Raw genomic sequence first — 72,089 nt, 5'->3', positions numbered from 1 at the left:
GAAGAACTTTTCTTTTACTATTATTTGCTTGTTAAGTGTTCCCACTTATGTGCACACATGTGCCCATATATGCCATTATTCTAAAAATTTATATGTGTAACTGACAAGTAAATATTAGCATCTATTTTATAGAATGACCCCGATGTTGACTTATACTGCTAAATTATATCTGTTCAACATGTTAGTAAGTTTAAATAAAGCAGTTATGTAGCCAGAACCCGATGCTGGTTGCATTATTGGATTTGAATATCAAGAACACTGATTTTAGCATTGCTCTTACAAGCATCTTTCTAGACCACTCTGAAGCCCAGTTTTGCACAGGTCATCTAGGTAGGGAAAGGGACAAGTCCAGATGTTCACAATTTGTAGAGTATCTTACAACTAAATTATTTCATAGCATCATTCCACCAATCCTATTGTATGGGAGTGAGGTCTGGGATATAGTATTTACCCAAAGTTACATAGAATAGGACAGAGCCCCGAAATAAATCCTGCACCTCCAGTTCTGCAAACAGAAACTCCACATACACAGAAACATCCCCACTAATGGATACAAAGCAGAAATAGGACACTTCTTCTTATTACTCCTAAGGCAAAAAGAATATACCACATGTTGGTATCCACTCAATGACAATAACAAAAAAACCTTGAACTAAACAAAATCCACCCCCCCCCGCCCCTCCAAAAAAAACAAAAACATGTATTCAACTCATATATAGCAAACCTGCCCTACAAAAAAACATCTAAACGGTGATAACCCTGCCTATGAAAAACACGTAATCCAAACACTGCAATGGACCCTAAACTAGTGGTTCTCAAACCTGTCCTGGGGAACCACCAGTCAGTCTGGTTTTCAGGATATCAGAAGTACATAAGTATTGCCATACTGGGACAGACCAAAGGTACATCAAGCCCAGCATCCTGTTTTCAACAGTGGCCAAACCAGGTTACAAATACCTGGCAAGATCCCAAAACAAACAATACATTTTATGCTTCTTATCCTAGAAAAAAGCAGATTTTCCCCAAGTCCACTTTAATAATGGTCTATGGACTTTTCCTTTAGGAAGCCATCCAAACCTTTTTTAAACCCTCTTAAGCTAGCCTCTTTTACTACATTCTCTGGCAATGAATTCCAGAGTTTAATTACACGTTGAGTGAAGAAATAATTTCTCTGATTTGTTTTAAATTTACCACTTTGTAGCTTCATTGCGTGCCTCCTATTCCTAGTATTTTTGGACAGAGTAAACAAGCAATTCACGTCTACCCATTCCACTCCACTCATTATTTTATAGACCTCTATCATATCTCCCCTCAGTCTTCTTTTCTCCAAGCTGAAGAGCCCTAGCCACTTTAGCCTTCCCTCATAGGGAAGTCCTCCCATCCCCTTTATCATTTTTATTACCCTTCTCTGTACCTTTTCTAATTCCACTATATATTTTTTGAGATATCCCTAATGAATATATATGTTTATCCATTCCAACCCTAGCTAAGTGTTATGTCTCTGCCTCAGTGGCATGCTCTCATTCATCTCGCCCCCTGGTGGTCAAACCTGGTGGGCGCAATGGACTGTCTGTTGATGGTTTTCCCGGTTCCAGAAGTCATGCCGGTCCGGTGCAGATTTTCTAGCCTGCCAGTTGGTCTCGAGACTTTTTGGAACTCAGCTGTTTCCGTACCTGGTGAACTCCCTGGCTGTTGGCCTTTATTAACCTCTTGGGAGCTTCCCTAGTTTGCCTTGCAACAGAGGTCTTCAGAGGTGTTTCCTCTGCGAGTGTTTGTTGCTACGCTTCCTTTGCTACCCTCAGTATTTTGCTTTTGGAACTTTGCCTGGACTTGGACTTAGACTTTGCTTGCCACCTGCCTTTGGAACTTTTGCCTGGACCTGACTTTGCTTTTGTTTGCCGCTTGCCTTTTGAACTTTTGCCTGGACCTGACTTCTGCTTCATCTGGCTGCCTGCCTAAGAGACCTTGCCAAAACCAGGTACGTCAGCCCTGCCTGTGCTGGTGTGGGGTGCAACTTCACAATGCTATGTTGACTTCTTCTGTTACCCTCCTGTTCTATTTTTTTGTCTTTTTTTATCTGCTTTTTTTCTTTTGATTTGTTATACCCTATGCTGTCTATTAAAATGTTTTATTGTGTATCGTGTTGACATTGTAATGTAGCATACTATGCCATACTTTGTATTGTTGTTTGAGTATTTTTAGTTCTATCATTGTCTTTTGTTTATATTGGACTTATTCTTGATGTACACCACCTTGAGTGAATTCCTTCAAAAAGGCAGTAAATAAAACCTAATAAATAAATACATAATATGAGATAGATTTGCATTTAATGGAGGTGATAGGCATGCAAATATGTCATGCATATTTATTACACAGATTATCATGGACTACAGACTCTTCAATTGACAACAAATATTTATGAATGCATATTCATTAGGGATATCCTGAAAACCACCGTCCTAGACTACAAATACACCTCCTATTGGAAGGTGCAGATAGAAAGGGGAAAAAAAGCTACACACCCCTAAAGAGAAAATACACCCTAGCAGAATACCTGAGCTCAGTTACACTTGCAAAACACAGACTATCACCAAATACATAATAAGTGACCACAAACTAGAAAGATGAAGATAAAAACTGAACTGGAAACCCCAAGAATAATAATTTCAATGAAACACTGGAGACAAAGAAAAGCATTTCCTAATGCACTTTGCAAAATATAAAGATATCAGAGATGCATATTTCCCAAAATTAACAGAAAAAAATCAAAAATGCCCTTTTACTAAGCTGTGGTAGGCTCTACACGCGTGCAGCATGTGCCAAAATGAGACTACCGCCAGGCCAGCGCACCCCCCTGATAGTAATTTCAGATTTGGCACACGTCCATAATGCCTGGATTCATTATTTATTTCCTCCTATGTGCAGGCACTTGGCGTGCGCCAATCGGTCACCATGTGTGTAGCGCATGAGCTTTTACCGCTAGATCATTGGGTGGCATTAAGGGCTCAGGCCAATTTTGGGTGCGCACTGGGATCATTTTTACTGCAGGCCCTTTTCCCGTCCCATTTTAAAAAAAACATTTTTTGTAGATGCGGTAAAAACTGTCCCAGCATGCACCCAATACATGCCCCTACACTACCATGGTTCACTTTTTACCGTGGCTTAGTAAAAGGACCAAAACGACTTTTCAAAAAAAAAAAAAATAAAATAAGCATGAACTGTACAATCCTACAGGAAAGAGGAGAAACAGCAAATGTAGTAACAATGTCCAGTCACTAGGCAAGAAATGTGACCTCAGCAGGAACAATAACGAGCAGATCCTAAACCTGAAAATTGTCTTTGCTATTGGCCTTTCTGTATGTAATTTTATTTAACTGTTGTCATTTTGTAAATTATCTTCTATCCATTTTCTTTCCTTTTTTTTTTTTTTTTTTTTACCTTATCTGCTAAAGGGCTCATTTTCAAGAGAGAAAAACATTGAAAAAGTGGCATAGATCTGCATTTCGAAGTTTTTATCACAAAAACGTCCAAATTGGTATTTAGAATATTAGCATATATGCATGTAGGTGCACACCAGAACACCAGTACATAAGTACATAAGTAATGCCACACTGGGAAAAGACCAAGGGTCCATCGAGCCCAGCATCCTGTCCATGACAGCGGCCAATCCAGGTCAAGGGCACCTGGCAAGCTTCCCAAACGTACAAACATTCTATACATGTTATTCCTGGAATTGTGGATTTTTCCCAAGTCCATTTAGTAGCGGTTTATGGACTTGTCCTTTAGGAAACTGTCTAACCCCTTTTTAAACTCTTCCAAGCTAACCACCTTCACCACGTTCTCCGGCAACGAATTCCAGAGTTTATGCGTTGGGTGAAGAAACATTTTCTCCGATTTGTTTTAAATTTACTACACTGTAGTTTCATCGCATGCCCCCTCGTCCTAGTATTTTTGGAAAGCGTGAACAAATGCTTCACATCCACCTGTTCCACTCCACTCATTACTCATACCTCTATCATGTCTCCCCTCGGCAGTCTCTTCTCCAAGCTGAAAAGCCCTAATCACCACCTAATCACTATTCTATAAATATGCATTATTCTGTTTATAGTGTGGCCCTAAAATGTGTTTAATGCCTTTACTGTTATTCTCACTTCTAAGAAGGTTGACAGCTGCAGTCCTCACTGCAAAGATATATGAGCAATGCATTGTGTGTAATGTAGTCTCACATGTAAAGCAGTCACCCCTGCTTGTCTGCATAAAATCTGTTACTAGTGGTCTATTCTCCTGCAAAGACCTCCTCTCTTTCTCAGCCAGGCTTGGCTCTTTTGTCTACCTGCTATCATTTCCTGGTCATTCTTACTATCTCTGTCCTGAGAGGTCAGCTGTGTATGACCTTTCTTTCCAATTCACGACTGCCCCCTGAGACCGCCCCTTCTATCTGATGGCAGGCCCTGTTCCTATTGGTTCCTTTAACTCCTCCTCCCTGGGCATGTGTGAGCTCTTTATTGACCTCTCCTTCTCCATAAGGCAGTCTCCATCTTCCTTCAGAGAGAACTTGGCCTGCTAACCCCTCATCCTTGAAACAAACCTCTTTTTACCTCATTCATTCTTTCTCATAAGATATTGCACATTCCAACCACCTAGCTCTGAACTACTTGCATCTGTTTAACTATTCTCCACCTCTGCAATAAAGCTGCTTTTCTTTAGATTTCTATCTCCAACCACTGATACAGCTCTCAGAATTACAGAGTTTCTTGTTTTGGGGGCAATACTTCTGAACATCTGTGAGTAAACTATCTATATTTATTCAATAAAGGAAATTTCAGAAAATAAAGAAGCTTCAAGTGTGTGCTGGTATGCCGAGGTTATACTTCTAGGACATTAAGGCTTCACAGATATTAAGCTTTAAAAGGCCTTGGCACGCATCTATTTTCCATAGCTCATATTTGCAAGGGGGCATACGTATGGGCAGAGGACAGGCAGGACACAGGCAGGGATCCCATATTTGTGCATGAGTTAAGGAATACAGTATGTTATGAATGTCCCTGACACAAATAGGCACCCACTCATCAACAACTCTATGACTGATTTGAGTACAAGCACCTAAATGCACTGATAAAGTTATGCTAATATTGTTTAATAGAACATATGGCTGGATTCAGTAAATGGCACACAAACGTTGACACCAAAAATAATCAGCAACAGTATTCTATAACGGGCATTCCAGGGTGGGCAATCTTTATAGAATAATGTGTAGCGCCGGGGTCCGTACTCAGCTTTGGGCGCGAGGAGTTACACCAACTGAAACTAGGTGTAAATCCCGGGGTACAAGTTGGGCATGGATCTATGCTATTCTATAACACTGCACGCATCTTAAAGGAATGCCCCAACCTGCCCATGTCCCTCCCATTGTTACGCTCCCTTTGCAGATCCATGCGAAAACACTTAGGGGTAATTTTATAAATAGGCATATCAAAGTCTTTTCATGTGGATCTACCATTTCTGCCCTTTTTCGGTGCCTTGCATCTGTTAGAACATGTTTTCATGCCGAAAACTCAGCACAGAAGTAGCACCCAGGGGCGTATCTGGCCTCCGGCGGTAGGGGGGGCCAGAGCCAGAGGGAGGGGGCAAATTTTACCCCCCCTGCTGCCACCAACCCTCCTCCGCCATTACCGGACCCCCCCCACCGCCACCCCCCTCCCGCTGCCAGCCCTCCCCCGCTGCCGTTTCTTACTTTTGCGTCCACTTCCTCCTGCGCCTTTAAAAATATTTCTTCAGCTGGCGGGGGACCCCAACCCCCGCCAGCCAACCCGAGGTGACAACTTGCAGGTTCTTCCTCTGCCGTGGCCAACATGCTGGAGTTGAAAGCGTCTGAATCCAGTTGTCACCTCGGGTTGGCTGGCGGGGGTTGGGGTCCCCCGCCAGCTGAAGAAATATTTTTAAAGGCGCAGGAGGAAGCGGACGCAAAAGTAAGAAACGGCAGCGGGGGAGGGCTGGTGATGAGAGGGGGGCCAGGGTGAAATCTGCTGAGGCCCAGGCCCCTGTGGCCCCACGCAGATACGCCCCTGGTAGCACCTAATGCTAGGTGCCATATATTGTATTTCCCTGTATATGATAAAGGGGATGGAACACCTCTTATATGAGAAAAGGCTAAAGAAGTTAGGGCTCTTCAGCTTGGAAAAGAGATGGATGAGGGGAGAAATGATTGAAGTCTACAAAATCCTGAGTGGTGTAGAACAAGTAGATGTAAATCGATTTTTACTCATTCCAAAAGTACAGACTAGGGAACACTCAAGGAAGTTACATGGAAATACTTTTAAAAGAAATAGGAGGAAATATTTTTGCACTCAATGAATAGTTGAGCTCTGGAACTCTTTGCCGGAGGATGTACTAACAGCAGTTAGCATATCTGGGTTTTAAAAAAGTTTGGAAAGTTCCTGGAGCAAAAGTCCATAGTCTGCTATTGAGACAGACATGGGGAAGCCACTGCTTGCCCTGGGATTAGTAGCATGGAAGGTTGACATGATTTGGGTTTCTGCCAGGTACTTGTGACCTGGCTTGGCCACTAGTGGAAACAAGGAACTGGGCTTGATGGCTACTCTTACATTCTTATGTTCTGTTATACAATAGGCTCCTACCATACTTACTCAGGGTAGAGGTGCCCAGTAGTAGAATTAACCTTCACAGCATCAGGGATTTAATAATTTTATATGATTTATAAAATTACCTCCTGAGGGGGCAGATTTTAGAAATTTCTATAGGCAAAGACTGCTTATCCATGGAATATTTTTTCTTGGGTATGTGCACGGCATAGAGAGTCTAAAATATGGATGAGAATTTCATTTTCTCAAATCCCTATAATACTTTAAGCCACATAGTTTGCACTGACAAAGCCTGGAAGGCAAAGAATTCCCACAGCAATGGCCAGCTGCTGAATTTTCAAAGACACACGAGAATTTCCCTTTGAAAATTACCTTGTAGGCCTGTGAAGTTTATTTACTGTCCTTTAAAATCATTAGCACCTTTTACTAAGGTGCGCTAATGATTAGTGTGTGCTAAATACTAAGAAGCCTATAAGAATAAAATGGAATTCTTTCTGCTAATCCTTAGATTGCATCCATTAGCGCACCTTAGTAAAAGCATATACCAAGGTCCCTGGTAAAGCTTCAGCAAGTGAATGTTGAACCATAGCATTGATTTGATGCTAAATTAGCACAATAAGATGCAAATGAAGGTATAATAATTTCACATTGGCAAGACGGTCCAGATATTAAAGGCAAGGCTCAACTGACAAATACATAAGATCTCAGCTCACAGAGGAGACCAAGAGCTCGTTATACTAATTGTCGGTAAGACCAATGCAGACTTACCACTCGCTGTACAGAAAGTACAGCGGGAGCTCTTACTGCCACTTCAGTGGGTGGTTCACTTGCTGAATGGCCATTTGTTTAAAAAGAAAAAAAAAAGACAGGCTTTTACCCGTTTTGGTTGGTGGTAAGGGCTTCCCCCCGAAATAGCCGCGCGGCCAGTGCTTTACTTGCCGTCTGGCCATTTTCTGTAGGAAGATGATGCTTCCCTTTTACCAGATGCAGTAAAAGGGGGCCTCAGCGTGCGTGTACAACATGTGCCAATGCCAGCACTGGCCCCCTTTTGCCTCAGCTTGGTAAAAGGGGCCCCAAGGTAGCAGCTCCACTGAAGAGCACTTTTTGGGATCAAACCATTGAATCAGTGACCTTATGATCTACATACTTAAAGGAAAAGTTAAAGCAATCCAGATAAGACTTTTGAAGTTAAAATGATCAGAAACCTCTGAGCTAATAAGAAAGACTGCAACACAGTGGAGGAGTGGCCTAGTGGTTAGGGTGGTGGACTTTGGTCCTGGGGAACTGAGTTCAATTCCCAACACAGGCAGCTCCTTGTGACTCTGGGCAAGTCACTTAACCCTCCATTGCCTTCCACATTGAGCCTGCCATGAGTGGGAAAGCGCAGGGTACAAATGTAACAAACAAACAGACCTGAGCTTTTTAACTCATTTATAGATCAAACACTGTCATTCGAATGTTGTTTTATATATATATATATATACAGTGGGGGAAATAAGTATTTGATCCCTTGCTGATTTTGTAAGTTTGCCCACTGACAAAGACATGAGCAGCCCATAATTGAAGGGTAGGTTATTGGTAACAGTGAGAGATAGCACATCACAAATTAAATCCGGAAAATCACATTGTGGAAAGTATATGAATTTATTTGCATTCTGCAGAGGGAAATAAGTATTTGATCCCCCACCAACCAGTAAGAGATCTGGCCCCTACAGACCAGGTAGATGCTCCAAATCAACTCGTTACCTGCATGACAGACAGCTGTCGGCAATGGTCACCTGTATGAAAGACACCTGTCCACAGACTCAGTGAATCAGTCAGACTCTAACCTCTACAAAATGGCCAAGAGCAAGGAGCTGTCTAAGGATGTCAGGGACAAGATCATACACCTGCACAAGGCTGGAATGGGCTACAAAACCATCAGTAAGACCCTGGGCGAGAAGGAGACAACTGTTGGTGCCATAGTAAGAAAATGGAAGAAGTACAAAATGACTGTCAATCGACAAAGATCTGGGGCTCCACGCAAAATCTCACCTCGTGGGGTATCCTTGATCATGAGGAAGGTTAGAAATCAGCCTACAACTACAAGGGGGGAACTTGTCAATGATCTCAAGGCAGCTGGGACCACTGTCACCACGAAAACCATTGGTAACACATTACGACATAACGGATTGCAATCCTGCAGTGCCCGCAAGGTCCCCCTGCTCCGGAAGGCACATGTGACGGCCCGTCTGAAGTTTGCCAGTGAACACCTGGATGATGCCGAGAGTGATTGGGAGAAGGTGCTGTGGTCAGATGAGACAAAAATTGAGCTCTTTGGCATGAACTCAACTCGCCGTGTTTGGAGGAAGAGAAATGCTGCCTATGACCCAAAGAACACCGTCCCCACTGTCAAGCATGGAGGTGGAAATGTTATGTTTTGGGGGTGTTTCTCTGCTAAGGGCACAGGACTACTTCACCGCATCAATGGGAGAATGGATGGGGCCATGTACCGTACAATTCTGAGTGACAACCTCCTTCCCTCCGCCAGGGCCTTAAAAATGGGTCGTGGCTGGGTCTTCCAGCACGACAATGACCCAAAACATACAGCCAAGGCAACAAAGGAGTGGCTCAGGAAGAAGCACATTAGGGCCATGGAGTGGCCTAGCCAGTCACCAGACCTTAATCCCATTGAAAACTTATGGAGGGAGCTGAAGCTGCGAGTTGCCAAGCGACAGCCCAGAACTCTTAATGATTTAGAGATGATCTGCAAAGAGGAGTGGACCAAAATTCCTCCTGACATGTGTGCAAACCTCATCATCAACTACAGAAGACGTCTGACCGCTGTGCTTGCCAACAAGGGTTTTGCCACCAAGTATTAGGTCTTGTTTGCCAGAGGGATTAAATACTTATTTCCCTCTGCAGAATGCAAATAAATTCATATACTTTCCACAATGTGATTTTCCGGATTTAATTTGTGATGTGCTATCTCTCACTGTTACCAATAACCTACCCTTCAATTATGGGCTGCTCATGTCTTTGTCAGTGGGCAAACTTACAAAATCAGCAAGGGATCAAATACTTATTTCCCCCACTGTATATATATATATATATATATATAATTTGTATATATTGTCTGTTCATATTACCTTTTACTCATTCTGACCCAAGAAAGAAAGTAGTGGCTCCTAAAATATATTAAATTAATCCAATATGCCATGATCTTGTTATATATTTTTGTTTTTATTTGTTAGCCTTTATTTCTGTACATGTTTAACATTGTTGCATGCCTCTAGGAAAATGGGGCCATCGCCATACAATGAATATGCAAGGCTAACCACTTCACTAAGAGAAGGAAACTCCCCTTGGACATTTGACCCTGTTTTGGGATAGTAAACTATTGTCCATTGCCTACTCTTGCATTCGTACAATGGTAGCCATCTTTTCAGAGCCATTTCTAAGTTAGTAAAGTACATTGCTATCGCTTTTCAGTTGTGTTTTTTTGCAGGTATGGACTAGAGTAGTGAATCTCAAAAAAAAAAAGCAAAAGCAAAAACAGTATGTCTCAGATACATTGCAGAATCATGCAGTTTTCTTCTTGGTTACACCGAAGCATCTTGACTCATTCCTTGCCTTCATACTACTGAAACTTGGCTTCCTTTGGCTCCTCCTCATGCTCTATCTTTGCTTATGGATGCTATTAGAAATTCCTACTTCTTTACCATTTTTTCTATGCCCCTGCTCCTGCCCCTATTCTCCTCTCTTCCCATGCCCATACTCTCCTTTATCCTTTCTCTCTCGAGCATGATCTACACTCCACTGCTCTTACAAGAGCTTTCCTCTCAAGCTTGTCTGCTTTGCTTCTTCAGTTCAATAATCGTTCTCCTTAGAATATTCTCAGCATTCCTACTCTTTTCTTGCCTAAGTATGCAGACAGTCTCATACTCCATCCATGGTCTTCACTTCTATCTATTGTGAAACAAATCAACAACTACTGTTAGTAGTAATCATTTTTACTGTATAGTGCTACTAGACACACACAGTGCTATACACGTTATGGGCATTATTCTATAAAGGTTATGTGCCTAAATATGCACTCCTAAATTAATGAGCATAATTTATGCTCCAAAATTTACGTTCATAAATTTAGGAGCGTAATTTATCCTCCTAAATGTATGCTAAATCTATGAGCGTAATAGGCCCTAAATTAGGAGCATAGATTACGCTCATAATTTATTAGCATAGCCTTTAAAGAATAAGGCCCTATGTGCAGGTACTTTATCTGTCCCTAGAAGGCTCACAATCTAAGTTTTTTGTTTTTTTTTGAGGGGGGGGGGGTTGTACCTGGGGCAATGGAGGGTTAAATCACTTGCTCAAGGTCACAAGAAGCTGCAGTGAGATTTGCACCTAGGTTTCCAGGATCAAAGCCCATTGCAGTAACCATTAGGCTACTCCTCCACAGTAGCCAGTAACCCCACTCATTCTATAACTCGTTGTATAAATGTAGGTCTCTCAAAAAAGGAGAATCTCTCTCCTATAATATGCAAAGTACTATTCAAACACTATATTCCTATGGATTACAAAAAAGTAAGAATGGGAAAAAATCTCAGCACCCATGCCTCAACCCAACAGACATTAACAGGGTAAAAAGGACTTAAACTGGATTAAATTCTCTTCATCAGCATAAAAAACCCTTTCACACAAAATTTTCTTAAAACTCCAAGGAATGTTCAATTTTAATTGATCCACCCAAAACTGTGGCAAAAAAAAGAAAAAAGCTATAAAGTCAATCACACCGACTGTGGCCAGAGTTTTGCTATAATCAGCTGTCTGAAGGCGTGAACAACCAGTCAGTTAGTCAGAACACAAAACGTCTTCATGCCTCCGTTCCTCCCACCCCCCACCCCCCGGCCAACCTTGTTCATAGTTGGAGGAGGGAGGAACTAGCACTCCCTCCCTCTTCTTCGGGTGCTTCCTCAAAATGGTGACGCCCTGCCCTGCCTGTGTGCAAATGACCATATTCTATAAATTGCACATGCAAATGTATGCACTAAGCATAAATTTGGGCACACAAATTTATAGAATTAGGGGGTAGGTAGGTATGCACTTACATACATAGGACTAGATTCTATATATGGTGCTGAAAGAATGGGCGCAGAAAAAAATGTATTTAGCGCTATTACATAACCCGCACCTAACGTTAGACACAGTTTATAGAATACGCATAGCACCCAAACCTGCAGCTAAATATAGGTTCGACCATTTACGCCAACTAAAACCTGGGGCCCTGATTACTAAGATGCGCTAGTGTTTTTAGCACATGCACAAAATTAGCATGTGCTAACTGTGTAGGCGCTCGTAGAATATTGTGGGCATCTACAGTTAGCATGTGCTAATGGTTAGTGCACGCTAAACACACTAACGCGCCTTTAGCTTGGCTTAGTAAACAGGGCCTCTGGTGTAAATGTCCGTGCCTAAATTAGGCACGGATTGGGCATATTCTATAACAGCGCTTTAGTTTCTAGGAATGGCCACATACCACCTGTGCCCCTCCCGTGACCACACCCCATTTTGATAACAGCACATTAGAAATTACGTGCACCACTTTACACAATATGCTTGGAAGGTTGTGCACATAAATTCAAATTAGAGTCAATTATGCAGATAATTGATTAATACTGGCCAATTATCGGTGCCAATTGACTTGTTAAACAACTAAATTGCGCATGCAATTTGACTGCACTATCAAATTTGCACATGTAACTTTAGTTGCCATATATAGAATCCAGGAGTATAATTACTATTTTTCTAAACATTTATGCATGTAATGTTTGAATACATCCACAAAATATCAAAATATGTTGCTGTAAAAATTAAGAGAGAGAAGCCACCATTAAAGATCAAAAAATTACAAAAACAAGCCTCAATTGCCCTGGGTGAGTCACAGACTTTTACATTACAAAATATTGTATAACAACCCTAAAGGGCTGCACTCATCGGCATGTATTACACTACAAAAATAGAAGTGAGAAACAACTGTACTTCAAAAAAACAAGAGAAAGAACCACTACTGAAAAAAACAGCCTTTAGATAACATTAAACAACTGGTGTACTCTCTACTTAATTTTCCATGAATGTTATTCAATCAAACAGTTCCATAGGATAGAGCCTGGCATGCCAAAAAGAAAATGCTCCACTTAGATTACAGCACGATATCCAGCTTGCCAACTTTGATGACTTCATGACCATCCGAACCAAGCAGTCCAACATGAAAGCTACCACTAGGCTCAAATCCAATAAATAAGGTGTTTGTATAAATGGCATTTTTTAAAACCGAACTTTACTGAATCAGTCTCATAGCACTCTTGTAGCTGTGAATTTTCCTATTTGTCACCATTTGTTTTCTCAAACTTATGCAAACATAACATTTGCTCCCCACCCACATCCTTTCACTTTTTATTTATTTGAATATATAGCTGGATGAGATTCAACACAACTGCTGTAGGTATAGAACAACAAATATATCACACACATCCGTAAATCAACAGCGTAGAATTTATAGAGAGATAGCATATACAACATTGCCCATTAACTCATGTTTCTTCTTTATTTAAAAGCCAGCAAAGCATGCAGGAGCCACTGAAGGAAGCCTTAGACACATAAAAAATAGTGTGGCCTTCTTGACTCCATGGGAGTGAATGAAAGTGCCTAAAAATTGGGAAACAAAAGGGAAATACAACCTAATCTAACTAGTGAAAGGAAGAAAATGAAATCGAGAGTGGAAAAGGAAGCCGGACCCCAGACAAGCATAGATCATTCTGCAACTGACCTGAGAAAAGAGGCAAAACTGTATTGTTAGTCCAATACAAATTTATCACCTTCAACTTGGTTTTTGACCTTTGTTTCTAGCCACTAGATAAATATTGTTGCATAGTTTTTTGTAATCATTCATGTCATTTACTTCAGTTAGGGGGTCTTTTACAAAGGCGTGATAGCATTTTTAGCATGCGCTAATGATTAGCGGGCATTATGGGCATCTCTAGCATTTAGCATATGCTTATTTTTAGCACTTGCTCAAGATGCTAGTGTGCCATTGAAAAAGGATCCCTTAGTTTTTATTTCAATTGTCATTTCCATGATCATGTGTACGTTCTTTACATGTGCATGTGCCACAAATTGTATAAACTGCTATCTGAAAAATTGCCTGATGATTGGACTGCATCTGAGATGTAGTTCATGAAAATTTGTTTCAGACTACTTTAATAATTTACCCTAATGATATAATTTTTCCTATTCAAATTTAAATCACTATTCGGACAGATACGAATAATGTATTTGTGGCACTATTCAGGACCGAATCGAATATGAATATTCAGTATAGCCTTACCATGAAACTCAAGCCTGTGGATAATTCCCAGGGCATCTTCCCTCCACCCCTCACCCTCGTTGGTCAGGCAAGCAGCCACAAATGGGTGTCTCCACAACATTCACAGTTGCATATATCCCCACAGTCCCATAGTGTCAGTTTTGAAACAATAAATAGGGAAAGGGAAATGGGACTTGATATACTGTCTTTCTGTGGTTTTTACAACTACATTCAAAGCAGTTTGCATAGTATATACAGGTACTTAATTTTACCTGGGGCAATGGAAGGTTTAATGACTTGCCCCAAATCACAAGGAGCTGCAGTGGGAATTGAACCTAGTTTGCCAGGCTCAAAGTCTGCTGCACTAACCAATAGGCTACTCCTCCTTAAATAGGTAAATATCATGAAAGCAGTTTGTATCACAGTCCACTGCTGTCCCTTATGCTCCTGCTGACCAGTGCTTGTGCTCTATCTTGTCCAGCAGCCAGATCCTGCAAAAAGCAAGGAATCCTTTGTTGGTAGGTACATAAGGAAGACGAGGTCTCAGGTCAGTTACCTACCAAAAGGGGAAATGTAGGATCAGAGGACTCTGCAAGCGCCTGGGCCTCCAAGTGAAGCAGTGGGGCCACCAGTCCTACAGCAACACCCTCCTCACCAGCCGCAAGAGGCAACAGTGGCCATACCACCCAACCAAACTTCACAGCACTCGCCTCAGCTGGAGAGCTACAACCCCCATCCAAGCGTCCAAGGATGGAACCCACAGCACAGTACCTTAACTCCTCAAAAGAATGATTGCGCTCATAGCAATGTCCTACCAAGGGAGCTGTCAAAATGTATATCTTACAGACTGAGCATGCCCCACAAGGAAAATGACCCAGACCAACTGGATTATGCATATGTTGATTTGTTAATGCTCAGTCTGTAAGATATTAATGTCTATTACTACCTTTGAATATCCTGTATCTAGAAAGAGTATAAAATTGACACACTTTTCTAATTGTAATTCAAGCAATGCTGTATATATTAGTGAGTGTCCGTGTAAAAAGCTGTATGTTGGGAAAAACTAAAGAAAACTTAAAACTTGACTATTGGGAGCATAAGAGTTGTTTCAAAAGAAAGATTTTGACTGCTCCCCTGGTAGAACATTGCTATGAACACAATCACTTTTTTGAGGAGTTAACGGCACTGTGCAATTAAAATGATTAAGACCACAAGAAGGAGAGATGTGAATGATATTCTTTTAAAAGAAGAACAAAGCATTATTTTTGATTTTAACACTGTAGCACCACATGGTCTTAATAGTGACTTATACTTGAGGGTGTTTTTATAGTCTGTTCTATTCTTTTAGAATGCAGTGTGATTAAAAAGATTTTTTTGTTTCCGGTTTTGTACATCTTTCTTATAATATATTGCATATTATTTTGAAGTTGATATACTCTTTTTTAGATCAATAGTGTATGATAATGTGAGGAGAGTCTGTTTGGGGAGTCTTCTGAGAAGGTAGAGAGCTGTAGTAGGTCTGTCATTTGAGGTACTTTTGACAATTTTTGAGTCAGTCATTTATATTTATTGTTTTAATGTTTCCTCTTGTTTTAATCGTGGTGTATGATTCACTTCACAGATATGAACATAGTTGCTAGTTCATTTTTATTGTTTTCATTTTTTTTCACAATATATTTTTTAATTATTTTTTTTAATATGATCAGGTTGACTAATTATGTGTGTGATCTGACTATGCCATTTGTGAGGTCATAGCACCTCCTCTATTTTAATTGCCATTCTTAAGCGTGGGGAGTCTGGCCTCAGCTGTTTTTTGGCATTTGCACTGAAGAATGGTTCATGCTGTAAGTACTCTCAAGGGCTCTTTGCAGCTAGTTTTTACCAACTCTGGGGGTTGCTTTTATGTGGTTTTTTTTTTTTGTAATTGCCATTCTCAAGTGTGAGGAGTTTGGCTTTAGCTGTTTTTTGGCAATAGATCTGAAGAACTGCTCATGCAGTAATAGGCTGATGATTAGAAGCAAATGCGGGCACTAGAGCCTATTAGCACCATACTAGCCCCTGCATTTGCTCCTGCCCTATGATCAGAGACCGTGAGTGCTTGAAACGAGCTTGCGGCTCTGACTGCAAGTGGCATGCAAATACGTGCTAAACAGGGCATTTACTATTCCTCCCCAATGCTCAGCGGGCTGCATGCCACCCCCAATGGTCCAGGATATCTCCTTCCCCCATGGGACCAGCATCTCTCCTTCTCTCTCCACCCCTCCCAATGGCCCAGCATGTATCTTTCACTCCTCATCCCCTCATCCCTCATGATCCAGCATGCCTTCTCCCCACCCCACTCCAATAGTCCATCATGTCTCCTTCCCCACCAAACGTACAGCATGTCTTCTTTTCTCCTCATCCCTCCCAATGGTCAAGCATGTCTCTCCCTCTTCCCATTCCCCTATGGTCCAGCATGTCTCCTTCTTCCTATCCCTCCCAGTGGCCCAGCATCTTTTCTTCTCCTGACCCCTCCCAATGGTCCAGCATGTCTCCTTTTCCCCATCCCTCCCAATGGTCCAGCTTGTCTCCTTTCCTACCAACCCCTCCAGTCCAGCATATCTCCTTTTCTCTCCCTACCCCAATCATTCAGTATTTCTCCTACCCCTCCCCCTCCAATCAGGCTTATTTTCTTTTCTCCTCAACCCTACTGGTCCAGCATGCCTCCACCCCCCAAGGCCCAGCATTCTACATTCTGATCCCTTACCCAGCTGGTGAACCACTCCTCCCCATGTACCTTTTTAAGTGTTGTTTTTCCTGGTTGAGGCTGCCAGCATGAAGCAGCATTGAATAAGCGTTGATCGCGCCTTTTGGGCCTTCTCCACTGCTTCACTCTGACACTTCCTGCCTATGTGGGAACAGGAAGTTGCATCAGAGTGAAGGCTGTGGGGAAGGCACGAGCAGTGATTATGCATCGCTGCTCACTGCCAGCAGTCTCTACAAGGAAAAAAAAACATTCAAAAGGTACATACATGGGGAGTTAGAGGCCAGATCGATGGCTGGGAAGGGGAAAGGAAGGAGAAAGAAGCCAGATCACAGGAAAGTCAGCCAGTGGGGATAATACAGGGAGGGTGGCGATGATGATGATGTCACTGCAGCAGCTGCCAGAAGTGCCGGAATGGCGTTCCACCCCATTCTGGCACAAATTAAGCCCTACACATTACTGACCACTATGCTATACTTCAGATCTGCTTGCTGTTGAATTTAGGGGGCAATGTTTCCCTTTCAGGCATCAATTTCAGGGGTGAGGAAGGGGAAGAGAACCACTGGGGGATTAAGGAGGGGTCATACCTTAATCCCTCCAGCAGGCAGCTACTCAATCGGCACCTTCTAATACCCCAGATGTGATTGAAACAGGTCTAACTTGGGATGCCCTTCTTTTTTGATTGGATATTTCTTCCCATTCGATTATCACCATTGGATGTCCTACATTTGGCCCCTCCCTAGTCTTGTCCTAAACATGCCCACAACATGACACCCTTGCCTTTCAAAAATTGTGATCTGGATGTTTTTAGCAGATGAAAGCCTGTAAAATGTATTGAATATTTTCCTGTATTATTTCTTGAACTGTATTTCTCCAATTTGGCCAGCAGGTGGTGTTTCTTTGCTGTAAAGCTGTTACAGAGAATGAATGCACTTTTCTTTAGTTTAACACAAACAGGAAGCAAGATGCAAGGTACAGTATATTTTTGAAATGTGTTCTGGGCTCTGATTGGCCTGGAGTTTTAAGCTAACTAGCAGTTACTGGTTTTGAGTTCAGTCTTAGCCAGGGAGAAAAGAGAGACAGATCTCTTTGCTGAGGCTCAAGGGCCCTTTTACTAAGCTACGTAGGCACCTACGTGCACCCAACATGCGTCAGTTTTGAGTTACCACCCAGCTACAGCATGGCCCTTGTGGTAATTTCTTTTTTGACACGCGTCCGCTAACATGCTAGAAAATAATTTTTATTTTCCTGCACACAGCAGAAACTGGTCAGTAATCATCATTATACTTGTGTAAACCATTACCGCATGGTTCCCATGTGAGACCTTACCACTAAGACAATGGCTGGCAGTAAGGTCTTGGACCCAAAATGGACGCACACCAATTTTTATTTTGCCACACGTCCATTTTTGGCAAAAAATTAAAAAGGCCTTTTTTATAGGCACGCTGAAAAATGGATCTGCGCTTGCCCAAAACACGCGCCTATACTAGCGCAGCCCATTTTTCGGTACACCTTAGTAAAAGGGCCCCTCAGTGAATTATATGTCCTGATCTTCACAGGTACTTTTTAGGAAGTAAACAAATGTTTAATTAGTGTTATAATTGATCCATATTTTAGTTACCTGTTATTGTTTGCTAATTGCACACTTTTTGTTCATTATTCAATATATTTTTCAGACAATAAACATTTGTTTATTGCCTCTGCCTGTCTGGACTGATAAAGAATCCTGGTGGTTTGTATGTTGAATAAGTGAGTGCTTTCTGGGAACTGTGGGACCACTGGGAGTGTGGCCCACAGTAACCTAGAAATCACTGGGGATAATTTGAGAGCTGGAGACTCACCCAGAGGCTATTGTGACCCAGTCGGTGGTAGGAGGATCCTAGTGTAGAGCACAAGCAGCAGGTGCAGGTTGATCTGAGCTATGCTGGTGATAGGCCCTCCAAGTGGTTGTGGGGTAACCCCAGTCGGTTGCCTAGGCATTTCATGACACCCTGCCATGTCAATGCCCCCTTTGCAGTTCGGGGGTAGATGTTTAGCTGGTGGCAGTGAGCTTTTTCTTTAGCTTCCGGAGGTATTACTCCTGGATATTCAGTGCTAGGCCATACCCAGGCTGGAAGTATTATTCCTGAATATTCAATGCCAGGTCATCTGTAGGCACCAGCATTGAATATCTGGGTCTATGTGGCCAGCTATCTTTTATGCAGTTAAATGCAATACTCAGCACTTAACTGCCTAAGTGATACCACATAAAGATATCACTGACTTTTATACGGTCTAATGTGGCTGCTTAATGTAGGTGATTCATTGCTGAATATTGGCACTTCGTATAAGTGCTGATTCTGCCCCTGGACCACCCACAGAATAGTTAGCTTCCACTTAAGTGTTCTGTGGTGATATTCAGCAGCATTAACCAGTTAAACTCCTCAGAGTATCAGTGGATAGCTCTGCACAAGCAATTTAACTGACTAGGAGTCATTTCTAGCTGGTTAAATCACTTTGAATATCAACCCCTAAAGTTATAGAACAGCACCTAAGTGCAGTTATACATGTAACTGTAAGCTGGTGTCAATTTACACCACTTAAGGGTCATTATTGGCACTTAAAGCCAATCATTGCTGGATTCTAAATAGCACACCTAGCATTCTGCACCAAAATATATGCATATTCTATAACAATGCATGCAAATTAATTGGCTTAGCAAGCCAATCAGCATTATTAACAGCACTTAACAAAACATAATGAGCACTAATTGACAATAATTAGAATTTATGCACATAGCTCGCTAAGCGTATGCTGGAATGAACTGTGCCTAAATTCTAAAGCATGCAGTTCAAAAGGGGCATGGCTATGGGTGGGGAAATGGGCATTTTGTGGGTGTTCCCACATTTAGGCATGTTGTTATAGAATATGGCCCAGTCCTTGTAAATCTACGCGCAGGGATTTATGCCACATTTCGTTGGTGTAAATAGATGCACTTAATTTTAGGCACTGGGATATCAACTAAGCATATTTTATATACTGAGCCTAAATCTTATAGAATACGCTTAGACAAAAATTATTTCCGCGCAGGTTTTCCAGGCGCCATATATAGAAGCTCCCCTTTAGTGCCTAAATAAACAATGAAGTTAGACACCGTTCTCTAACTTGCAAGCACAATTTTGCATGCGAGTCTCAAAGTTTATAGAATTAGGAAGATAACACTTTGGGGTATTTTTAGTCAGTAAGCACTACTGCGTGCTTCCCGCATTCCAAAATGCACTACCTTTGGGCGCTCAGGCATCTGCATACACTTCTCCGGTTCTAAAAAAAAAGACCTTGTATTTTTTAAGGCTGGGGTGTGTTGGGGGGGGGGGGCACAGTAGGCATGCCCGGTACCAATCGGTTAGCACAGCTACATTGCCACACATCAACCGATTAGCACATGGCTAGCACGTGAGCCCTGTCTGCCTACTAAATAGGTGTTGGTAGGGTCTCATTCACTAAAGTGGAAAATTGCACCTGGCCATTAATAGGCAAAATGAAAATGCGGCTATTTTACAGCTGTGTTAAAAGTGGCCTCAGCAGACGGGGAAACCCAAGCGCTAATCATAGCACATGGACCCTTTTAGCACAGCTTAGTAAAAGGGCCCCTTTATTTGGCAAATAGCGCACTTTAGTAACAAGGCCCTTAAGCAAGGCCATCTTCACCGCTTAACCGGAATGAGCACAGGCCCGTACATTTTTGGTTCACTTTCATTTCATTTGGCTTTTTAACACTGATTTTTGGGTGCTTTATTTTATTTATTTATTTATTTATTTATTTTTTGTTAGATTGCTTCACACATTCATTTCAATAATTTTTGGTTTTTTAAATGTGCGTTATATTATACACTTGTTAATTTTTAGGTTAACGTACATGAAATCAATTTTGCGCCCACTAAAGTGTTTAAGGTGTGTTAATCAACCAAATACACGCCAATGCACATCTCCACCAAATAAGAGGTCGTAAGCAAACTTCTGAATGCATCCCTTTTATATTTTTATAGTGATTTCCTCCCTGACCCCAGCAAGCTCCTCTTTCCCATCCCTTCCCTTTTAAACTAATGCTGTTGATCCACTGCTCCTGTTTTTCGTCCTCTAAGCAAGCTGATAGGAAGGCTGCCACCTCCTTCTTCCAGCAAATGTAGGCTGATGCAAGCAAGCCTCTACCTTCTTTTGGTTCACATGGGCCCATACAAGTTTGATGTGAGGTGTCTTCCTCCTTCTGGCCTGTGCAGCATGATGTGAATATAACGTTAGGGACTTGGGCTTTGAGCAGGGCTGGTGTAAGGGTATTACACATCCCTAGGTGAACCTTTAGTTTTCTGTTCCCCAACCCTCCAATCCCAAATCTTCTCTTTTAAAAAGTTATATAAAAAATATACCCCCCTCCCCGTTTACAAAGCTGTGGCAATGCCGACACAGCCCATTTACTATGATTTAGCATGCTAACGCAAGCTAAATCCATTAGCACATCTTAGTAAAAGGACCCCAGAGCAAGCTGACCTTCATGAGGAGTATCAAAATTGAAATAATTTACATTTTTAGCCACAACTTTAAACATTTTGAAGTGCAGTTTAATAAAATGGGTCATTTGACTTTATAATTCATTTCTGTGTGCCTCATCTTTGAGTTAGAGAAGAACAGAAAATGACAAAAGACTGAACCCTTGGCCTCACTAATTAATTGAACAAAGACATCGATTCTCCAAAAGTTTAGTTCAGTAGCACTGCTTATTCTGCCAAATAAATCACAAAATCATCTCTCTAATACTGCTGCTGGCAATATTGTGTCTTCTACATTAAAGATGCCTAAGGATTACCTTTGCGAATTACTCTAGCAAGATAATTTTAGAAATTACCTCTTTATTCTGATTCTGTATTTGCTACTGGTGTTGGGAGGATGCTAACCAGTAACAGATGTTTTTTGCCTGCCATGTGAAACATGAGAAAGAAAGTGTTTATCATTATAATATAAACAATCCTCCAGAGGTTATTGCTTCAGTCTGCATCCTAAAAGGAGAATTACTAGCAATAAACAAAACATGATATTTGGCCTTGGGAGCAATTCCTTTTTTTGGAGGGGCACATTTTTAATAACACGTTGTCCCTCATTGAAAATTAGCAAGTGCAAGGTATGTGCATTAAAGGCATCCATGTATTTGACACCTGCTATTTTCGCAGGGCAGTCAGCCAATCAGCTGTGAAATAACACGCACACACATCTGAACATCAAATGTGTTTCCATTGTTTTCCTCCCCTGGCTTAAACAGAACCCCTGGAATGCTTCGTTTTCCAGAAGGTAAAAGTATGCACCCTGTGGAAACCATCTATACGTTTAGCCACTCAGAGAAGGACAATTGCTGCTGTAAATCGGAACACGCCGCTGGAGCTTATACAAGACTGAAACAGAGCAAAATTCCTTCATATTAGGCTCATAAAGCTAACATTTCAGCAGCAGTGTGCTGCAAATAACTGAGTTTAGATTCCTTGAGATAAGCCAGCAACGGGTCAGGCAGCCATTTTGAACAGCTCGCTAGCGCCTCCCCCTAAACCTCTGCTTTAAAAAATTCCCCCAGTAACCAACCAAATTTATCCAGCAAAAAAGTTGTGGTTCCAAGGGTTGTTTCTGGGATGGGTTTATGACTTAGCCTGTTAACTGATTTTCTGTGATAAGCAGCTAAGTATGGGTGGACAACCGAAGCTAAATAAATAGTGTTCCTAAATGAAACCAACTAGACTGTAGCACGTTTTTCATTGAAAATAGCCAATTAGATTAGGCTGAACTTATTCTTGAAATTAGAAAGTTAAATTAACCAATGATCATATGGATAAGTAAATACTTGGTCATATCTCAACTTCTGGCCTCCTAATAATTGCAGCTCATGTTATGCGTATTCCAGAATAGATGTGATCAATGATCTGTAAAATAAATATGGAGGCACATCTGATATAAAAGAGGTGTGTGAGTAACCTATGCATTCAGTAATTTATATTCATTTTTTTTATTATTAAACATGCTTTCACAATTCTAAGACAATACTTTTTTTTTTAAAAACTGATAGGTAATAGCACCAGCTACAGGACTCCATGGAACCTGCCTGTCTCTAGCCATTGAAAACATAATATTGAAACACCGTCCTCCACTGGCAGCAATGCAGTCGAAGGACTTACTCTCAGCTTAGAGGGAACAGTGTACATTCAACTGAAACAGCCCTTGCTAAAGTCTCCGATGACCTGTTCCTGGTCAGATCCAAAGGTCTCTATTCTATCCTCATCTTTCTTGATCTGTCTGCTGCTTTTGACACAGTCGATCTCTACCTACTCCTTGATACACTGTCCTCACTTGGATTTCAGGGCTTTGTTCTTTCTTGGTTTTCTTCTTATCTCTCCCATCGCACTTTTAGTGTATATACTCTGGTGGATCCTCCTCCACTTCTATCTCACTATCAGTTGGTATATCTCAGAGGTCTTGAAACCTCTTCTTTTTTCCCATCTATACTTCTTCCCTTGGTGCTCTGATCTCCTCCCATGGTTTTAAGTATCACCTTAATGCTGATGACTCCCAGATCTACCTCTCCACACCAGAAATTTCAGCAGGAGTTTAGGCCCAAGCCTGCCCGTCTGACATTGCTGCCTGAATGTCTCACTGTCATCTGAAACTAAACATGGCCAAGAATGAGCTTCTTATCGTTCCCTCTAAATTCATTTCTCCTCTTCCCCCATTATCTATCTCTGTGGATAACATGCTCATCCTCCCTGTCTCATTAGCTCATAACCTTGGGGTTATCTTTGATTCTTTTCTCTCTTTCTCTGCACATATCCAACAGACTGCTAATACCTGTTGTTTCTTTCTCTATAACATCACCAAAATTTGTCCCTTCCTTTCTGAGCACACTAACAAAACCCTTATCCACACTCTTATCACCTCTCGTTTAGACTACTGCAACTTGTTTCTCACAGGTCTCCCATTAAACCATCTCAATCCCCTTCAATCTGTTCAAAACTCTGCTCTACGATTTATATTCCACCAGTGTCGCTATGCTCATGTTAGCCCTCTCAATTCACTTCATTAGCTCCCTATCTGTTTTCACATACAATTCAAACTCCTCTTATTGACTTACAAGTGCATTCACTCTGCAGCTCCTCAGTACCTCTCCACTCTTATCTCTCCCTACACTCCTCCCCAGGAACTCCATTCATCTTACCTGTACCTTTCTCCTCCCCTGCAAGCTCCAGACTCTGTTCCTTTTATCTTGCTGCACCATACACCTGGAATAGACTTCCTGAATCAGTAGTCAAGCTCCAGCTCTGGCCATCTTCAAATCTAGGCTAAAAGCCTACCTTTTTGAGGCTGCTTTTAACTCCTAACTCCTATTTACTTGTTCAGTACCCATTTCTGTTTTATAATTCCCACCTTAAGTAATTCCCTTATCCATTATGTTTCCTATTTGCCTGTCTTAATTAGATTGTAAACTCTGTTGAGCAAGGATTGTCTCTTACATGTTCAGTGTACAGCGCTGTATACGACTAGTAGCACTATAGAAATGCTTAGTAGTAGTAGAAGAAATCATTATCCTGCATCTTTCTGACTTAAAGTACATTCTTTCCTTAAGTCTATCTCCCTTATTCTCTATCTAATTTCTGTTATATGTTCCACATCTGCTTTCTGTGCTGTCTATTAAGATGTTTAAATGTGTATTGCATTGACATTGTAAGTACCATAATATATTACACTAATTTTGTGGCTCATTGTCAAATCGCATAGACTTACAAAGTTCCATAGCTTACTATGGAACTTTGTAAGTCTAAATGCTTTGAAAATATGCCTCTAAGTGCGTTGTTATGTGAATATTTTTATCACTGTGTCTATTGCAGTGGTTTTCAACCCAATCCTCAGAGACCACTTGGCCAGTCAACATTTCAGGATACCCACAATGAATATTCATGAGATATATTTGCATTCAATGGAGAAAGTGCATGCTAATACATCTCATGCATATTTATTGTGGATGTCCTGAAAACCCATATGGTCATCTGGTCCCTGAGTACTGGGTTGAAAACACTGGTCTACTGGATATGTCTGACTAATTCTTGCTATACACCACCTTGAGTGAACTTCTTCAAAAAGACGTTAAATAAATCCTAATAAATAAAAACATAAACATTGTAAATGAGTGGAAAGGTTTCCCTCAATCCCTACTAAGAATACCTCTTAAGTTTGATAGGCAAAGCATTTACCTGCTTGAGAAAAGTAATACATTTCAAGGTATTCTTACTTCTATAATTGTATAGAATGTCTACTATGTTGTACAATATCACCGAATCTTTAAGAAATCATTATTCATCAGCTGCACATTGAAGACTTGACTTTTCAGTTTCTCCACCCTATTCAGAGATACATTCTAACATTGAACTTGAGATGGTGGTGAATACATAAAAAACTTTTCCAGGCACAAGATTGTATTCTAGAAGTCATGTAGTGTGATCATCTGGAGCTTCACTAGGATACTCTACAAAATAGGTTATTTTACCAGTTTCATTGTCACTGGATCAAGCCAACCATCCCCAGTTGCACCAAAAGTCTCCTTTTTACCTTTCATTATGAGCACCTAACACCAACCAACTCAAATTTGGACACTATAAGGCTCACTTTTGAAAGCGAAGGACGCCCATCTTTCCACACAAATCAGAAGATGGGCATCCTTCTCACAGGGTCACCCAAATCAGTATAATCAAAAGCCGATTTCGGGCGTAGCCAACTGCTTTCCGTCACGGGGACGACCAAAGTTCATGGGGGCATGTCAGAGGTGTAGCGAAGGCGGGACTTGGGCGTGCCTAACACATGGATGTCCTCAACCCATAATGGAAAAAAAAGGGCGTCCCTGACGAGCACTTGGACGACTTTACCTGGTCCTGTTTTTCTTACGACCAAGGCACAAAAAGGTGCCCAAACTGACCAGATGACCACTGGAGAGAATCGGGGATGACCGCCCCTTGCTACCCTAGTGGTCACTAACCCCCTCCCACCCTCAAAAAAAATCTTTAAAAATATTGATTGCCAGCCTCAAATGTCATACTCAGATCCATCACAGCAGTATGCAGGTCCCTGGAGCAGTTTTTAGTGGGTGCAGTGCACTTCAGGCAGACAGACCCAGGCCCATCCCCCCTTACCTGTTACACTTGTGGTGGTAAATGTGAGCCCTCCAAAACCCACCAGAAACCCAATGTACCCACATCTAGGTGCCCCCTTCATCCATAAGGGCTATGGTAGTGGTGTACAGTTGTGGGTAGTGGGTTTTTTTTTGGGGGGGGGTTGGGGGGCTCAGCACAGAAGGTAAGGGAGCTATGTACCTGGAAGGAATTTATCAAGTCCACTGCAGTGCCTCTAGGGTGCCCGGTTGGTGTCCTGGCATGTCAGAGGGACCAGTGCATTATGAATGCTGGCTCCTCCCATGACCAAAGGGCTTGTATTTGGTCGTTTCTGAGATGGGTGTCCTTGGTTTCCATTATCGCCGAAAATCAGAAACAACCAAGTCTAGGGATGACCATCTCTAAGGACAACTAAATGTCAAGATTTGGGTGTCCTGAATGTATTATCGAAACGAAAGATGGACGTCCATCTTGTTTTGATAATACGGGTTTCCCCGCCCCTCTATCGGGATGTTTTGCGAGGACGTCCTCAGCAAAACTTGGGTGTCCCTTTCGATTATGCCCCTCTATGGTGCTTATTTTAGAAGCACTATTCGTGTTTTAGGCATTCATAAACTGGCACTTAAAAGTGTTGCATGGATGTTTAAATCCTGATTTTACAAAGTCAGGATATGAACATCTAAAACTACAAAAGGTGCATCTGGCAAGGCAGCATGGTTTAGTCATGTTTTGGGTGGGACTTGGGCAAGCTTAAAACATGGATGTTTATTATTCAGTTCAGAAGGAGAAGGAATGCCCATGTCCTAATAGATGGATCAGGGGAGTTATACCTGCTGTTTCAGACATGCTGAGAGGCCTCTGAGGAGTAAGCAGTAGGTGTTTTCAATTACCTTGGGTTAACACAAAAACATAACACAGGGTAAGTGAAAAGCCTGTGAGATATATGCAGGGAGCATGCCCAGCATCTGCCTTGCTTGTACAACACAGGAATTTACTATACCCACTCCATTTAGAGTCCCCAAAAGCCATAGTGGTGCACCTTCCCACAAAGAGATCTAATCCCCATCTGACTTGCCCATTCATTCTCAATTCCCCTGTGCCTCCACATTCAGTCCTGATCCTCTTCTGATAGCCTCCATTCTGTCCCAATCCCCTACTTCCCCCAATTAGTCTTGATCCCCCACACCAAACTACACCTAAGACACCACATTGGCACCTACCCAAAGCCCTATCCTCTCCCATACCCCATATCCCTAACTCCCACACCCACCAGGAGCTACCAGGGTGATGCTGAGCCATGACATTGCTGGACAGCAGCAACCTATCTCGCCTGCTGCCCATAATGGTGCCAGGATATATAATGGTGCCTCTGCTATCTAGAAGACAGAGGCACCAGGATCTAAGATGAAGCCTCTGCCAGGATCCAAAATAGCACCTCTGCCTTCTAGCACTGCTAGAAGGCAGAGGATCCATCTTGTATCCTAGCATCATCATGGGTAGCAACATAGGTGGACTGCTGCTACCTGGCAACAGTGCCATGGCTCAATTACACCTTGGGTAGGTCCCAGTGGGCATGGGATGGGGGTTGGGGGGATTGAAGAGCATAGGTCTTTGAGTAAGCACCAATGTAGTTTCCAGGGTGAGATTTGGTTTGGAGGGATCAGGACAGAATGGAGAGGTGTCAAAAAAGGATTGGGACTGAATGAGGGGCCTAAGGGGGATCAGGACTTAATGAGGAAGCAGAAGAAGAATGAAACTGAACGGAAAGGCAAAGGAGGATCAGGACTGAATGGGGAGTTTGGGTGACAGCAATATGAAGATCTATGTTGCTATTGCACAACATAGACATCCATTTGCTTTCAAATCAAGCTGTACAGAACCTCCATTCTCCACCTGTCTGAGTCAGAATGCCTCCTAATACATCTGGGAAAGGAACTTATGTTGCTGCTCATGGTCTACAGAGTTCCTCCCAACAACACATCACCCTTGCAAGAACTGTTGAATCTTGTGACAGAGGTAACCCTGAGCCTCCCTAGGTTATTAATCATGGGAGACTTTAATCTACACATCAAAACTCCAGACACCACCACTGCTGCCTTCCTTGATACGATGACAGTTCTAGGATTCACTCAGGTGATCAAATCTCCAACCCATAAAAAGGGCCATATTCTAGGCTTGGTGTTCTGCAAAGAGTTCAACATTTTTTTTTAAACAAGGCTGGTGGCATTGAGATAACAACCATATCATGGACAGATCATTTTCTAATCAAAGTTTCAATTGAAGACTACTGAAAACAGATGGGTCCAACCAAAGTTTAGAAGGAAATTCAAGCAGCACACCCAAATTTCTGCACACAATTTTGGGCGACTTATATAGAATTAGGGGGTATGTGGCTGAGATGATGAGAGATATCTAGGAAGAATAACGTTTGCATGGATACATAAAGTATGTATTCATGTGACTTCATGAAAGTGAGAGAGAGAGAGAGTAATGATGAAAATTCAAGGAATTGCAGAGTTAGAATATAATTAAAGAAATGTTATGAAAGTTATGTAGGGAGATACGGACATTAGAAACTTTTTTCCTCAAAAGCAAGCACTGAAATGTGCATATCCTTGAAATGTGGCTTATCCATAGAAACTTTTAGCCGTGTTTAAAAATGTAGGAAGATTATTAAAGAAAATTTAAAGGTATTACATGAAAGATTAAATACAAATGATTTCTTGATGAAAACTAATTTATGTTTTTTAAGGCATAAAAAATGTTAAATTGACAAAATTGTTCCCATTAATGCTATGGTAGTGGCATTCTAACCTAATCTTCTGCCATCCTCAAGCAGTCATCAGGGATGTGCATTTGTTAGTGCCAATTTGGGAGCCCTTTTACTAAGCTGCAGTACAAAGTAGCCTGCGCTAGTACACGTGAAATTGGCATACAGCGGTAGGTAAAAAGACCTTTTTTTAATGGGGCAGTAAATGGCCGTTCACCAATATTAAATGTAACATGTAGCTATTTACTGTCTGAGCCCTTATCGCCAACTACTTACTTAGTGGTAAGGATTCATGCACTACTCGTGCAGTAATCAGGCAGCATGCGGCAATATGGCCACACTGTCAATTACTGCCAGGAACACCCCCAAGGTAGAAAATAGGAAATTATTTTCTACTGTGGAAAACAGCATGCACCAACTTAGAAATTACCACCAGGCACCACACTACCCTGGCAGTAGTGTCAATATGGCATGTGCTACCCTCCCGGTAGCCCTACCATGGCTTTGCAAAAGGGCTCCTTGGCTTGTTAGTGCACCTAAACAATTTAAACACCCTTTTACGAAAGCATGCTAAATGGTGGCCAGCTGTAGCATATGGTTTTCCTGTGCACTCAAGCCACCTCTTAGCGTTGGTGCAAAAAAGACAATTTATCATTTATGGCACTAATGGGCAGGCGTTAAGTTCAAAACTAGCACCTGGCCATTTAGTGTTCAGCGATGGCTAAGAAAGCAAATAGAATGTTAGGTGTTATTAGGAAAGGACTGGAAAATAAAAATGAGGACATTATAATGCCTTTGTATGACTCCTTGGTGCGACCGCACTTCGAATTGTTTTTAATTCTGGTCATCGCATCTTTAAAAAGATATAATGGAATTAGAAAAGGTATAGAGAAGGGTGACGGAAATGATAAAGGGGATGGGATGATTTCCCTATGAGGAAAGGCTAAAGCGGCTAGGGCTCTTCAGCTTGGAGAAAAGACAGCTGAGGGGAGATATGATAGAGGTTTAGAAAATAATGAGTGGAGTGGAACAGGTAGATGTGAATCACTTGTTTACTCTTCCCAAAAATACTCAGACTAGGGGCACACGATGAAGCTACAAATTGGAGAACATTTTTCTTCATTCAACGTGTAATTGAACTCTGGAATTTGTTGCCAGAGAATGTAGTAAAAACATTTAGCTTAGTGGGGTTTAAAAAGGTTTCAATGGCTTCCTAAAGGAAAAGACCATAGACCATTATTAAAATGGACTTGGGGAAAACCCACTGCTTCTTTCTAGGATAAGCAGCACAAAATGTACTGTACTTTTTTGGGATCTTGCCAGGTACTTGTGACTGGCTTGGCCACTGTTGGAAACAGGATGCTGGGCTTGATGGACCTTCAGTCTATCCCAGTATGGCAAGACTTATGTACTTATGAGCCCTTACCACCTCCTAAATAGGAGGCGGTAAGAGCTCACACACTAACCTGAGCTAATTGGGCAGTGTGAGCCAATGTGGCTGCATTGCTGATTAGCACCAGAAACGCTCCCCATGGCAGAAAATAGAAAATTATTTTCTACTGTGATAAATGGCACGTGCCAAAATCAGAACTACTGCCGGACCCCTGAGAGCACCCGGTGGTAATACTGTTTTGGCACACGCTACTCATGCAGTAGCCCTACCACACCTTTGTAAAAGGGTCCCTTATTGCATGCTAAATCAAATTAACACACATTGACCAATGAAATAATGTGCATTATGTTAAAGTGTGTTAAATGTTTATTAAAAGAGATATGTAAAACAAGCCAAAATATGTTCAAAAGAAATTGGGGGGGGGGGCTGAAAATTATTTTGTCCTTTTTGTCTGTCCTAATTAGGTTGTAAGCTCTGTCGAGCAGGGACTGTCTCTTCATGTTCAAGTGTACAGTGCTGTGTACGTCTAGTAGCACTTTAGAAATGATTAGTAGTAGTAGTGGTAGTAGTATTTGAAAATGAATCAAACAATTTTTCCCATGCATATCTTTTTCCCCCCCCCCCCCAAATTTGAACATTTTGGATTCCAAAAGATAAATAAAATATATGAATATATTCATGTGAATTAATGTTTGTGGGAAGAGTGCCAGCTTCAAATGGAGCATCTGTGGTGCCTCCTCTGGCACATGCTGAATATCTTTTTTTCCAGCCATGATAAATGTCGGGGGGGGGGGGGGTGTCAGCTATCTTCATAGTTTTGAAGACAATTTGGTATTTGGGTGCTTGACTCCATTTGCCCTCCAAAGACCAAACAGTATGGGCGAAGTGAGCCTGATGTGAATATATGCCCTATGTCCAAAACAATTAAAATGCAAAAAAATTCTCTTTGTTGAGGCAAATAGAATGCAACGACAGTCCCCAGAACTGGTATTTATACAAATAACCATGTACGAAATTGTAAAGGAAGCTGACTAATTCAGATTCTCCTCAATGTTTTTCAGATGTTTTTGAATGAGAAGAAAAACAGAAGGATGTCACAAACAGTAAAAGTAAAAAATAAAAACATCTGCAGCTGATTTAATTGGATAAACAAATTGAAGGTTACTTATAATAGAAATAATTAAATGGGAATGTCTACTTCCAGTGCTCAGATGACAAAGGCAACATGTTCTTTTTATATGCAAAGAATATGCTTATAAGTGATAATAAGCATAAAATCAAAGTCGGACACCACTAATTAAAATTATATATTACTTTCATGATTTTAATTTCTTCAGTTTTTTTAACCACAAGTATGCTATATTTACACTTTTGGGAAAGACCTTGACAATTTTGAGATAAGAAGGCATGTAAACTATGCTAATTTTTACAACAAAACCTACTGCACTGTTCCTGTATTATCTTATATTCAAAATTAATAATACAGGAAGTGTTGCAGAACAGTGACTTAGTGCGGAAAACCTGGATGAGATTCATGGTCAGGCCCCAAATCAACTGGGTTTAATAGTCAGCCTACTCCCTTGTGGATGTTTGTCCACATCACAAGAGTGTCAGGTAATTTGGCACAGCCGGACACAATTGACAGTCTCTGTCAGGGAATCTCAAAACAGCCAAAGATCAGGATTAAGGATCATTGACAGAAATGTGGGAGCAAGCTTAAACATTGGCTGTGCCCGTTATATTTGACATTGCAGTTAGACCTTCACATTTATGTGTAGTCAGGCGCTAGGAGAGATAGAATCAAATTTTTTCTGCACTTGGGCCTGGGGAATTTCAAACCCCTCATAGGTTTTCTCTATACTACCTATAGATTCTAGTTAAATACCACATGCCAAGAGGATTTCATGAGAATATGTTATAACTGGGACCTCTGTCTTCACAAAAGTCAGTACAAATCTAATACTCAAACATAATTTTTGCCTAATAAGAGATGCTTTCTACTGGCTCATCTACCTATAGAACTATACCACAACAAATAAACAGCAAACCTAGGGGCCCTTTTACTAAGGCACCTACGCATATCCAACACGTGCCAAATTGGACCTACTGCCCGGCTAGCGCATGCCCTGTGCGGTAATTCCATTTTTTGATGCATGCCCAAAATACACGGTAGAAAATATTTTCTATTTTCTACCGTGTGGCGCTTACCTGGTTAGCGCGTGAGACCTTACCTCTAAGTCAATGGGTGACGGTAAGGTCTCAGGCTGAAAATGGATGCATGCTGGGTTTAATTTTGTCGCACGTCCATTTTCGGCCACAAAAAGTGCCCTTTTTCCAGGAGCACTGAAAAATTGACCTGTGCGTGTCCAAAACACATGCCTACACCAGCGCAGGCCACTTTTAGGCGCGCCTTAGTGAAAGGGCCCCCAAGAGAGAAGTGTGAGGTTATAGGTCTCAATCTAAATATATACCTGTAGGAGTAGCCCTACTTTTTATTATTATCCTAGCTTTGCACAGCCTGTTAGATGTTCTTGGATGGATTTGGTACTCTAAATATCAAATCTTTTCCAAGAACTTAGGGTACTTATATAAATTAGCGCATGAAGTAGGCAGTTCTAAGCAACATAGCTTTCTGTAGTTGACAGGTGGTGATTTTGGCAATGTCCAGTGTGTTCAGATGTTGATCCAAGTCTTTCAAGTTTTCTCTAAGTGTGCCAACAACCACAGGAACCACGACTGCAAGTTTTCACCAGAGTCACTCAACTTCAGTCTTCAAATCTTGATATTTCATGAACTTCTCCAGCTGTTGTCTTCTACATGATTCTGTCCTGGTATTGCCAAATCTGTCATCCATCCCTGCTTTTAATTTATTTTTTTAACAAAAAAAAAACACTTTCAAGAATATCATGAATAAGAAATCTAGATGACAGATCCAAAACAGATATATAAATAAGATAATATTATAAGGAATGCAATATTATAGAAGATGTACAGGGACCAATAAATCCGATTTTGGACACTTTTCTAAAAATATCCAAAAATCAAGTGACAAAGGACCCTGTTTACTAAGCCACGCTGTAGGCGCGCTAACATGTATACCTGCTAGAGAGCAGGTGTAGGTGTTCGCATGTAAAATTCACAAGTATGTATGTTGATTAATGCATTTTATAATAAACATGGGATAGGAGGAAATGTCCTATTGTGGATTAAAAACTGGTTGAAGTATAGGAAACAGAGAGTGGGGTTAAATGGGCAGTATTCACAATGGAGAAGGGTAGTTAGTGGGGTTCCTCAGGGGTCCGTGCTAGGACCGCTGCTTTTTAGTATATTTATAAATGATTTAGAGATGGGAGTAACTAGCGAGGTAATTAAATTTGCTGATGAAACAAAGTTATTCAAAGTCGTTAAATCGCGACAGGATTGTGAAAAATTACAAGAGGACCTTACGAGACTGGGCGGCTAAATGGCAGATGATGTTTAATGTGAGCAAGTGCAAGGTGATGCATGTGGGGAAAAAAGAACCCGAATTATAGCTACGTCATGCAAGGTTCCACGTTAGGAGTTACGGACCAAGAAAGGGATCTGGGTGTCGTCGTCGATAACACACTGAAACCTTCTGCTCAGTGTGCTGCTGCAGCTAAGAAAGCGAATAGAATGTTGGGTATTATTAGGAAAGGTATGGAAAACAGGTGTGAGGATGTTATAATGCCATTGTATCGCTCCATGGTGCGATCGCACCTTGAGTATTGTGTTCAATTCTGGTCGCCGCATCTCAAGAAAGATATAGTAGAATTGGAAAAGGTGCAGCGAAGGGCGACTAAAATGATAGCGGAGATGGGACGACTTCCCTATGAAGAAAGACTAAGGAGGCTAGGGCTATTCAGCTTGGAGAAGAGACGGCTGAGGGGAGACATGATAGAGGTATATAAAATAATGAGTGGAGTGGAACAGGTGGATGTGAAGCGTCTGTTCACGCTTTCCAAAATACTAGGACTAGGGGGCATGCGATGAAACTACAGTGTAGTAAATTTAAAACAAATCGGAGAAAATTTTTCTTCACCCAACGTGTAATTAAACTCTGGAATTCGTTGCCGGAGAAAGTGGTGAAGGCGGTTAGCTTAGCAGAGTTTAAAAAGGGGTTGGACGGTTTCCTAAAGGACAAGTCCATAAACCGCTACTAAACGGACTTGGAAAAATCCAAAATTCCAGGAATAACATGTATAGAATGTTTGTACGTTTGGGAAGCTTGCCAGGTGCCCTTGGCCTGGATTGGCCGCTGTCGTGGACAGGATGCTGGGCTCGATGGACCCTTGGTCTTTTCCCAGTATGGCATTACTTATGTAGAAAAGCTAGTGAACTCTCCTCACACTCCATGAAGGCTGTTCCACTTTCTATACCTACCAGCAAAGTACACATCTTTCTGACATGGTATGTAGGTTTAAGCTAGTCAGTATTAAAAATAATAATTAAAAAAAAGTTTTGTACCTCTTGAATTCCTTGGAGATGTGAACTAATTCGAGTATCCTGACATAAATTTTCACTGTGTTTGATTACTACTTTTATTTGTATTTATTTTTGTTTTTGTTTGTTTAAGCATGTACTTGATTATTTAAATTGAAAAAATATTGCGAAAGATTTTGTTCTCTTAATTATCTTCAAAATCTAATATCTGTAATGCAAACTATGAAAAAACACACACAGTCTTTTATAAAGAGGCAAAAAGGACTTCAGATTCCCGGTGTAATTCTCTCAATTTTAGATCACACCGCTCCGCTCTGCCGCTGGTTTTTTTTATATAGTTTAACCAATGCGGTTACAGGCGGGCATCCTCATTAGTCAAAAAATCCTCTTGTGTTGCTTTATAGCAATTAATTAAACTTTAAATGTACAACTTTTTGCACTTATCTTTTTATGCGGGCTTTCTTATAAAAGGTGTATGTGTGACGGGGTAGGGTAAAAGCAGGGGGGCCAGGGCTAAATCTGCAGGGGCCCATGCCCCTGTGGCCCACCTAGCTACGCCCCTGGTCTATAGGTGTAGGAACCTCTTGGTTCCTAAGTGCTTAGTACAGTGGACTTTGATCCTGGGGAACTGAGTTCAATTCCCACTGCAGCTCCTTCTGACACTGGGCAAGTCACTTAACCCTCCATTGCCCCTGGTACAAAATAAGTACCTGAATATATGTAAACCGCTTTGAATGTAGTTGCAAAAACCTCAGAGAGGCGGTATATCAAGTCCCATTTCCCTTCCTTTCTGATGGCCAGCTGCTGCAGGGCCACAGTGTGTCCTATTGTCTCTAACAAAGATACAGTTCCAACTTGGTCTACTTGACTGTTGCAGTTGCAGTTCACACATACATGATGGAGGCATATGAAGTCAGGCATCACTGCTTCTCCCTGGCCCACCTTAACCTAGCAGTGTCCTGAGCTTTTATACTTCCTGGACTAAGCCCTTCCATGTCACTTCCTCCTAGGTGGGACTGTGAGTTTTAAGGTGGTTCTGCCACTGTGAGGGAGTGTCATTAAGGGAAGTGGTAGCATCTTATAGACTCCTTCACATGGCTGTTAATTTTTGCTATTATTTATTCTCTGTCATATCTAATGTGGAGCACTATTTTAGAAAAGACATTCAAATCAGAAATTAGATATCAAAGTCAGGACATCTGAAGTTCAGCTAGAATTTTAGAACAGGATCTTCCAACTTAGAGCCTGTTCTAAAATACATGGTGAAATGAATGTCTATCCGCCAACCATATGCGGCTGGAAAGTCAATTTTAGAAACAAAATGTCCAAACATGAGGATGAGGAAAAGCAGGGACATAAACATCCATTTGAAAGCACACAAACACCTATGTTGTAAAATATCAACAAAGATGTTCATATTGGTCTAAGCTGTAACCTGACTCTCCCACCAAGTGTTCCTGAACCCCCTCCCACCTATCCACACTAATAGCATTTGAGCCCCCTCCTGCACCCCATGAGTTCTGATCCTCCTTCAGACTCCTTCATTAGTGTTGATCCCTCTCCTGTCCCAAAGCATCCCTGGTGTGCAAAACATGGTTGTATCGGGCACTCTTTTATTTATAATTCATAATAAAGACTTTTAATATCTTCATCGTGTCTGCTTCAATGTCTGCTATCCTCACTGGAGGGATAAAGACATGATCCCTCCTTCATTTCCCAGTGGTTATTGACCCCCCTCCCACCACCAGCCCCCTAAGAATTGAAAGTGATAGTGGACACCAGACTCTTTGACAGCTTCAGATATTATGGCCTAATAGAGCAGTAAGCTAGTGTAAGGAGTAGCCTACCGGTCAGTGTAATGGACTTGGAACAATGGGCCCCAGCTGTAACCAGTGGCGTTCCAAGGGGGGGGGGTTGGGGGCGGTCCACCCCAGGTGCACGCCGCTGGGGGGTGCCGCGGCGCACGCCTGCTGCGAGAGTTTGCTAACTTCTCTCGTTCGCTGCAGCTCCCTCTGCCCCGGAACAGGTTACTTCCTGTTCCGGGGCAGAGGGAGCTGCAGCGAACGAGCAAAGTTAGTAAACTCGCAGCAGGCGCGCGCTGCGGCACCCCCCCCCCAGCGGCATGCCCCCGGGGGGTCTTTCGCCGGGGGGGGGTCCGCGCTGCATCGGGGGGGGGGGGGGGCGCTGCACTTGGGGGGCGGGGCGCCGCCCCGGGTGTCCGCCCCCCTAGGAACACCACTGGCTGTAACTCACACTTTTACTCTTTTATTTCTGTACAAATATGTGAGCCCTACTGGAACATAGAAATACCTACTATACCCGAATTTATAAGACATCTGCAAATATAATGGCTATTGTAATGGTGTACCTCTAGGTACAGTAGATTTCTATCTGTTTCTGGAGTGCTCACAATAATATAGAAAGGAATTAAGGTGGGATTTGTGCCTGGGTTCCTTTTTTAAAGTCCACTGCCCTGATCACAAGGCTGCCCTCTGCTCTGCAGGGATGTATGCGTGGCCATTTTTGCACAAATGATGCCAGACAGATGTTTTTGTGCCTGTTTTTTTTTTAGCAGTCATATTTTAGATGTTTCATTTGGAATTTTTTTGGCTGTGAGATGGATGTTTTTATTGGGTATTATGAGTTGGACGTCCCAATTCTGACTTGGACATTGTTTCAAAATGTCCCTCTATGCGAGTGCTGGTACTGAATAATGGTTGGTACCCACATAACTTATCAAACCCTTTTTTAGCCCTTCCCACCCCCAAAACAGCCCCTTTCTTCAATTCCTCTCCCTCAGCCTGCAACATCAAGAACTTCCCTCCCACCAATCCCCCAGAATGTTCCACCCATCCCCCAGTCTCAAGAGCCTCCCCACCCCCCAGGCCTCCCTCACATCACTGGTGGTCCAGTGGGAGCAATGAGGGCAGGAACGAACCCCACTCACTGCTGTACCTAGCTGCTACATTCTCAAAATGGCTGCTCCATACTCTCACGACAGTGCTCCCACATTAAAACAGCGTTAGTTAGTGAGCACTAATATGTATGTGCTAGCTAGTTAAGGCTTCCATGCCTATTCTCTGCCCATGACACACCCCTTCCAGAAAAACAATACAAAAAATCACACATAGTTCGTAAGCACAAACAAGAAAATTACCACAAAATACGTTAATGTGTTTTGTGGTAAGCATTTCTGGCATGATAACTGTGCATTAAGGCTTGAAGCCCTTTAGTAAAAGGAGGGGTCTTGTGGCAGGTGACATGTGCTAATCTTTAGTTAAAAGACCCCTTTAATGCACGAATTAGCACATATTAATGGTTACCATGGCAGCTTTACAGCACACACTAATTCACCAGTTAAGTGCATAAAATGAAAAGGGGTAGAGAATCAGCGTGTACTGCACGCTGTAGTTAATGCAAGTTACTTTGCATTAGCTGTTACTGAAGCATATAACAAATCATTTATTGCCACCTCTATAAACAAATATTTTTATGTGAGAACTCTATGCAAAGGTGCTGAGCAGGCCCCCAACAGTTAGTACACAAATTTTGCAGTTAACACATGTTAACTTTTTGCAAATAACATGCAGTATCTGCACATTTTTACCCAGTGCATTTTTTCTAGCGGAAAAAAGTGCTGGTACTCAAATGCCAGCCCGCCCTTCAGGGGTGGGGTGATCACTGAGGGATCGACCTCACAAAAGCCAGGCCCCCTGCAACCAGTCACAGAATCTACGACAAGGCAGAATTGGTGTGTAGGGCCTGAGCTCTTTCATTAAAACTTGGGGACCATGGGTCAATTTTAACAGATAATGGAAAAGGTGCTGGTACTCAGAAAACCCAAGTACCCCCTCAAAAAATCTCTGTTTTTACTATACTTTAGTAAAAGGACCCCTTATTAATGCTTTCTTAGCCTTCTGCTCTGTCTGCACTGATTTCTTACCAAAGTAAAAAATGGATTTTGTTCCAACTACTGAGAGAGTTTTAATTTGTCAAATTATCCCTGAACATTCTGGGAGCCCTTTTTTATTGTTTCAGATAACTTCAAGATGTGCTGCTCTATGTGGCAATAATAAACCATATTAGCAATTGACAGAAATATTATAAAGTTCTCTGAGGCCATGAAACTTATGAACACAATAACAGCTTTCAGTTGTTGATGGTAAATTCTTTGAGGAAATATTGCATTACATAACATTTGGCTGCAAGTTACTGTTTTTCCAGTCTAGCTTCCTTGAATAAATTTCAACATTAGATCACATGAATTAGCAAGTGGCGAGTCCATTGCAAAAGGCTTTATTAAGAGAGACAAGGTAACATAGTAACATAATAGATGACGGCAGAAAAAGACCTGCACGGTCCATCCAGTCTGCCCAAGATAAACTCATGTGTATACCTTACCTTGATTTGTACCTGTCTTTCTCAGGTCACAGACCGTATAAGTCTGCTCAGCAGTTTTTCCTGCCTCCCAACCACCTGTCCCGCCTTCCATCACCGGCTCTGGCACAGACCGTATAAGTCTGCCCTCCCCTCCCCTCGCCTCCCAACCACCAACCCCTCTTCCCCCCACCTGCTCTGCCACCCAATTGTAGCTAAGCTTCTGAGGATCCATTCCTTCTGCACAGGATTCCTTTATGCACATCCCGCGGGAGGGCATTCCAAGCATCCACCACCCTCTCCGTGAAAAAATACTTCCTGACATCTTTCCTGAGTCTGCCCCCCTTCAATCTCATTTCATGTCCTCTCGTTCTACCGGCTTCCCATCTCCGGAAAAGACTCGTTTGCGGATTAATACCTTTCAAATATTTGAACGTGTGTATCATATCACCCCTGTTCCTCCTTTCCTCCAAGATATACATGTTCAGGTCAGCAAGTCTCTCTTCATACGTTTTGGAATGCAAATCCCATACCATCCTCGTAGCTTTTCTTTGCACCGCTTCCATTTTTTGACATCCTTCGCAAGGTACGGCCTCCAAAACTGAACACAGTACTCCAGGTGGGGCCTCACCAACATCTTATACAGGGGCATTAAAACCTCCCTTCTTCTGCTGGTCACATCTCTCCCTATACAGCCTAGCAATCTTCTAGCTGTTGGAATGTAATTGTATTTTACATGCATTGCCTGTCACCTATTATTTCTCTGTGATTACTCTGTGACCTCTGATGTGAATTACTTAGAGAGGTCACACAGCTATGCAACTTCCTGTGGGGGATAGATGCAGCAGATGCAGCACATGGAGCACATGGAGCTCATGATCTCTCCTAACCTGAGAGGATCTATGGTGGTGTGAGCATCCATTACCATCTAAGCACATGGAAGGAGCTGATAATACAAATGTATAATAATATGTATATATAAGCCTGTCTGATTATAATCTAACTACAAACTGTGAGTAAACAGATGTTTTGTTACTTCAACTTTAAACTGACTCAGCAGTGAATTATTCAGGGGTGAATGAGAGAGAGATGAAGATAGAAATTAACATTTCTAAAGCTGAAGCTGTGTGTACTAAAATCTGCTAATTATTTACTACAAATAATCCAACAAAAGGGTTATGGGCCCAGGGTCCAGGAATTGAAAAAGAAGAGAAATATTACCAGGCAGAAAAAAAGGCCACATTTTTCTCTTAAGTTTTAAAGGAAAGATTCAGTCTGTCTCTCTCTCCTCCCACACAGCAGACAGAAGGCTAAGAAAATGAAAGGCTGAGGGAAAGGCTGAGCCTCAGAAAGGCTGAGGGAAGAAATTCACCATTGTTCTATTCTCTCAAGGTGCCTAAATTAACTGAGTTTAATTATCAGCAGTGGGAACTAAGATTCATATGTCTCCTTCGAGCAAAAGGATTAAATATATGCTTAGACCAAGACAGAACAGCTGAAAATATGGCTGAATGGGACAATGCAAACTATTATGTGAAGTGCATGCTTTTGGAAGCTCTCTCAGAGAAACAAGCCATATTAGTGGAGGGAAAAGATACACCAAAGGACATTTTATATAAGCTGAGAACTATGTATGCAACTACATATGCAAAGCAGCAACCAATTTGGTTAGCAGAGTTGAATGAAACCAAATTAAGGGATAAAAGTAAATGTAATGATCACATTATGCATCTTATGTCTTCATTTCAAAAGTTAGAACTTTCAGGAATTCCCATGTGTGATGCATTGAAAAGAGCATTTCTTTTTACCTCACTATCAAAGAAGTTTGATGTTTTTAGGTCTGTAAATGAGGCCATTGAAGGGCAATCTTTTGAACAGGCAACATCAAAACTAAGGCAGGAATGCATAATAAATGATTCTGAGGAGATGTGTTCTCAAAGCAAGTCAGAGAGAAATGAAACAAATTTCTTGGCAAAGAACAGAGGAAGGCGGAGCTATGGGAAAACTCCACCCAAGGGCAAGCTGATTTGCTACTCATGTGGAAAGGAGGGACATGTATCTAAATGGTGTAAGGAAACACAAAACACTCCCTCTAGCTCACCTAAGCCAATGGAACAAAAGAATTTTCAAACCAGGAAATGTATGAAGGACAAAGATAAACACAAGGGCTTTCTAATGGCAGAAAAATCTTTGACTATGGTAAATAATAATTCAAATGAAAGTACTTGGATTTTGGATTCGGGGAGCACATGCCATTTAACCAATTGTAAGAATTTCTTTCAAGAAATGTGTCCAGAGGAAGGTATTCTTAAAACTGCAAACGCAGGGACTGCTAAGATCCAAGCAAAAGGTATTGGATTCTTAAAATGCAAAGTGTCTAATGAAGTTAAAGAAATTCCTGTAAATGATGTCTTGTATATTCCCCAAGCAGTTTGCAATATGCTTAGTGTATCTACATTAGATAAGAAGGGATTTGTGATTCATTTTGAAAACAGTAAGTGCACAATCTCTAAAAATGATGAAGTGTATGCTGAAGCTTTTATGCATAATGATGTTTATAAACTGAGCATTTCAGGTGAAGCCTCACATCTGGCGCAAGTAAGGAAGAATGATGGTAAATGTAGTCTGGAAATCTGGCGCCGCCGCCTGGGACATCGTGATTCTAAGGTGATCCAGGATCTTTACAGTAAGCAACTGGCCACCGGCATTCAGATAAGTGCAGATGCTGGTAAAATGGAGAAATGCATAGACTGTGTTACTCAAAAAGGTGTGAGACCCTCATTTCCTGCATACACAGGAAATAGGAGTAATAAAGTACTGGACTTAATACACAGTGACTTATGTGGACCGTTTAATATCCCATCATTGGGAAATAACAGATTTGTGCTAATATTCTTGGATGATTTCTCTAGATACTGTGTGGCCTATTTGCTGAAAGAGAAAAGTCAAGTCACAGACATGCTGAAGAAATACGTAGCCATGGTGAGCAATAAATTTGAAAGAAAACCAAAGGTTCTTCAGACCGACAACGGTGGTGAGTTCACTTCACAAAGCATGCGCACATTTCTAGAACAAGAAGGCATTCAGCATATCACAACAGTAGCTTATACACCAGAGCAAAATTCTGTTGCAGAGAGAAAATTTAGGTCACTTGTGGAAATGACCAGGTGTATGCTGTCAGATAGCAATCTCCCTAAAAGACTATGGGGGGAAGCCATTCTCACAGCAGTGTACCTACAAAACAGAATGCCAACTAAAGGCGCTGAGCGCACACCACATGAGACATGGCATGGTAGGAAGCCAAACCTGTCACACATAAGAACATTTGGAAGTACAGCATATGCTCATGTACCAAAGCAAAGAAGGCATAAGCTGGATTCCACAACAGAAAGGGGCATTTTAGTTGGCTATGCTCCAGGACACAAAGGATATAGAATTTTGAATCTGAAAACTGGCATTGTTGGCATAAGACATGTTACATATTTTGATGAAAACAAAAGGGTTGATAAAGGCTGGATTATCCCAGATGAGCCTTATCATCCAGAATATGAAACTAGACCCATAATAGACATGCCAGTGTATATAAATGCCATACCAAGGCAGATGTCTGAAAGCAACTCACCTGTATCTAACGAGGAACAGGCAGAGGAAGCAGACACAGAAAGGATCATTGAAGAAGACAGTACAGTTGGAGAAGGGGAATCAATTGGAGAAGAACTCTCAGATTTAGAGGATGCGGAAAGGTCGGACCAACCTATTGTCAGACGCTCATCCAGGGAAAACAAAGGTGTTCCACCCCCAAGACTGTCTTACCTAACAAAGTCAGCAGAAGCTCAAGAGCCCTTAACATGGGATGAGATTGAGAAAATGCCAGCAGAAGAAGCTGCTGAATGGCATAAAGCTGCACAAGAAGAAATTGATGCATTGGATAAAAATAATACTTGGATTCTTACAAAATTACCTCCTGGCAAGAAAGCTATAGGATGCAAATGGGTATTCAAGTTAAAAAGGAATGCACAAGGAAAAGTGGAAAGGTATAAAGCCAGATTAGTGGCAAAGGGATATCTTCAAAAATATGGAGAAGATTTTGATGAAGTGTTTGCACCTGTAGTGAAACACACGACAATAAGAACACTTCTGAGCATTGCAGTCTCAAAAGGCATGCAAGTCAACCACATTGATGTGAAAACAGCGTTTCTTCATGGAGATATAACTGAAGACTTGTACATGGAACAACCAACAGGTTTCATAAATACAAAACAAAGACAGCTAGTGTGTAAATTAAACAAAGGTCTTTATGGATTAAAGCAAAGTGCAAAATGTTGGAATGATAAATTGCATGAAATATTGACAAATTTAGGATTTAAGCAAGGTGAAGCAGATAAATGTTTGTACACTAGGTGCACAAATGGACAATATGCATACATTTTAGCTTTTGTTGATGATCTGCTCATTGCAAGCAAAAGTGAGCAAGAGTACAAGGACATTGTAAAGTGTTTAAACCTCAATGTTGAGATAAAAGAACTTGGTAATGTGTCATACTATCTTGGTATAGAAATTGAGAAACAAAATGATGGTTCTTATCTTCTAAGCCAGAAGCAGAAAATAAATGAGCTTATTGAAAGTTTAGGTATGCAAGATGCCCAAGTTGTAAGCACTCCCATGATCACTGATTTTCTGAAGGATGAAACAGTAAGAGAACCTTTACCAGATAACATCCAATATAGATCAGCCATAGGTAAGCTTTTATATCTAGCTACCACGTACAGGGCTGATATAGCAAATGCAGTAGGAATTTTGAGCAGAAGGGTCAGCTCACCTACCAAATCAGATTGGACTGCAGTTAAAAGGATGGTAAGGTATTTAAAGGGTACCATTGATTGTAAATTAAAGATTTCAGCCAATAGTAATCCAAAACTAATATGTTACTGTGATTCAGATTGGGCAGGGGATCATTCTAATTATAAATCCACAAGTGGATATGTGTTTATGTATGGAAATGTACAAATTTCATGGGCCAGTCATAAACAAAGTATTGTGAGTTTGTCTTCTACAGAAGCTGAATATGTGGCAGTATCGGAAGCGTGCAGAGAACTGATGTGGATTGAAAAACTTATGCTGGATTTTGGAATAGCTGAACAGAGACCAATCCAGATAATGGAAGATAATCAGAGCTGCATCCGACTGTCACAGAATGACAAGGTTCAGTCACGCACCAAGCACATCGCAACGAAATACCACAACGTGCGAGAGTTGGCGAAAGAAGGGGTCATCAGTCTACACTATTGTCACACCAGTGAGATGACAGCTGACATCATGACCAAACCGTTACCCAGAGAACATTTTGTGAATCTGCGTATAAAGCTTGGACTTTGTATGAATAAATAATTGCATGACAGTTATGCATGAGAAGGGGTTTGTTGGAATGTAATTGTATTTTACATGCATTGCCTGTCACCTATTATTTCTCTGTGATTACTCTGTGACCTCTGATGTGAATTACTTAGAGAGGTCACACAGCTATGCAACTTCCTGTGGGGGATAGATGCAGCAGATGCAGCACATGGAGCACATGGAGCTCATGATCTCTCCTAACCTGAGAGGATCTATGGTGGTGTGAGCATCCATTACCATCTAAGCACATGGAAGGAGCTGATAATACAAATGTATAATAATATGTATATATAAGCCTGTCTGATTATAATCTAACTACAAACTGTGAGTAAACAGATGTTTTGTTACTTCAACTTTAAACTGACTCAGCAGTGAATTATTCAGGGGTGAATGAGAGAGAGATGAAGATAGAAATTAACATTTCTAAAGCTGAAGCTGTGTGTACTAAAATCTGCTAATTATTTACTACAAATAATCCAACACTAGCTACGGCCACCGCCTTGTCACACTGTTTCATCGCCTTCAGGTCTTCGGATACTATCACCCCAAGATCCCTCTCTCCGTCCGTGTCAATCAGACTCTCCCCGCCTAACACATACGTCTCCCTTGGATTTCTACTCCCTAAGTGCATCACTTTGCATTTCTTCGCATTGAATTTTAATTGCCAAACATTAGACCATTCTTCTAGCTTCTTCAGATCTTTTTTCATGTTTTCCACTCCCTCCGGGGTGTCCACTCTGTTGCAAATCTTGGTGTCATCCGCAAAAAGACAAACTTTACCTCGTAACCCTTCGGCAATGTCACTCACAAATATATTGAACAGAATCGGCCCCAGCACCGATCCCTGAGGCACTCCACTACTCACCTTTCCCTCCTCTGAGCAAACTCCATTCACCACCACCCTCTGGCGTCTGCCCGTCAACCAGTTCCTAATCCAGTTCACCACTTCGGGTCCTATCTTCAGCCCATCTAGTTCATTCAAGAGCCTCCTGTGGGGAACCGTGTCGAAAGCTTTGCTGAAATCTAAATAGATTACGTCCATAGCACGTCCTTGATTTAATTCTCCCGTCACCCAGTCAAAGAATTCAATGAGATTCGTTTGGCACGATTTCCCTTTGGTGAAACCATGTTGTCTCGGATCTTGCAACTTATTTGCTTCCAGGAAATTCACTATCCTTTTCTTCAGCATCGCTTCCATTACTTTACCAATAACCGAAGTGAGGCTTACCGGCCTGTAGTTTCCAGCCTCTTCCCTATCACCACTTTTGTGAAGAGGGACCACCTCCGCCGTTCTCCAGTCCCTCGGAACCTCTCCCGTCTCCAAGGATTTATTAAACAAATCTTTAAGAGGACCCGCCAGAACCTCTCTGAGCTCCCTCAATATCCTGGGGTGGATCCTGTCCGGTCCCATGGCTTTGTCCACCTTTAGCTTTCCAAGTTGTTGATACACACTCTCTTCCGTGAACGGTGCTCTATCCACTCCATTCTCAGGTGTACTTTTGCCAGTCCCTAGCGGTCCTTCTCCAGGATTTTCTTCTGTGAAAACAGAACAAAAGTATCTATTTAGCAAATTGGCTTTTTCTTCATCATTTTCTACATAGCGTTTTGTTGTATCTTTTAGTCTCACAATTCCGTTTTTAGTCTTTCTCCTTTCACTAAGGCCATTGGATCTGTGAAAGTAAAAGGAACTTGTTGGAGGTTTGGGGCAGGGGCGTAGCCAGACTTCGGCGGGGGGGGGGGGGGGTCCAGAGCCCAAGGTGAAGGGCACATTTTAGCCTCCCCCCCAGCGCCGCCAACCCCTCCCCCTTGCCATTGCCGACTTTGCCCCCCCTGCCATTGCCGACTTTGACCCCCCTGCCGCCAACCCTCTCGATCCCCCCTCCAGCCGCCAACCCACCGTCGCCTACCTTTGCTGGCGGGGGACCCCAACCCCCACCAGGTGAGGTCCTCTTCTTCTCGCAAAAATGTGCAGGACGTCAGAGAAGGAAGCCTTTTGCGAGAAGAAGTGGACCTCGGCTGGCAGGGGTTGGGGTCCCCATCAGCAAAGGTAGGTAACGGCGACGGCGGGTTGGCGGCGGGAGGGGCGGTCGGGTGGGTCATCGGCAGGGGGGTCCAGGGTCAAATCTACGGGGGCCCAGCCCCCCCGGCCCCATGTAGCTACACCACTGGTTTGGGGGATCAAAATTGTGAATGAATTCAAAAAAGCATAGGATATACATAGAGGATCCCTATATGGGAAGAGGATGGAATAAAAATATACCCCCGATGTTCAGCGCTATTTAACTGGCCAGGAACAGTAATATTTAGCGGAAGACAGCCAGTTATCTCCACTGAATATTTATGGTTAGCACATAGTGCTAGATTCTATATATGGCACCAAAACAATCGGTGCCAAAAAAGGCGCTTTTCTATAGGCTGAACTTAAAGTTAGTGGCAGTTTATAGAATAGCGCTTATGCCCGGAAATCGCGCCTAACTTTAGGCGTGGCGATTTGCACCAACTGAAACATAGTACAAATGTACGTGCCCATATTAGGCATGTATCCCCATTATTCTATAACAACGTGCAGTAATTACACTCATGCCCATAGGAGTAGACTGGGGGGGGGGGGGGGGGGGGGGGCAATGCCCCCCCAAACGACGATGACGTGGACTGGCGCTAGAGGTGAAAAAAAAAAAAACAAGCAGGCACGCGCTCGTCTCCGTCCGCTTCGCTGCTTCCCTGCCCTCTGTCTGCGTCCCGCCCGAAAGGAAATGACATCAGAGGAAGGCGGGACGCAGACAGAGAGGGCAGGGAAGCAGCGAAGCGGACGGAGACGAGCGTGTCTATCTACCCCCTCTCTTCCTACCCTCCGGTGCAGGCAGCACCAATCTTCTCTAAGTCTTTCTTGTTCCTGGCAGCGGTAGCGACGTACACGCTGCCTTCAGCTCTGTCCCGAAGCCTTCTCTTCAAGTTCCTGTTCCCGCATAGGTGGGAACAGGAACTTGAAGAGAAGGCTTCCGGGGCAGACCGAAGGCAGCGTGTACGTCGCTACCGCTGCCAGGAACACAGAAAGGCTGAAGAAGACTGCTGCCTGCACCGGAGGGAGGGAGGAAGAGAGGGGGTAAACGGAGTCACGATCCTGGACCTCGCGGGGGGGGGGGGCAGCAGAGGGAAGATGAATGGGACTGGGAGGGTGGAGAGCAGAGGGAAGGAGTAAGAGATGGATGGGACTGGGAGGGGTGGGTGGGGAGCAGAGGGAAGGACCAGGAATTGGATTGGACTGGACTGGGAAAGGAGGTCAGAGGGAAGGAGCAGGAGATGGATGGGACTGGGCGGGGTGGGAAGGAGCAAGAGATGGATGGGACTGGGATGGGTGGTGAGCAGAGGGAAGGAGCAGGAGATGGATGGGACTGGGAGGGTGGGAAGCAGAGGGAAGGAGCAGGAGATGGATGGGACTGGGAGGGTGGGAAGCAGAGGGAAGGACCAGGAATTGGATTGGACTGGACTGGGAAAGGAGGTCAGAGGGAAGGAGCAGGAGATGGATGGGACTGGGCGGGGTGGGAAGGAGCAAGAGATGGATGGGACTGGGATGGGTGGTGAGCAGAGGGAAGGAGCAGGAGATGGATGGGACTGGGAGGGGTGGGGAGCAGAGGGAAGGAGCAGGAGATGAATGGGACTGGGAGGGGTGGGTGGGGAGCAGAGGGAAGGACCAGGAATTGGATTGGACTGGACTGGGAAAGGAGGTCAGAGGGAAGGAGCAGGAGATGGATGGGACTGGGAGGGGTGGGAAGGAGTAAGAGATGGATGGGACTGGGAGGGGTGGGGAGCAGAGGGAAGGAGCAGGAGATGGATGGGACTGGGAGGGTGGGAAGCAGAGGGAAGGAGCAGGAGATGGTTGGGACTGGGAGGGGTGGGGAGCAGAGGGAAGGAGCAGGAGATGAATGGGACTGGGTGGGGTGGGAAGCAGAGGGAAGGAGCAAGAGATGGATGGGACTGCAAGGGGTGGGGAGCAGAGGGAAGGAGCAACAGATGGATGGGACTGGGAGGGGTGGGGAGCAGAAGGAAGGAGCAAGAGATGGATGGGACTGCGAGGGGTGGGGAGCAGAGGGAAGGAGCAGGAGATGGATGGGACTGGGAGGGTGGGAAGCAGAGGGAAGGAGCAGGAGATGGATGGGACTGGGAGGGTGGGAAGCAGTGGGAAGGAGCAGGAGATGGATGGGACTGGGAGGGGTGGGAAGCAGAGGGAAGGAGCAAGAGATGGATGGGACTGGGAGGGGTGGGTGGGGAGCAGAGGGAAGGACCAGGAATTGGATGGGACTGGGAGGGTGGGAAGCAGTGGGAAGGAGCAGGAGATGGATGGGACTGGGAGGGGTGGGAAGCAGAGGGAAGGAGCAAGAGATGGATGGGACTGGGAGGGGTGGGTGGGGAGCAGAGGGAAGGACCAGGAATTGGATTGGACTGGGAAATGAGGTGAGCAGAGGGAAGGAGCAGGAGATGGATGGGACTGGGAGGGGTGGGGAGCAGAGGGAAGCCTACTGGAAAGAAGACACTGCATAAAACCGAAGACACTGGGACCAAAGCGAATAGAAAAACTAAATGATCAACAAAGGTAAAAAAGTATTTTATTCAGAATATATTAATTGAAATATGTCAGCTTTTTGAAATGTGCATCTGTGATATTTTGCCTGTAAATTTCAATTCCTTCCTCCATATTAGCATATTCATTTGCATATGTATATATGCAAATGAATATGCTAATATGCTCCGCCCCATCCTTTGCCCCCCCAAATGAAACAGTCAAACTACGCCTATGCTCATGCCACTCCCATTTCTGTGCTCTCTTTTTCAGGCGTGGATCTTGTACCTGAGTTTACCTGTATTAATGTCAATTAAATCTAATTAGTGCCAATAATTGATGGTTAAAAAGCCAATAATTAGTGCTAATTAGCTTGTTATTCAATTAAATTGCACACTCAAATTGGGCAGGTGCCCAAATTTGCACAAGCAAATTTTGGCAATTTTTATAGATTAGGGGAATAGTGTCTAACTGGCTAAATCGCAAAATATAGTTGGTTAGTTCCACTATGCAGCGCTGATGAAAGTGGTTAAATTAGAACCATGTAAATAGCAGTCCTATCTTTCAGCGCTAGGAGCTGTGGGCTCCTTTTACAAAGGTGTACTAGTATTTTAGTGCGTGCTAAACGCTAGAGATGCCTATATATTCCTATGGATGTCTCTAGCATTTAGCACACACTAATCATTAGTGCATACAAAAAACACTAGCACACCTTTGTAAAAGACCCCCTTAAGGAGGAGATTCTCTATATGTCGCCTAAAAAATTGGCACTGAAATCGGAGCTGACTAAGCATATTCTATAATTGGCACCTAGATTTAGGCGCCGATTATAGAATATATTTAGTTGATATTTCAGCACTAATATCTGCTTACATCCATTTACGCCAATGAAAGCCTGGTGTAAATCTCAGCGTGGAGATTTAGGTACACTGGGCCATATTCTTTAATTAGGCACCTACATTTTTTAACACCCATGAAACCCCCATTTCCTCACCCATAACCACACCCCTTTTTGCCTCCTCACACATAAAAAGTTCGATGCATATCATTACAGAATATGCTTAGCGAGCTACTACTACTACTATTTAGCATTTCTATAGCGCTACAAGGCGTACGCAGTGCTGCACAAACATAGAAGAAAGACAGTCCCTGCTCAAAGAACTTACAATCTAATAGACAAAAAATAAAGTAAGCAAATCAAATCAATTAATGTGTACAGGAAGGAGGAGAGGAGGGTAGGTGGAGGCGAGTGGTTACAAGTGGTTACAAGTGGTTACGAGTCAAAAGCAATGTTAAAGAGGTGGGCTTTCAGTCTAGATTTAAAGGTGGCCAAGGATGGGGCAAGACGTAGGGGCTCAGGAAGTTTATTCCAGGCGTAGGGTGCAGAGAGACAGAAGGCGCGAAGTCTGGAGTTGGCAGTAGTGGAGAAGGGAACAGATAAGAAGGATTTATCCATGGAGCGGAGTGCACAGGAAGGGGTGTAGGGAAGGACGAGTGTGGAGAGATACTGGGGAGCAGCAGAGTGAGTACATTTATAGGTTAGTAGAAGAAGTTTGAACAGGATGCGAAAATGGATAGGGAGCCAGTGAAGCGACTTGAGGAGAGGGGTAGTATGAGTAAAGCGACCCTGGCGGAAGACGAGACGGGCAGCAGAGTTTTGAACCGATTGGAGAGGGGAGAGGTGACTAAGTGGGAGGCCAGCAAGAAGCAGATTGCAGTAGTCTAAACGAGAAGTGACAAGAGTGTGGATGAGGGTTTTGGTAGAGTGCTCGGAGAGAAAGGGACGGATTTTACGGATGTTGTAAAGAAAGAAACGACAGGTCTTGGCGGTCTGCTGGATATGAGCAGAGAAGGAGAGAGAAGAGTCAAAGATGACCCCAAGGGTTCGAGCTGAGGAAACAGGGAGAATGAGAGAGCCATCAACAGCAATAGAAAACGGGGGGAGTGGGGAGGTGGGTTTGGGGGGAAAATGAGAAGCTCGGTTTTGGTCATGTTTAATTTCAGGTGGCGTTGAGACATCCAGACAGCAATGTCAGACAAGCACGCTGAAACTTTGGTTTGGATGCAAGGTGAGATATCAGAGGTAGAAAGGTAGATTTGGGAGTCATCAGCATAGAGATGGTAGGAAAAGCTATGGGATGAAATTAATGAACCAAGGGAAAAAGTGTAGATAGAAAAGAGGAGGGGACCAAGAACAGAACCCTGAGGTATGCTGACAGGCAGAGGGATAGAAGTAGAAGAGGATCCACCAGAGTGAACACTAAAGGTGTGGAGGGAGAGGTAGGAAGAGAACCAGGAAAGGACAGAGCCCTGGAATCCAAGTGAGGACAGGGTGTCGAGAAGTATGCTGTGATCAACAGTGTCAAAAGCAGCGGAAAAATCAAGAAGAATGAGGATGGAACATTGACCTCTGGATTTAGCCAGTAATAGGTCATTGGAGACTTTAGTAAGCACAGTTTAATAAGCTGTGTGCCTAAATTCAAAATCAGTGACAATTACCTGCTTATAATCGAACGAGACAAACGCCCAAGTTCCGACCTAAATCGGGAGATGGACGTTAATCTCACAAAAACGAGTAAATCCATATAATCGAAAGCAATGTTTCAGTGCGTCCGTGTCGCTCGTACGTGGATGTAAAAACGTCCAAATAAGAGGCGTGTCGGGGGCGTGTTAGGGGCGGTGATACGACGTGGACGGGTACAACGTATAACGAATAGCGAAATGGCTCTGGTTGAGCGGGAAGATGGGCGTAATATGATGGACCCGAAATAAAAGCGACCAGAGCAAGGGGGAAAGCGTCTTTAGACCCATTAGCGATTGTGTGTAGTTGGAGAGTGGCGATATTGTTGGTGGAAGAGCTGAAGTGGTGGTTGCAGAGAGAAAGCCGAGCGTGTTGAGTACCTGTGACGGTCGTCTGTGTGCCCTGCCTCTTTTTGTGTCTTACCCTTTGACCTTTCCTTACTCCTTCTCCTTTGCTCCATCGCCCCCTTCCCCTCCCCCTATCCCTCCCCATTCACTCTTCCCACGTGTATACTCTATTCCCTGACCTCCGTTTGTCTCTGTGTTCCTGTGCTGTTTGGCGAGTGAGTGGCCAGAGGGCGTGGTGGCTGGAAGTGAAAGATCTGTGTGTGGTGCTGTTTGACTACTAGTCCTAATACTTGCACTGGTGGTGGGGATATGGATGCACTTAATGCACTTGTGGCATGCATGCTACACGAAGAGGCCACCCACCGCAGGAGGTATTCACGGCCCCGAGTGTTTAGGCCCCGCACCACCTTCCTACAACTCACTGACCAGCAGTGTCTAACAAGGTTCAGGTTTGATAGGGCCACCATTCGTCAGCTGTGTGAGCAGCTGACACCCCTCCTTCAGCCCCAGACACGTAGGAATAACCCCATCCCTGCCCACCTCAAAATCACTTCCGCTCTCTCTGTCCTGGCCACTGGCAGTTTTCAATCCGTATTAGCTGCTAACACAGGCCTCACCCAGGCTTCTATTTCACACTGTCTCACCCAGTTCCTGGATGCCTTTATCACTCACACCTCACACTACATCACTTTCCCCACCACCCCCCAGGCCCTGCACAACAACATGGCCGCCTTCTATGCTCTTGCTAGATTCCCCTCGGTCATCGGTGTGATAGACTGCACACACGTAGCCCTCAGACCCCCCCAGGCACCCCCCCGGGCACACGAAGCCACCTACAGAAATAGGAAGGCATTTCATTCTATGAACATGCAAGTTGTATGTGATGCCCAGGGGGAGATATTAGACGTGTGTGCCAGGTACCCCGGCTCCAGCCACGATGTCTACATCCTACAGCACTCGGGCATCTTCCGCAGGTTCGAGCGAGGGGAGTTCATTGGTGGATGGCTACTAGGTAAGTGCAACATGCATGTACCACCCATACTAGACCTCCTCCACTGGGCAACCCTCCGCCCTGGCTTCCTCCACCACAACCCACTATCCAAATCCCCCCGCCCCCCCTGTACCTGCTCCAAGCGATACACACTCATCTATCTCATTCTGCTTTTCTGCAAAGGTGACCGAGGCTACCCGCAGAGGACATGGCTCATGACCCCCCTGATCCACCCACAACCAGGGCCAGAAGAAACCTACAACAGGAGACATCGCAGCACCCGGGGGATCATTGAGCGCACCTTTGGTTTATTGAAAAACCGCTTCTGCTGTCTGGACCGGTCTGGAGGAGAGCTGCTCTACAGTCCAGAAAAGGTGGCCAAGATCTTTGTGGCGTGCTGCATGTTACACAATTTGGCCCAGCGCAGAGGACAGCCTCTCCCAGAGGAGCCACAGCCACCACCAGAAGAGGCCCCAGATGAGCTGGAAGAGGAGCCCCCTCCACCCCCAGCCCACAGAGCAGAGCTCAATGCCTACCAGCTTGGCGTAAGAGCAAGACAAAGACTCATTGAAACAAGTTTTAGGTGAAAGTAAGTGAACATTTATTTTTTACATTCAGTGCATGTGTGTGTTCAACCCCACCACCACCACCACCACCACCCCCCTCCCACAACCACCCCCCTCCCACACCCACCCCCCTCCCACCAACCCTCACCCTACAGCATGTCCGATCATTTTCCCCTTCCCTTCCCCCGTCCCCTCCTACCCCTCCCACGCCCTTCCTTTGCAGCTGGTGCTGCACGGGAAGTCTCTTCACCCTCTTCTGAGCTGCTGCTCCCAGTGTCCTCCTCCCTATCCCCACGGCAGCCTGCGGCTTCGGCTGCACCGTGGAAATCGGGCCACCTTCTTGGTTCTAGTGGTCTGGCCACAGGACCCAGAATGGGAGCAGATTTGGTGGGTGCTGCAGGAGTGGGTGCGGAGGCTGAGGATCGCAATGCCCACCTCTTAGCTGGTGGTTGCTGATGGTCAGTGGAGGAGGATGTTGATGGCAGGGGCTGCTCCAGCAGCACGGGGGCTGGAGTAGGCGCGGTGCCCTGAGGGCGCAGGTGTTGGATGCTCTGCTCCAGCCGTCTCAGTTGCTGGAGCACCTCCTGGTGGCCTTCACGTTGCGCCTGGAGGAGTTCCTGGTGTGCTCGCTGCTGTGCCTCCAGTGCTTGGCGCTGCAGCTCAAGTTTCTGCTGCCGGTACTCCTCCAAGCGCACGTTGTGGCGGAGTAGTTCCGTGGCCAGCCGCAGGAGTTGCCTCCTTTGGCCGGATGGCCTCTGGCAGGGAGCTGGGCCCTCCTCCTCCTCAACAAAGTCCTCCGGTGCTGGAGGTGCGGCCTCTGCTGGTGCAGGTGGTGGTGGTGGTGGTGGTGGCAGAGGCTGGACAGCTGGTGCAGGTGGTGGTGGCAGAGGCTGGACAGCTGGTGCAGGTGGTGGTGGTGGTGGTGGCAGAGGCTGGACAGCTGGTGGTGGTAGAGGCTGGACAGCTGGTGCAGGTGGTGGTGGACACAGAGGATGCACAGCTGGTGCAGGTGGTGGTGGACGCAGAGGATGCACAGCTGGTGCAGGTGGTGGAGGCTGGACTGCTGGTGCTGCAGGCTGTGGAGGTTGAGGCTGGACTGGTGGTGTAGGGCGTTGGCCTTGCAGGCCACTAGGGCCAGCCTCCTCTGAGTCATCACCTGTATAGCACAAGAGTGAGGAATAGTGTTGGTGCAAATAACCCACTTTTGTCTTTCAGCATTCATATACATTGGTATGTCCCCCAACCTGATGACCCAGCAAAGAGATGGTGAGGAGGAATGGAATTGACACGGGTACGAAAGAGAGAGCCCCGCAGGCAGCTGGGTAGAGGTGGTGGATGAGCAGCCAAGAGAAGGACACCACTCACAACGTTGTGCTCAAGCTGTTAGTTGTATAATTGTTAAATTGAACAACATTGCAGCATGTGTTGTGTTACTACTGACTTGCTAAACTGCATAGAACTGCTTTATGACCCCCATTACAGGCTCCTTCAGTTGAATGCATGTGGCCCACACTCAGTAGAGCACAGAGGTCACAGGAGGAACTAGGCACAGTTTGGTAATGGGAAAATAGGAGGGAGTAGTAGGGAAGGACGGCCCCCAAAGTTCTGCCACAGTAGTAACCTACACACACCCATAGGAGCCAACTGGAAAGTAGTATTGGGGGTGCTAAGCCCAGTGACCAACACTCCTCCCTGCACAGCTACATGATCTTTCCTCAATATTGGGGGTGCTCACACACACACACAGCACCCACCCTGTCTGCTTGCTCCTATAACACACATGACCACTACCACTACTCAAATAGAGCTTACAATTAATTCAATACAGTAAATATGGGCACACAGGACAAGTAAGAGGAAACCCAATGACAACGGTAGGGATAGGGAGTAAGGGTAGAGAGCTAGTGAGTAGGGGTTACCAGGTCACAACAGCATCATAAAGGTGGCCTGTTAATATACATAAAGACAGCCAGAGATACTCCCCCCCCACCACCTACCTCCCTCCTCCTGCCCCCCACTCCTCACCTCCCTCCCCCTGACCCCAACTTCTATAACACAAGTGTACTGCAGCACAACAGATACCCCAACTGCATAATGAAACACCTACCTGAGTCCTCAGCCTGGCCCGAGGTGTCCAGGGAGCCAATCCCGTGGATGCCCTCCTGGGGTAGGAGGGAGTACACCATCAGCTCCATGGGCGTAAGGTTGGCAGTGTCATTGCCTGGGGGATTGGCCCCCACCTTCCTCCGAACATCCCTCCTCAGCTTCCGCCACTTCCTCTTGCAGTCCTCCACGTCTCTCCCAGCATGGAAGACAGCATTCAGGCTGTCCCGTACTGCCTCCCATTCGCGCTGCTTTAATGTTGCTGCCAGCCTCTGCCCTGTGGGAGCAAACAGACTCCGGTGCCGCTGTACTATTTCTTGCACCAGGAGCTCCACCTCTGCTTCGACAAAATTACCCTTCCGGGTCGGCGGCATGCGTGGTGGCATTGTACCAATGGGGTTTTCGAAAATACGGAGTGGGCGTTTATATAGGCGCCAAGAACGCCCATTGAGACGGGGGAATAGGCGTTTCTGATATGGGCGTTTCTTTTTCAATTATACACATAATTCCTAAGCGTGCCCAGCTCAGATAGCGATTAGGAACACATGGTTTCGATTATGAGTAGATAAGTATGGGCGTCTCCACCTGCCTTCCCTTTCTTCATTGCCATTTTACCTGCCATTTCCTGCACTTAGACCTTGCCCGTTGTTCGTAATAATCATTTACAGGGTTTTACCCTCACTTATATGAAGGTATGTGTTTAGCAATGTATGCTTGGGTACACCTGTGTATTTAGGGGGGGGGGGGGAATTATTGTTGGCCCTCAGCCACCACGCCTTCCGTTTCCTGTCTTCCACATCCCCTGATGCTCCCTTCCTTTCTCCCATTCTCTCTGCCTGGTTGTAGCAGGCAGTGTGTGGGGGCCAAGAATTTAGTACAGTCGGCCCAAATCAAGCACCCCTCGGTAAGGGTCATTTCAATCAGGGAGATGTGCAGCTAATGTTCCAGAAGATAAAAGGCGCACTACACAGTCTTGAAACAGACGTTCATGGTAAGCTCTCATTTGTCTGCCACCTCTTCTCTTTGTGCTCATAGTCAAGGAGTGTGCATTCACTGTATGTATGTAGTCTGGAGTCAGATGTTAGGTAGCTCTCTTTTCACCAGGTTCCTGTGCACTGTACTGTGGGGTTGGCAGGTCCTCAGTGGTGTGGGCCAGCTGTTGGAGGTGCTGTATTGGTTCCCGGTAGCTTCCATCTTCCTTGTTTATGTGGTGTACCCCAGTCCCCATTTATGAAGTGGCCACCCATTCTCAAGGTCCATAGGCGGGGGAGGGGAGAATGATTAATGCAATGGATGTGTATAGCACATTATGGAACACCTTCCTAAATTGCTCCATAGGTAGTAGGGTAGGGAACATGCACATTACATTGTTTTTAATCGGTAGCCTGGACAAAATGATCGAGGTGGCTACAGGTAGTGCCACTGAGGCCTATGACGTGGTGGTGAGGGAGCGGGGTGTGTGTACAGGTACCAACCCAAAGTAACTGGTGGTGGCTAAAGCCTGGTGGCTGCTGTGGCCTAGTGGTTAGAGCACCAGCCTTATAATCATAAGGTTGCTGGTTCAAATCCCAACTAAGGCAAGTCACTTCAGGGACAAAGTTTGACACAAACCCAGAATACTTGAATGTAACACACCTTGATCGACTACTGGAGAAAGTGTGATCACACCTGCAAATAATGAGCACCATTTTATTTGTGCCCTTCCCTAACACAAGTATTACATTGCAACTGTGATGAAGTAACCATCCATCTATTGGGTTTCCCATTGTTTCCCTTTTGCTCCTCAGCATTATATACCATAGCTGATGTATTCAATGTGAAAATATGAGCCAGCTGTTTGTAGGTCCTTCTTGGCCCCCCCCCCCCCCCCCCCCCCCCCCCACCAATGTGGCTTGTGGGTAAGGATATGTGTCCATCAGACAGCAAACACTGTGTATGTGGTACCTGGAGTTATGTGGAAGTGTGTACCTGGCAGATCACACGTGGTACACTATTAATCTCTTATTGATGGCACTCTGTATTGTGGGTCAGTATGGTGGAGGGGAGGGAGGAAGGGAGAGAGAGATGCTGGCTGGCCATTTTTATTCATGAACACAAATATCCATCCAGCCTCCCCAGCCCAACCCCCCTGCACATATGGCCATGCAGGTTGGAATGAACAGGTGGCATTCTGTATGGCCAACATTCTCAGACATACATCACCTTCTCATTCACACAGCACATTTAATGCTATGCATATTGCTGCCTCCTTCCTCTCAACTCAACAGCACCATTTGGTGATATGTAATGCACAAGGGAGACAAACACACACACACACCCTGATAGTTATATTGTAACAGAAACATTTATTTCCCCCCCACCCCCACCCCTACAAAATAAGCCCCAACAATGCCCTCCTCCCCCCCACAACTCCCCACACACCCCAACAATTCCCTCCCCCACCCCCCACAGAACCCCCAACATTTCCCTCCCCCCACACACACAACCCCAACAATTCCCTCCCCCACCCCCCCCCCCCCCACAGAACCCCCAACATTTCCCTCCCCCCACACACACAATCCCAACAATTCCCTCCCCCACCCCCCACAGAACCCCCAACATTTCCCTCCCCCCACACACACAACCCCAACAATTCCCTCCCCCACCCCCCACAGAACCCCCAACATTTCCCTCCCCCCACACACACAACCCCAACAATTCCCTCCCCCACCCCCCACAGAACCCCCAACATTTCCCTCCCCCCACACACACAACCCCAACAATTCCCTCCCCCACCCACTCCCCACACCCCCAACAGGCCCCCCCTATTTAAATTAAGGGCGGCCACGCCCTCTGAGCAAGGCCCTCTGTAGCAGGGCAATGAGCAGCCCCAGCAGTACCCTTAGTGGGCCCTGGAGCTGCTCATTGCCCTGCCGTAGGGCTCTCACCTCCTGCAGCAGCTGGTGCTGGCCAACTATAAGCTGCTGCTGGCCATCTACCAGCTGCTGCAGGAGGCGCACCACAGTAGCAGGGCCAAAGGCTGGAGGTGGGCCAGGGGACACTGAAGATGGCCCAGGGGATGGAGGTGGGCCAGGGGACACTGAAGCTGGCCCAGGGGATGGAGGTGGGCCAGGGGACATTGAAGCTGGCCCAGGGGATGGAGGTGGGCCAGGCGATGGCGCTGCCTGAGGGGAGGGAGAGGCCTCATACGGAGCTGCAGGTGGGGAGGGGTCCTCATTAATGTCCTCATCCTCCTCATCTATGATGAGGACTCCCTCCTCCGAGTCCTCCTCCTCCTCCTGGTGGGGCGCCTCCTGGCCTGGCTGCTGCTCCTTCTCCTCCTCCTCATCCAGGTGCCCCTTCTCCTGCTCCTCCTCCTCCTGCTCCTCCTGCTCCTCCTCCTCCTCCTCCTCCTCCTGGAGGTGGTGGCCCTCCTTATCCTCGCGCTCAGCTTCCTGCTGGTGGAGCCCTGTGTATGTAAAAGGAGTGTGATTGAGATCAGTGCATACACCATGGCTTGCATAGTGCAGTAGCTGGGTGGCGTGAGGCAGGGGATGGGGCAGGGTGTGGTAAGGTGTAGCCTATGCCCATGGGGAATGAGCTGCATCAGATGACATGAAACAGAACCCTGGACCCTCCTCTGCCACACACCACGCAGGACATGTTGCCATACCAAATTCATTGCTGACCAGCATGTTTGCATTGTGAGATGCAACGAGGGGTTGATGGGCAGTTGTTGTAGGAGTTATTGGGGGGGGGCAGTGGGAAGGGTGTTGAGCACAATTCTTTTATGTGATTTAGGCCATAACATGCAGTAAAAGTAGGGCCTCAGGCAGCTGTACCAGGACACAGTAATCAGCCACCACAATAAGGGGAATAGTAAAGTGTGGCATATCATCTCATTCATCTCGGGGGGATGGTCGGACGTTGCAGGCACGCTCATGGGAGAACCCCTGCAACCTGCATCCTTGATCTGGGACAGATATGGTATTACTTACTAGGTGGCTATTAGGCACATGGGAAGTGATATTGTACAACACATTTGTTTTATTCATGAAATGTATGTAGTAATCTGTACAGGTGTCCTGTTTTTGAATACTTACGGCGAGCCCTGAGGTGCCTTCGCACCGCCCGGATGAGGTCGGGCCTCTCCCGCCTCACCCGGCGGAACCGCCTCCTCAGGGACTCCAGGTCCCGGTGGACTCCAAAGCGTCTGTAAGATATAAGTTTGTAGAGCAGGGGTCAGGGGTGTTGGTCCTTTTTGTCCTCTGCACACATTCATTTGCTATTCACATACCAGAGAGAGAGGGTCTACAGTGTTGGGGGGGGGGCACCTCCATTGGTAGTGAATCATAGGAGCCACCTTTTTACCATTTTGGGGTGTGGAACCCCCAGTGGAGATGACCCCTCCCTCCATACATATTTGATATTGGGGGTGGGGTGGTGAAGCACCCACAGCAGCCACCGAGTTGGTTCCTATGCAGATGATGCCAGAGAGGTGGGCATGAGGCCAGACAGTACCGTTTGTATACATTATAATGTATGCTTGTTAAACTACTTTATATGTGTTATCATGACCATGTTATAAAGTATGGTATAGGTTTCATTGGTCTCATGCTTCCACTATTCGGAGGCATTGTAACCCACTGGCTGCAAAGAGGGGTTGGAAAATGTGGCCTTCACATAACTAACGAAATTGTCACATAACACTAATAGCATAGTCACATACCTAACCTAACGAAATACATTCTTGTAGGGATGTGGGAATGGTGGTCGTTTCAATAACATACAAATTATTAGTGATTGTGCATGTTCCTATATTACTCATGATCCTTGCATGGACACTCCAGTTACTGCTGGTAACATTGATGACGGAGCTGTTATATGTGTAGGTACAGGAGGGGAGGGGGGTTGGGCCATAACCTTACCTTTCTAGTCTTTCCCGGATGCAGGACCAGGCTCGCATGGCCTGCAGCCTGGGGGGCAGGTGGTGGTGCTGGATAAACAGCCTGTGCCGGTGCCTTAGGCAGAGCCGGACAAGCAGCAGGCTCTCCTCCTGTCCGGGTTGGGTTCTCTTCGTTGTACCATTTTTCCACGTGTTGGAAAAGAAGTGCCTTATATAGACGACCTTGCGTGAGGGACGTCGTTTCATGCACAGCTCCATATATGGATGACCATTCCATATATGGCCCCTATCAGCACGTGGACGCCCTCGTAAGCATAGACGTCTTTGACGTGCACATGCCTGCAGGAGTGTGAAACGTGCCTTATATAGATGAGTATGACGCACCCCACCCGACCCTTTTCACATATACACAATATGCATTTACTGCATGTTCAGTAGGTGTACAGTGCATGCAGATCCGGACATTCAGATGGGCACATATGATGAAAGTATGGGTGGAGCAGCATGATATGTCTGTAGTTGACACATATATGTGTTCCTCATATATTTCCGTACCTGGATGGCCTGAACAACATGTATTGTACTTGCAATACACCTATGTACATTATTTTACACACCACGTGATTTGGTTGTTTGCACCTGCAATAATCGACCATCTTAGGGCGCCCAATTTAGTCACGCTTATGCGCTCGTCATTTGATTGTTTTCTTACAGGGATAATCGATTATCGAAAAACGCCCACACTATTTTTCCATTATACAGGTCTATTTTTGGACGCTTTCGTAAGAACGTCCTAATTCGTACTTGGACGATCTTTCCATTATGCCCCTCTTAGTGTTCATTATTGTTTGTTGAGTGCTGTTATCAGTGCTTACTAGCTTGTTAAAGGCAATTAAATTATGTGCAGTGTTATACTCAGTGCCAATTTCAGTGCTTAAATCTAAGCGCACTATATAGAATCCTGGGGTAAATGGTTAACACTGAATATTGGCTTAAATGGTTAAATTTCAGCAGTAGTAGTACCGCATACAGTTCAAACTCCTCTTATTGACTTATAAGTGTATTCACTCTGCAGCTCCTCAGTACCTCTCCACTCTCATCTCTCCCTACATTCCTCCCCTGGAACTCTGTTCACTGGGCAAATCTCTCTTATCTGCACCCTTCTCCTCCACTGCTAACTCCAGACTCCATTCCTTTTATCTTGCTGCACCATATGCCTGGAATAGACTTCCTGAGCCAGTAAGTCAAGCTCCATCTCTGGCCGTCTTCAAATCTAAGCTAAAAGCCCACCTTTTTGATGCTGCTTTTAACTCCTAACTCTTATTCACATGTTCAGAACCCTTATTTTATCACCCTCACTTTAATATTCCCTTATCTCTTGTTTGTCCTGTTTGTCCTAATTAGATTGTAAGCTCTGTCGAGCAGGGACTGTCTCTTCATGTTCAAGTGTACAGCGCTGGGTACATCTAGTAGTGCTATAGAAATGATAAGTAGTAGTAGTAGCAGCCAAAAATGAAACTGGATAGCCAATGCCAGTCACCAGAAATGGCCTGGCATTGAATATCCGGGGTTAGCACCAAATGTGGAACTTGTGCGGGCTGCCTCCTGCCGACTGAATATCGGCCGCACAGTGTATTTCCACTCAAAGTAAACACCTAAATGACTCACACAAATAACGTTTTATAAATACCTTTTTTATGTGCAAAAGTCCTTCATAAAATTACACCCAGTGGGTAAATTTCACAGCTATTTCCTTGGATAAAATATATTTTACTCATGGAAATGGGTTTTTATAAAATTGCCCTCCCTATAGACAGATAAAGTTACACATGGAGGGGCATAATTGAACGGCACCGGCCATCTATATGGCCGGCCATCTTCGTGGCCGGCTCTGCAAAGGGGAGGTGCCAACCATATTATCGAAAAAGATGGCCGGCCATCTTTTCTTTCGATAATATGGTTGGGGCCGGCTAAATCTCAACATTTAGGTCAAATGTTGAGATCGCCAGGTTTACAGATGGCCGGCTTTAAAAAAGTGGAAAAAAAATCGAAGTGCTCGTTAGGGACGTCCTAAATCAAAACTATTTTTGCTCAGCTTTTTCAGTTGTACCAGTGGGATTTGAACCGGCAACCGGTGCTCTAACCACTTGGCCACAGCTCCACTTACTTGGATGTCCCTCCCTTTTGATTATGCCCCTTCAGGTCTCTCTCAGCCAATCACAGACAGGGGTCTCTCTCAGCCAATCACAGACAGCTAAATGCGCTTTGGATTATATCGGTTTGGCCGGTTTCAGGAGATCGCCCGCCATCTTCCGATTTGTATCGGGAGATCACCGGTGATCTCTTTCGAAAATGAGCTGGATGGTGTCCGGAAAAAACGAGATCCCCAACATATTCCAAAATAAATGTACTATTATTAAAAAATTATTGACAGGTGTTACTGCAAGATGGTATAAAAACTGGATAAGCACTGTTTTCAAAATGACATCATTCAGGAAATGACCATTAAGATCCTCTTTAGCAAAATGGTGATTAAATGTTGGTGAGAAAATAAGGCAACAGTGTAAAGCATTTGCTAAGGAAGTTTCCTAATAAAGGTTGGACATTTCGTGGACTAAAGAAGTTACTTTGAAAGATAGATAAAACAATCAACCAACTGCCGAGTTGGAAATGGGCTCCCATGATCTGCACAAACTGAGGAAAACATTTTTAGAGTCGAGGAGCTTGTGTTAAGCCAGGAGGATAAACTGTAGACTCATCAAACAATATGACAAATATCACGTGATTTTTGGATTTCAAAATCAGTGGTAGGTGAAATCGTGAAGCATGATCTTCAGTTCCAGGTGCTTTAAAAGACAAAGAGCTACTGAGCTGACAGAGGCTAACAAGCACAATGTTGCAAACATTTATTCAAGGGACCAATGATCCAAAACCCTGTGATGTTCCAAATATAAAATTATTACCTGAACAGCATGGGACAATAACGCCCCTATGTTCAAAGCTAATAGCATGCAAATTTATACACACACTATTAACTTCAATCATCAGGGTATGAAAGAGCACATCTCTTCTCCCTCCATTCCCAGATTCAGGTGTGTCTCTTTGAAAAGTAGGTGGGCAGGTACATAGTAAAGAGTATTAAGGACTGTGGAGTCCTTTTACTAAGCCACGTAGGCACATACACGTGACCTACATGTGTCAATTTTGAACTACAGCCCAGCTACCACATGGCCTGGGCGTAATTTCATTTTTTACACGCATCCACGGCGCTAACCAGGCAGTAATTGGCATTGTACATGTGCTGACGATTACCTCCCGGTTAACACATAAGACCATATCGCTAAGTCAATGGGTGGTAGTAAGGTCTCAGGCCTAAAACGTCCATTTTCAGCCAAAAAAGAAAAAGGCCTTTTTTGAAGGTGCGCTGAAAAATGGACCTGTGTGCATCCAATACACGCATCTACACCAGTGCAAGCCATTTTTCGGTGCACCTTAGTGAAAAGACCCCTGTGTGAGTGGAAGAGTATATGGCATGTACATGGCGATATGTGTAAGTTATATGCATATGAGTAGAATGAAAAGAGTGTAGATGTATATCTTGGAATGTGTTGAAGGAATGTCTAGGAGACTGTGTGGAGGTTGTTTTGAGGGATAGAGGAAAAGTGTGGGTGCATGTGTGTCAGGCTGTGAGTTTGTGGTTCTGGAGGTGTATGGTTTATGGTTTATTGACACTTGTTATACCACATTACCTAACACAGAGTGGTTTACAATCCTAATTAAAAGTTAAAAACGCAGTGGAAAAGGAACTACAATTAACAAAATATAGGACAGAGGGGAAAGCCAAACTTCAAATCACCTCAGAAATCGGGGGGGGGGGGGGGGGGGGGGGGGGGACATAAAGAAAGAAGAAGGGCTAAGGGAAGGACATGAAAAGGAGGAAGATGACATTACAAGAATCTTTCCTGCAGGATTCAATTGTTCATTGTCACTCAATTATTGCAACTGGATGTCAGCTCATTATCTAAAATTAAATAGGGAAAAGACAAAGGGCCCTGTTTACTAAACTGCACTAGGAGTTTTAGCGTGTGCTAAAAATTAGAGCATGTTAACATTAGAGACATCCATAGGAATATATGGGTGACTATAGTATCAGCACATGCTAATTTTTGGTATGCGCTAAAAACGCTAGTGCGCCTACAGCGCAGCTTAGTAAACAGGGCCCAACATTTTTTGCTAGTACGAAGCGAAGTCAAATGGTTAACTCAAAAGTGACAATTGATGGGAATTGCTTTTCTTTAGATCAGCCTATAAAAATCCTGGGTACTGTTTTAGACAACAAGTTAGCTATGATAGACCAGATTTACACAATTGTCAGAAGCTCTTTCTGTGTTATGAGAAAATTGAGGGTTATTCATAAACATCTGACAGAAGACCTGTTTAGACTTGTAGTACAATCACTAATTCTTAGTAAACTTGATTATTGCAATATTGTCTATCTGGACTTACCACAAAATTCATTGAGGAAATTGCAGACAGTTCAGAACATAGTGTTTGTTTGATCTATTCTCTTAAAAAATCAGACAGGATTGCATCCTACATTGCCAAGTTGCACTGGTTGAAGGTTGAAACCAGAATATTTTTCAAATTAGGTTGTTTGCTATGGAATATTTTGAATGGAATGGTTCCACAATATGTGATTTGTATGTTATGTCATCCATCTGTGAGAAAATCCTGTAACACATGAAGTCTTTTCTTTTTTTGTTTTCCGAGTCCGAGAGGCATTGCTTCCAAGAATCTCTTTAAATGTTTATGTGCGTTCCAGGCTGCTTTTTTCATCTGTTATTCCTAGACATTTTGTATTCTAGTTTTCTTGCTGTAACCCGCTATGAATTATGTAAATAGTGTTAGCGGGCTATAAGATAACTAATTCCAGGGGTGGGACCAGAAACTCCGGAACCGAGACCGGACACATATAAGCTTGTTGAAACAGCCAGGTCTTAATGGCCAAAGGGAGATTATTCCAGGTCGCTGGGGCAAGAAAATAGAATGTACTGTGATGAGTGATTTCATACTTATCAGCTTTGGGGCCGAGAATGACCATTCTATGGTCATTGATGGATTGTAGCAATCTAACTGAGGAGTAGAGATTCATTAGGGAAGATAGGTAAGAGGTAGACCTAAACAAAAAGCTTTAAATGTAAGCAGCAGAATTCTATACTTTATTCACTGTGGGATGGGCAGCCAATAGTGTTTCTTTAGTAGGTGTGTAACTGAATCAAGTTTCTTGATATGACAGACAAGGCGAATTGCAATATTTTAGAGGGTTTGGTGGGGGGGGGTTCAGTATGAGGTAGGCCAGCAAAGATAATAATAATAATCTAGTTTGGTGATCAACAGAGATAGGACAAGACCATGGAAAGTATCATGGTCCACAAATTGTCATACACAACAAAGCTGTCTTAGGACAAAGAAACCAGAATGAATAAGAGATGAGATGTGTGGGGTAAATGAGAGCTGTGACTTTAGAATGACACCAAGATAGCGAAAGGGTGAAACCGGAAAGATATTGGTACCCAATCTGAGATCTGAGGTAGGACTGAGGGAGTGACCTGTAAAGTAATAGACAACCATCTTACTCCTCTTCTCTTACTACGCCAATCCCTGCTCTCTTTGCTGCTCTGTGGACTCACTCACTTTTATTCACATCATTTGCACTCCCCCATTCCTTCATCTCACTTTCACTTTCCTCCTTGTACTTTTTCCCTCTCTTCCCTTCTTTCCTTCCCTCCCCTTTGCACTTTATACCCCTTCTCTACAACTTCCTATTCAACCACTGAGTTGACTCCACCTCTGCCAGTTTGTTTCTTCTTTTTCTGCTAGCAAGGATTGGGTGCCCACCAACACACTGCCTTCTTCTTTACCTTGGATGTTGTTCATCTTCTGCTGGTGAGTGTTGTCCATACAAATTATGTACCACTTTTCCAGATTTGTTTTTTGTTTTGTTTTTGGTGTCACAGGGTTTAAGGATCCTCACAGCACCTGCAATACAATTTTATGGCATTGAATGTTTTTTTGGGAGGGTTTTTGTTTTTGCCCTTGATTGAACTACAGTAGCCCTACAAACGTTTTCTGAGAATTTTTCCTTCCCTTTCTCTGTATTTTTTGTGCAGTTTCTCTGTATTGTATATTATTAAAGTGGCATGCAGTCCTTACATGAATTTATGGGCTAGTATTGTTAATATATATATGACTGTGATTTCATATGTCAACGTGTTAAATTGAGTTAGTGCGCAGCAAATTTTGAAAGGAACACAAACCAAAACACTAATAAATTCACATCCCTGTGAGGCATAGCTCCCTGACACCCCTGTTTAAGTGCCACTGGACCTCACTGAATCTTGCAGTCACTGAAAAGTTTGGAACAAGAGAGCAAACAAGGAACAAAGAAAGATGAAAATGGAAGTATGGACGGTGACATCTCCTCCATAGAAGTATTTGAGGGGGGAGGCAATAGAGAACAAGTTCAGTATGAGGGGTTTCAAGCCATAGATATGTTTCTCTACATTATGCCTATCACCACAATATGCCCCTCCGAGGTTTTAACTTGATGATAGAAGATGGCACTACAAGAAAAAAATCCCAAGTGTCTTCTATACAATAGAGAAACCCCAGACCAGTTTGAAGTACATAGTAAAAACTGTCTTATACAATTATTTCATAGCCTCATTCAAACTATTCTATATGGGAATGAAGTCTGGAGTCTGTACACAAAATAAACCCCACATGCCCAGTTCCGTAATACACTTTCTTCCCAAATTCTATTAACCTGAAATTTAATTGCATGATGAGCCAATTAGCACAGATGATTGGGCACTAATAATAAATTACTGGTGCTAATTGGCAATAATTAAAATGTATGCACCGTCTTTTAGTCGCTATTCCATAAATATGCACCTGTAAATGTTTACGTGTGGATCCAACAAGGGGACACGGCCATGGAAGAGGAATTGGTGGCTCAGGGATGTTCCTAGAATTTGTGCGCAGTGTTACAGAGTTAGGAAGATCTGCACCTAATTTAGGGGCAAGGATTTACACCTGATTTTAATTGGGTAAATCCATTGCCAAATACTATTCTATAAACGGCAACCAATTTGAAGTACCATTTATAGAACACTTAGAGGCCCTTTAACAAAGTGGCAGTAAGCCCAACGTGGGCTTACCACATGCTAATCTGGAACTACCACCGGCCCAATGTTGGTGCCAGTGGTAGTTCCAGCTCATTTTTTTCTATGCTGATTTTTCAGTGTCACGTATAGAAATTAGGGCCCTGTTTACTAAGGTGTGCTAGCCTTTTTAGCGCACACTAAAGATTAGCACACGCTAATGCTAGAGACACCCATAACTCGAAAATATTCCTCTACAATATATTATTCCTTACCCCACATCTCATATAGTAAAGGCTACAAAGCAACAAGGCACTTTCACTTTCTGTATCCAAACAGACGATGGAAAAAACTCCTACTGAGAAAAAACATTCATGTATTACTTTTGGTCTATTTTAAACTTAAGACACCCTGTGAAAACACATTGCTTCCAATGTCGGACTCTTTCATTCCTCATTTCCCTATGTTCATACCACACATTCAATATCTTAATTCTCACGTTACTTTTGCTGTCCTTTCCAAACCCCCACTTATCTTATATCATCCTTTTGCGTCCTCCAGCTGTCTGGTGTTGTTATATCTCTTCTCTCTGGCTTTCCAGATGTAGCTTTCTTATTTTTCTTTGTGGTTGTTCACTGTTACTTTCGCTGGCAAGCTTCCTGTGACTAGAACTCATTCCTTCATCCTCCATGTGGAAATGAAACACTATTCTTCGTCCTGTTGTTCCTCATTATTCCTCGACAAGAACGTCTTGTTTCGCAAATACTTTCGTTGCTTCAGGATATATTTTGATATATCACCTTATCATTCCTTGTTTTCTCTTTTGAATATATATATATTTTGCAAGATTAGTATGAGTACTTCTAAAAATCAAATTTATTTTAGAGGAATGTTGACAATATCATTCTCCACAAATATAGGGGTCCTTTTATTAAGCAATAGTAAGCACTAATGCTTGTTTACCATGCGGGGAAAATGCACTACCGCAGGGCACGCTCAGGCATCCCGTGGTAGTTTTGGCATCTGTGCATGCTCCCACTCGCTAAAAAATACTTTGCATTGTTTAGCACTAGGGCATGTTTGGTGGGTGGAGAGTAGGTGTGCCTAGGGCTAATTGGTTAGCACAGTTACATTGCAACGCATCAATTGATTAGCACATCGTTGGCGCAGGAGCCCTTACCACCTAGTACATAGGTGTCAGTAAGGGATCCCACACTAATAGCCACACTCTAATTAAGGAATTAGCACATGGCCATTAACTGAAGAAATAAAAAATCAGCCATTTTACAGCTGTGTTAGAAGTGGCCCCAGTGAGCTAGAAAACTCACGAGCTAGTCATAATGCAGGCCACCTTTTAACACAGATTAGTAAAAGGGGTCCCGTAAAGTTCAACATATAATGAAATACTCCAACAGATGGTCTGTGGAAGCAGCCACCTTTGCCCATCTCCAGCAGCAAAGAACAGAACCAGGTCTAGAAGATATTAAGGATAGTTAAAAAGACCCCTTTCCAATGAAGCACCTCAGAGAAGAACTCCTACCATGTTCCCCACACTAAAACACAGTCCCTGCTCATGTTTCCTCCCCAGCATGGTTTAGTCATCTATTTGAACCACACATGCTCAGTATTGCTACATAGCACTGTAGTTTCATTCTGTCACAGGGGAGAAAGAAACGCTGGTGCCAACTGTAGTAGCAAGCCGATTATTAAGCAGCAGGTTGCCAGCATCGTGTAATGAGCAAGAAGGAATGGACACAGTATTGCCTGAAACTGGGGGTGGCAAAGGCAGGCAAGCTAGTTTTTGAAGTGGCACTTGCAACTCCTGTCACCCCACAATGATAGCTATGAGCATGATGCTTTGGAATTAGAAGGATGGAGGGGCAGAAGAAAAGAAGAAAAGAATGAGGTAAAGAAAGGAATTTGCAAAAACTGATGAGAAGAGCTAACCAAATGACGAATAAGCATAGAAGCTGTTAGGATAATGCAGGGGCATAGCCACAATTGGGCCTGAGCAGGTCTAGGCCCATCTACTTTCAGCTCAGGCTTACCCAGAAGCAGCGTATACCAATAGTGTATCTGGTGAGGATCCCCAAGCCCAGCACATAACACACAGGGTACCAGTATCAATGAATGGATGCATGGCTGCTACAGTGTTCTGAAGGCCTCATGGTTTGCGCTAAGGATGTATTCAGCTGGTGGGGTTGGGATCCCTGACAGTCAAGGAATTCATTTTATAATTTTGGTGGAAGGTCTGTGGGGGGGGGAGGGGAGGGGAGGGGGGAGGTAGGGATCAGGGCACAGAAGAAATGCGTATGCCCAGCTTCTGCCTAAACCACTGGGACCTTTGATCTGAAGTGTTTATAAATTGTCATTAGGTGTTTATTTTCCAGCTATTTAGAGTACAAAATATTCAGCTGGCAAAGATCGGTATTTTTTTACACACTGACAGTCACCAGCAGAAGTGTAGCCTGGTTGAGGACATGGGAGTGGACAGTGGACTGCAGATAGCGCTGGCGCATATTTTAAATGCAACAGATCACATCAAAAATAGACGCCGGTGCCGGTGGAATTCTTTTTGGGGGAGCGGCTCCTGGCAACCCATCTAACTACGCTTGTTGTCGCCAGCAAGATTAGCCCCCAACATTCAGTTCCAGACCATATCCAGCCACCGGAACTGAATACCAGGGGCTAAATTTGGTGGTGATGGCTGCTGGAGCCTATGTGGGTCCCAAATGATATTCAACCAGGCCTGCAAATGACAATGATGTGAGCCCTGGCTGAATATCGGCTGTGACCAGCATAACTAAAGTCTTGATCACCCTTCCATCCTCCAAATAAAACCTCCTCTCCTTTCGACACCCTCCTCCCAACCTGTAAGACTCAAAGCCCTCCCTTACCTGGAACGAGCCCCTCCTAACCGAACCCCCGACATCTAGGTAGGCCCTGGGGGCCTATCTGTATCCATGGTGGTCTTAGTGGGGGTGTCAAAGGCAGAAATGAAGCCCCTTCAATCCTACCCCTTGTGGCTAGCCTCTGTAAATGGCTGTTGTGCCCTCTCACAGCAACTCACAGTATGGCAGCTACCTGTATACCCTGGGAGGCCTATCTAGACCTCAGGAGTATTGGGAGTGGGGGGGGGGGGTTCTTTCCGAGGGGAGGGCTTTGATTCTTGCAGACGCAGGTAGGGGATAGGAAGGAGAGGCTTTTTGGGAGGCTGGGAAGAGGATCTGGAATTCTGCAAAGTTCTGTAGCTGCCTTCACCTCCCCCCCCCCCCCACCAATGTTCAGCGACACTGAACCAGGCAAAGCAGCTAAATATCACCTCTTACTGCCCATTAAAAAATAGATAGGGGTGGCATTTGGGAAGAGCCATCAGTTATGCAGATACCTGCAATATTCAGTGTCGATACCCACATAGCCTAATGGGCAAATTTAGGACATCACTTATGCAGCATACTGGCATATACTTGTTTAAGTGCACACCTACATCTAAACATTTACATGCCTAATGAACACATAAATGTTAGCACTTAGTTTATAGGTTGCACTTTATATACATATATTTTAATTATTTTGCATCATGGTGTTTTAATGATGTTTATCAGTTGAAACCTAAAATGTAAATCCCTAGGAATTAGCTAAATAAAACAAAAACCCAGGGCTGCAATTTTTCTTTATTTTTCCCTACCCAGTCTTCTTTTCAAATTTTATTTTGATTTTTAGCTTTTCTATTCAGAAGTAATGTCTTTCACTGTAGCTCTTGCAGAAGTCTAGCACTACCTGCCCATACCTCTGTTTCTAATGAAATGTCAGCAGGCATGCTTGCTACGTTAGTATCTGTCAGAGATATTGAAGCAATGTTATTTATAATTAGTAAGTTATTTGTTTCTAGGGCCAGAACCCTTACGATGTGACTATCCTACTGGCGACTACCATAAAATCCCCATTATCCAGAATATGTGGGGAAGAAGTGTCTGTTAATCAAAATATTCTGGTTATCTGAGTCCTCAGCTTCCTGTTGCAGTATTGTGAAGGGAACAGGAGAGGAAGGAGTGATGCTTGAGTGGACGGGAGTACAGAGAAGAGTTATTCTGACACATAATCCAGTTACTCGCTTCCTTCCCCCCTCCCCCTCATTTCCCCTTGTGTCTCTTCTAGAGATGGGGATGGGGGGGGAGGATGCTATAGTGAACAGAGCAGAGGAAAGTTATTCTGTTCCGTAATCCAACCCTTCCTCTCCTATAATTCCCTTCCACTCAAGGTGCTACCTGGGAGACTCACTGGTTAACTGAGCATTCTGTATGTAAAGGGCTCAATGATGGAGATATTAGTGTAGTTGGATGTGCGTCACTGAAAGTTGTGCGGTCAATATATTAGCTAAGAGTGTCAGATTAGCATTTCAAGACTGGACAATGTACAAATGGTGTTATTGGAACTGGATAGGATAACAAGTAGTTTATTTCTGGGGAAGTGACATTCAACGTGGATACCTCATTTGAAGTAAGCTGGATGTTTGCCACTAGAAGTTAGACAGCCCAAAAATATCGGTGTCAAGTTAACATGCCCAAACTGTACAATGTGCATATGGTATTCCTAGAATGGGATGAAAATAGATGATCACTTTGTACAATAACTCAGACCGTAAACTAACTTTCAGATGTTTATTAAAGTTGAATGAATCCAAATTTCAAACGTAATGG

This window comes from Microcaecilia unicolor, chromosome 3 (genome assembly GCF_901765095.1).
Source record: "Microcaecilia unicolor chromosome 3, aMicUni1.1, whole genome shotgun sequence".
Lineage (NCBI taxonomy): Eukaryota > Metazoa > Chordata > Amphibia > Gymnophiona > Siphonopidae > Microcaecilia > Microcaecilia unicolor.
This window is presented reverse-complemented; position numbering follows the sequence as displayed.